This window comes from Apodemus sylvaticus, chromosome 7 (genome assembly GCF_947179515.1).
Source record: "Apodemus sylvaticus chromosome 7, mApoSyl1.1, whole genome shotgun sequence".
Lineage (NCBI taxonomy): Eukaryota > Metazoa > Chordata > Mammalia > Rodentia > Muridae > Apodemus > Apodemus sylvaticus.
This window is the reverse complement of record NC_067478.1, coordinates 42,633,631-42,705,719: the sequence shown is the minus strand read 5'-3', so window position 1 is coordinate 42,705,719 and position 72,089 is coordinate 42,633,631.

The window sequence follows — 72,089 nt, the reverse complement described above, 5'->3', positions numbered from 1 at the left end:
ATCTAATAAAAATCACTTCTGCTGTGGATTGATGCTGGTCTATGCTGAAACTCTGTAAAAAGGATGAACTACTATAAATTCTCTAGTGGCTCTCCTTTAGAATCATACAAAATTTCTATTAAAGTGTCTGCGAAATTATAGTAGAAATTTCTTGATTATTTCATTCACATGCTTTTGCAAATTTCCGAAAAGAAAGGCCTCCACCAACTAGATTCCAAAGATGAGCATTAGGAAAAGTTTAAGTACAAGCATTGGAATACAATTCCATATCAAATCTGTCATGTGAGAAGGTTAATAGAGAATATTATGGGAGCAGTGGGGTAGGTCAGCAGGAAAAGATGCTTTGCCGTGCAATCGGGGTGACCTAAGTTTAGTCCCCAGAACCCACATAAAGGTGGATGCATATTTCAGCCTATGAAACTGTCCTCTGACCACTATATACACTTAGTGGCATGTATACACACTGCATACATACACACATACACATATTAAGAATATAAGGCTAGGTGTGCTTGTGGGTAACCATAATACCTGTGCTGTGGGGGAGACTCACAAGAGGATCACTGCGGATTTCTTGTCACCTGTCTAGCTCCAGGTTATGTAAGAACTCCTGTCTTGAGAGAATAAAGCAACGAATGATAGGACAGGACATCCAACAACCTCCTCTGGTTTCCATGTACACACCCCACCCATATGTGTGTATGTGTGTGTGCCTTCAGTATGTGCAACCACCACAGGCACACACACACACACACACACACACACACACACACACACACCACCCTTTAGGCTCAGTTAGTTTATATTGCATCTGTAGTGTATTGCAATCACATTTGTACCATAAGTTTTCTGTTTGAATCCCCTTTTCAAAAATGTTTATATGGCTGAGATAGATTACAAAATTGTGTAAAATGAGCAAAATAATTGGCATTAAAAGGTGTATTAATCAAGACAAAAGACTCCCAAAGCTAATACCCTATCTATATTCATGTAGCTCATAGATAGGAAAGTGACTGTTTCTTTGGCATGAGGATTAACACCTAAACTGATGGAGGCTTTCAAAGCTTCCCACCTACCTGTCTCTAGAAACAAAATCATGAAAAATAACATGTAATCACACACTAGTAAGTAAACTTGCAAAAATGCCTTTAATCCAGCCCTGCATCACATCTTTAGTTTGGAGTAGTAAAGAATCCTCAAACAGTATAGATTTTAAATTCTTCCTTTTTAACTATGCATGTTCTATTAGTAGTCCTAAGAATATATATATATATTCCCCCTTAGGGAATAAGTATCTTTTATATTATATAGGTATGTATAGCATATATATGCTATATAAAATATGGCAAATATTTTAATATAATTTTATTCTTAAGTATTTCATATATATACACAAAGAAACATTATATCCACCATATATAATATGGTATACATACATACATATATATATATACATACACATATTTATACATGTACACACACACACACACACACACACACACACACACACACACATAGCAGAAGCCAAAGAGTTTTAAGTTTGAAGTCCACTTGGATTACATAGAGAATTTCCTCTCTATCTCAAATGTAGAATCAGCTATCTCTAAAAGCCAAAACAAAGAAACAAAACAAACAAAAAAATGTTTAAGTATCTCTCAAAATTATTGCCTCCTTAACATGGAGATATTTACCCTGTTCTCGATTCGGTTTCCCCCATCACTCCCAGGGTTCGTTTTTTCCCATCCATCCTTCTCTTCTCTATATTTGATTGTGTTAATTATTATTCTCTTTCTTTGTATTTAAACCTTATTAGCTGGTTCTGCTTTAACTTCCCCTAAATCATTTAGAATATTAAAGAGGAAAAGAGTTTATATTTATTTGTTGATTATGGTATAGTTTAATATTTGGAAAGGAAGCCAAAAGGAGGTAATATTAGGCACAAGGAAGGACAGGAGACAAGCAAAATAGCACCTGACTCGCGAAAGGGCATGTAATGCTCCCCGCCCAGGTTTCAACCATGGCCTTAGCTTCAGTTGGTCTGCTTTTCTAGATTGTGGGTATGAAAAATCCAACTTTCTGTCTATTTAAATAATATAGCAAGGCCCAGTGTTGCAAAAGACCCTCGTGTGCTGTGCCATGGAGTCGGTGACCGTGAAGGCTGTTCTTGCCCTTTACTGCCAGTGACCAGTAGGCAGCACCAGCCACTGAGGACGTTTGGCACACTTTTTAATGTTTTTTTATTTTGATATTTTTTATTGGATATTTTCTTTATTTACATTTCAAATGTTTTCCCCTTTCCAGGTTTCCCCTCTGGAAACCCCTATCCCATTCCTCTCGCCCTGCATCTATGAGGGGGCCATCCACTCCCCCACTCCCTCATCCACCCATCCACCCACCCACTCCTGCATTCCCGTTTTTTGAGAGAGGTTCATACAGTATTCATCTTGCTGGCTTTGTCCTCACTGCATTCCTCTGGCCTCTGCCTCCTCCCAAGTGTTGGGATTAGAGCCACCACTTCCAGCTCCTCTTCACTGCTGTTCATTCACAGGGAGCAGGGAGGTTTTTTGATTTGTTTTGTTTTTATGTTTTGTTTTCTTTTTTTTTTGTTTTTTTTAATTTTTTTTATTCGATATAATTTATTTACATTTCAAATGATTTCCCCTTTTCTAGCCCCCCACTCCCCGAAAGTCCTGTAAGCCCCCTTCTCTTCCCCTGTCCTCCCTCCCACCCCTTCCCACTTCCCCGTTCTGGTGAGAATTCTTTGTTTAACTCTGTACCCCATTTTTAATAGGGTTGTTCGGTTTTCTGGAGTCTAACTTCTTGAGTTCTTTATATATATTGGATATTAGCCCTCTATCTGATGTAGGATTGGTGAAGATCTTTTCCCAATTTGTTGGTTGTCCATCTGTCCTCTTGATGGTGTCCTTTGTCTTACAGAAACTTTGTAATTTTATGAGGTCCCATTTGTCAATTCTTGCTCTTAGAGCATACGCTATTGGTGTTCTGTTCAGAAACTTTCTCCCTGTACCGATGTCCTCAAGGGTCTTCCCCAGTTTCTTTTCTATTAGCTTCAGAGTGTCTGGCTTTATGTGGAGGTCCTTGATCCATTTGGATTTGAGCTTAGTACAAGGAGACAAGGATGGATCAATTCGCATTCTTCTGCATGCTGACCTCCAGTTGAACCAGCACCATTTGTTGAAAAGGCTATCTTTTTCCCATTGGATGTTTTCAGCCTCTTTGTCGAGGATCAAGTGGCCATAAGTGTGTGGGTTCATTTCTGGATCTTCAATCCTGTTCCATTGATCCTCCTGCCTGTCACTGTACCAATACCATGCAGTTTTTAACACTATTGCTCTGTAGTATTGCTTGAGGTCAGGGATACTGATTCCCCCAGATTTTCTTTTGTTGCTGAGAATAGTTTTAGCTATCCTGGGTTTTTTGTTGTTCCAGATGAATTTGATAATTGCTCTTTCTAACTCTGTGAAGAATTGAGTTGGGATTTTGATGGGTATTGCATTGAATCTGTATATTGCTTTTGGCAAAATTGCCATTTTAACTATATTGATTCTACCAATCCATGAGCATGGGAGGTTTTCCCATTTTTTGAGGTCTTTTTCCATTTCCTTCTTCAGAGTCTTGAAGTTCTTGTCATACAGATCTTTCACATGTTTGGTAAGAGTCACCCCAAGATACTTTATACTGTTTGTGGCTATTGTGAAGGGGGTCATTTCCCTAATTTCTTTCTCAGCCTGCTTATCCTTTGAGTATAGGAAGGCCACTGATTTGCTTGTGTTGATTTTATAACCTGCCACTTTGCTGAAGTTGTTTATCAGCTGTAGGAGCTCTCTAGTGGAGTTTTTTGGGTCACTTAGGTAGACTATCATGTCGTCTGCAAATAATGATAGTTTGACTTCTTCCTTTCCAATTTGTATCCCTTTGACCTCCTTATGTTGTCGAATTGCCCGAGCTAGTACCTCAAGTACAATATTGAAAAGATAAGGAGAAAGGGGGCAGCCTTGTCTGGTCCCTGATTTCAGTGGGATTGCTTCAAGTTTCTCTCCATTTAGTTTGATGCTGGCTACCGGTTTGCTGTATATTGCTTTTACTATGTTTAGGTATGGGCCTTGAATTCCTGTTCTCTCCAAGACTTTAAGCATGAAAGGATGCTGAATTTTGTCAAATGCTTTTTCAGCATCCAATGAAATGACCATGTGGTTTTGTTCTTTGAGTTTGTTTATGTAGTGGATTGTATTGATGGATTTCCGTATATTGAACCAACCCTGCATTCCCGGGATAAAGCCTACTTGATCATGGTGGATGATCGTTTTGATGTGTTCTTGGATTCGGTTGGCAAGAATTTTATTGAGTATTTTTGCATCGATGTTCATAAGGGAAATTGGTCTGAAGTTCTCTTTCTTTGTTGGATCTTTGTGTGGCTTTGGTATCAGCGTAATTGTGGCTTCGTAGAAGGAATTGGGTAGTGTTACTTCTGTTTCTATTTTGTGGAATAGTTTGAAGAGTATTGGTGTTAACTCTTCTTTGAAGGTCTGGTAGAATTCTGCACTGAAGCCATCTGGTCCTGTGCTTTTTTTGGTTGGAAGACTTTCTATGACTCCTTCTATTTCTTTAGGCTTTATGGGACTGTTTAGATGGTCTAGTTGGTCCTGATTTAATTTTGGTATTTGGTATCTGTCAAGGAAATTGTCCATTTCCTCCAGATTCTCCAGTTGTGTTGAGTACAGGCTCTCGTAGTAGGATCTGATGATTTTTTGGATTTCCTCAGTTTCCATTGTTATATCTCCCTTTTCATTTCTAAGTTTGTTAATTTGGATACTTTCTCTGTGCCCTTTGGTCCGTCTGGCTAAGGGTTTGTCTATCTTGTTGATTTTCTCAAAGAACCAGCTCCTGGTTTTGTTGATTTTTTTGTATGGTTCTCTTTGTTTCTACTTGATTGATTTCGGCCCTGAATTTGATGATTTCCTGCCTTCTACTCCTCCTGGGTGAAATAGCTTCTTTTTGTTCTAGGGCTTTCAGGTGTGTCATTAAGCTGGTAATGTATGCTCTCTCCGTTTTCTTTTTGGAGGCACTCAGGGCTATGAGTTTTCCTTTTAGCACCTCTTTCATTGTGTCTCATAGATTTGGGTATGTTGTGTTTTCATTTTCATTGTGTTCTAAAAAGTCTTTAATTTCTTTCTTTATTTCTTCCTTGACCAAGGTATCATTGAGTAGAGTATTGTTCAATTTCCACGTGTATGTGGGTTTTCTGTTGTTTCTGTTGCTATTGAAGACCACTTTTACTCCATAGTGATCAGATAGGAGGCATGGGATTAGTTCTATCTTCTTATATTTGTTGAGGTCCGTCTTGTGACCAATTATATGGTCGATTTTGGAGAAGGTACCATGAGGTGCTGAAAAAAAGGTATATTCTTTTGTTTTAGGATAGAATGTTCTATATATATCTGTTAAATCTAATTGGTCCAAAGCTTCAATTAGTTTCATTGTGTCCTTGTTTAGTTTCTGTTTTCCTGATCGGTCCATTGAGGAAAGTGCAGTGTTGAAGTCACCCACAATTATTGTGTTAGGTGCAATGTGTGCTTTGAGTTTTAATAAAGTTTCTTTTACGAAAGAGGGTGCCCTTGCATTTGGAGCATAGATGTTCAGGATTGAGAGTTCTTCTTGTTGTATTTTTCCTTTGACCAGCAAGAAGTGTCCCTCAGAGTCTCTTTTGATGACTTTGGGTTGAAAGTCAATTTTATCTGATATTAAAATGGCTACTCCAGCTTGTTTCCTGAGACCATTTGCTTGTAAAATATTCTTCCAGCCTTTTACTCTAAGGTAGTGCTTGTCTTTGACCCTGAGGTGTGTTTCCTGTAAGCAGCAAAATGTAGGGTCCTGTTTACGTATCCAGTCAGTTAGTCTGTGTCTTTTTATTGGGGCATTAAGTCCATTGATGTTAAGAGATATTAAGGAATAGTGATTGTTACTTCCTATCATTTTTGACGTTATTTTTTAAATTTGATTGCTTAACTTCTTTTGGGTTTGAGGAAAGGTTACTATCTTGCTTTTTCCAGGGTGAAGTTTCCCTCCTTGTATTGGTGTTGTCCTCCTATTATCCTTTTTAGGGCTGGGTTTGTGGATAGATATTGGGTAAACTTGGTTTTGTCGTGAAATATCTTAGTTTCTCCATCTATGGTGATTGAGAGTTTTGCTGGATATAGTAGTTTTGGTTAGCATTTGTGTTCTCTTAGAGTCTGCATGAGATCTGCCCAGGACCTCCTAGCCTTCATGGCAGAACTGATGTTGCCTGCTACATTTTGTTTTTAGCTATTCACACCACTGTGCTTGGAACTTTGGGAAACTAAGGCTAAATGTGTGTGGGACAGTGTGTGGGACAGTGATTTCCCCTAGGTGGGACTGGACTGTTTATGTATATTTCTTACTTTTTCATATCATGTATTTTATTATAATTTTATTCTTAAGAATTTCATATGTATACACAAGGAACATGATCATATCCACCCCCATTCTTCATCCAACTCCTCTCATATCATTTCAACATGTTCCTTTCTCTACATTATTTAAACAAATTTTCTAAGTGTGTGTGTGTGTTTGTGTGTGTGTGTGTGTGTGTGTGTAAGAGACAAAGGAGGCAAGAGGCATTGGAGCCCCTGGAAATGATATACAGGTGGATGTGAATTACTTGATGTGGGGGTCTATATTACTCTTAACTGTTGAGCTATCTCTCAACCACACCCCTACACAATGACAAGCCACTAAGTTCAATTAGTGACACCCATAAATGCAGGGGTGTGGGACTGCCCACTGGAGAACAGAAAACACGACCAATGGGAACACCTTCATAAAAGAGTGTTTCTTTCTTCCCCAGAACCTATTAACTGCCCAAGCTCTTCAGTAAGGTGTAGAACCTGGACAGAACACCCCCCATCTATGCTGGAATCTTGACTGGTTTGGTCTGGGGGATGTTTTCATCTGGTGAGCAAATATTCACATTCAGCCTTGCCAGGAAAGAAATGAAGTCACGTGGCCACAAATCAAACTAGTGGTTCTGCCTCACATCCCAGGAACTGATAAAGCTGAGATTGTCAGTTTAGAACTCACATGGACTTCTGGAGCAATTTTGAATGTCCTGTTCAGGTGTCAGCAGTGACAGATGGTGAGGTTTGCTTTGTCAAGGTTCTTAGGAGCTTGTGGGACTCCACAATTTTCCGAAGAAAAATCTGCCACCTCTGTTCTTCTCACTTGTTATACAGCATTCAACTTTTGTTGGCTCTGAACAGGTAGGTTAGCATCCTTGAATATTTCTGAGAAGAAAACAATTAGTCACCCCTCCTTTTTTTTGTAACCAACATTGTTTCAGAGAATCTAGAAAATATTTAAAGTTCAATATAAAGAAATTAAATGACACAACACAGCAACAAATAGGATCGTTTCCAAGCCAGTAACTCTTTAATTATTAGTGTGATATGCTTATGACTTGAACAGGACAGGATTCAACATTATAATCTACTAGTTCTCAGATAAATGGGCCAGTGCTTATCTTTCCCCATGTAGTGGTTGCTTCTAGTTTCTATCAATGCTGCTAAAAGATTAAAAGGTGAATAAAAATCACTCTCCAATTACTAACCACATTGTACATGTCCAACTCAACACTTGGTTCCAAAAATGAGAGAGACACAAGTTTGTATCAACATCCGCACACACAAAATGTGTGCAAATACTATTGAAAATGTTCTGCATGATGCACCAATCTTACTACTGCAATAAGCTAAAATGTCATTATGTACTAAAGACAAGGAGAACTGAGCATTAGCATTCTAAAGTAGTCACAGGTTTTGTTTGTTTGTTTTTGTTTTAATGCTTAAAAATGGAGGAGCTGGAGAGATGGCTTGGTGGTTGAGAACATTTACTGTTTTAGTAGAGTACCGGGGTTCAGGTACCAGCATCCACATGGTAGTTTACAACCACCTATAATTTCAGTTCCAGGAGTTCAGAAGAGGTTCTAGCCCTCACAGGCTCCTGCATGCATGTAGTACACACATATTCATACAAGCACATGCACACACACATATACACAAAGATGTTCTTTTTAAAAAGCTTACTGGGCAATGACTCAAAGCATTTGCAGAAGATATTCCAGGGTAAGGCATTTGACAAAACTCTTCTTATATGATCTACCTTTTCTTCAAATTTTTCAGCTTTCATAGCTGGGATAACAGCTCAGTCAGTGAAGTACTTGCTCTGAAAACATGGGAACTCAAACTCAATCCTCAGAAACCACATAAGAGGTCAGGGAAGTGAAAACAAAAATATTCTTCAGGTTCACTGGGCATCCAACCTGTCAAATCTGTCATCTTCAAGCTGGTGAGAGATCCTATATCCCAAACAAGGTATATGGCTTACAGGGAAGAATATCAAAGGTGACTTTTGGTCTTTGTTATGACATGCATGTTCATACACACGTAGACAAATCCCTTCTCCCTTCCCATTAACATACATAGGCACACATGCACACACACACATGCATACACATATATATCATATATATGATATATATCTCACACACATATATATATATTATATATACTCATTCAAAAATATTTAAGCCTTTAGGGTATCAAAGTATTTTCACCCTACAACTGTTTGTAATTTTATTTTGTAAGTAAAAATTATGAATATTATTGCTATAATTAAACTTTAAAAATAATCTTGGTCCTTTATACTTTTTGTCTTTATAGGAAATAGTATATTAAATCTTATTTATAGTTGCTTATGAAGTAAAGAATTTCTTCACAAAAGAGACATTACTGTTATCGTTTTATGTCAATGTGATAGTAGATCATTCATATTCCACAAGATAATTATTTCACTAATTTTATATGTAATTGTCCATTGCTTTCAATGTGATAACAAAATACCTAAAGCCAAGTGATTTGTAAAGAACAGAGGTTCTGTTTGGTTCAGGGTTTTGGAGGCTGAGAAGTCAAAGATCCTGAAGCTGGTACTTGCCAGGCTTTTGTTGACAGCCTCCTGTTGCTTCATCTTATCTTGGGAAGCTGAGAGTCGTTTACATGCATAGAAAAGAGACAAGCAAGAGGGACCCAAGGCAGTGCTCCCCTCAGAATTCTCTCACATAATAAAGGTCTTGACTACGAATGTGATCACAGGCAAATCAGTCATGGCCACAGCAAAAACTACCCTTATCAAAGCACAAAAAATGCTAGAAATAAGATGATACCTGATGAAATGAAAAACACAACTCTTAAATTATTAAAATGGACTCCTCATTGAACAACAAACATCTCATAGACAATATAGTCTATATTCATATTGATTTATATATTCAGATCAATACATTATATACACATACATACCCAAATATACATATATACATATATATGTATGTATATATACATATATATCTGCATTATACAGTTTAACTGACCTAAATCAAATATATGATAATGAAGTCTGTTATTTTGAAAACCACATTTCGATCATAATATCTTCAGGGAGAAGAGGCAGAAAGTTAGATGATATCTAAGAAATGAGGAACTAAATTCTTAAAATATTAAAATTGACCCACTGGAGGACAGGTGTAGATTTGTTTAGAGTGAATGTTTACAGAACCACTAAGAAGAATGAAAGGGGGAGGAGCATGGTTAGTAACTTGCCAGGACCTTCGAGCTCAGGCCAGAACTGATTTAGGTCGTGAAGAAATCTAATTCTCTCACTTCTACCAAACATGATACCAACATGTGCTTAGTTGATAAACATCCATCAGAAATGCTAAGAACATCCAACTAACTACATAAGTAGCAACTCGTCTGTGTGAAATTCACATAAATGGTGGGAGGTTGGATAGGTGTTTGCAGCCTCCCTTTGGGGGCTCTGGGTCTCAGACCATGTTAGGGAACCTGTGACCCAGAGAACTTGTCATTGGGGTAGAGTGGAAGGAGAAAGAACTTCTGTTGTAGCAAACTCTGAGCCCACTACAATAGTCATTGAGCTTCAGAAGCAGATATGAAATCCCAGCACATTTAGTTCCTGCTTTCTACACAGGTTATTTCTCCTAAAAATATGTTTCTTCTTTGACATGAGCCCTTTTATAGAAACAAAAAGCAAAATTCTGTTACAAACCCTTAATGAACCCTGAAGAGCTTTCTACAGAATGAAGGTATTTAAGTAATAATCTCATTGGTTTTTTCTTATGGCCTTTTTCCTCACAATAATCATCAGTGAATTCTGATTTCAACTACTAAAGTGAAAACACACTTTAATACACAACATGGTTGGGCTCCATGTTGATTTTCAGACAAGTATCAGAATGCTGACTTAAAGCTATTTTGAGCATCAGGAAACCTTTCTCCTTAGTGCTTCATGAGCTAAGCCATCAGAGCTTTCTGTGGTAAAGACAGATGTTATAAAAATCTGTGCGAAATGCGAAATCCTGGATTCTAGGCTGACAATAAGACCTTTCTGTATGCATTAAGCTTCAAATCCTCATGAGAGGTTTTTATTTAAGTTGTATGATCTTGGTTTTTCTTTCTTAAAATTGAGACAAGTAATCAAACATGGTTAGGGGATTCGCCAGGTCCTGGAGCTGGGGCAACAATTGTGTTGGGATCTTTCCTAATCCTAACACAGGCTATTTCTAAAGCAGCTCAGTCTTTTTAATAACATGTGGAGTTCCATGCTTGAAACCCAAACCCTCATTAGTAGTCAGTTATTTCAAAACTGCCTTGCTCCTAAAAGTTGCAGTATGGGTGTGTCTGTGGAGGAGCCGACCAAACAGCTGTTCAACCGTAGAAATGTACTTAAGCATGATCTCCATGGTGTTGGCTTGAGTCTGGAAAGTCTCAGGGGTAGGAGTCAACTGGAGCTGGAGAAAGGGAGAATAGTACCTCTGCCTCAATTCTAGACACAGCTTTTGTCCTGAGAGAACTTTTTACGGGCCATATGGGGGGGGTCAACCCCCAATGCCTGTCACCCTTAGGCCTTATTCATCCTTGGGATGGTAAATGATCTATGTCAGCTTCTCTGGACTTGAGTGTCCAGATCTTTCTAAACCACCACACTTTGATAAGTAGACTATCCTCTTTACTGTGATTGGCCACTCCTCATCAGTAGATGACCTTAATAGAAAAAAGCCTCTTCTAAGTAGTGCCAGAAGGAGCCTGCCTCCGAGCCAGCACAACTGCTCCAGCCTGGCTGCCGGGACACCCACAGATGTCGGACTTGCCAAACACACTCAAACTGTGAACCAACTTCTTAAAATAAATCTCTCCCCGACTCCCACCCTTGTCGCCGCCTGTGCCACTCCCATCTGTTTCCATGGAGAACCTAGCTAATAGACTCACCTACTCACACAGTCTCATCATGGTGTAGAGTTGATCTCAGTCGGAGGCAGCATAGTTGAGCCACAACAGCCTGCGCCCTAATGAAGGCGCCAGACTCTTCAAAGTCTTTGCTTTGAAGACTACAGATTAGTACAAGCATGTTCCGAACTGGCTGGCGAAACTCCTGCCAGCTGTAATTCAATACTGAAGCAAAGGAACTCTGGAAGGTGGGGCTAGCCTTGGGAGCCAGGCTGAAGGCTGGTTGTAGGCTTCTCTGAGCCCACTGTGCAATGCGGAAAGTGGGGACCGCAGTTAGTCAACGCTATTCCTTTTGATAACTTTTTCCTTCTTGCTGTGGACCATTCGTTCCTGTTTGCTGGACTGTGCAACACATGAGTCCCTTCTAGTTGTGGGGTTTGCTACATCTCTTTTCTTTGTACTTCGTTCCTTCGTTCCCCACACGACCTGCATTCCCTAGTCCCCAAGTTTTATTGTCTTCGCCTGGGGAAGACCTCTCAATTCAGTTGGCTTAGATATGCTTCCTAGTCTGGTCCAAGACCACAGGTGCTCCATCTGTAATATCCAGCAGCACTCCAGACAGGGCAAGCCAGCAGGACATAGGCAAACACTTCTCACCTTCCCAGTCAACTCCCCACAAATGCTTTCTAAGCTCAGTTTGTCTTCTTACAAGATAAGTGATAAGGAACGTGTTCGCTTGTTACACTTCACAGTACACATAAATAAATGTATCTGTCAGCTTTAAAAATTTGTTGGGTGACCACTTGATAAGACTAAAAAGGATTTTGAAGGCAATATTGGGTACTAGCTAGGAATAAAACTTGCAATAAAATCAGAAAAAGTTAATTTGAAGGAGATAATGGAAGGTATATAGAAGGCTTGGGGGGAATGTAACTAAACTATAATCTCGTTTTTTTGTTTTTTTTTTTAAATCTGAATTCAGATATAAGATGGATATTTCTGCTTCTAGAGTTTAAAACTGTGTGCTTATGTGGTGTGACCAGTGTGTATGATACACACATGGGTAAAATTGGACAACCTTGATAACATATCACAAACACTCATGAAATAAGTTCCCTTGATGCTTTTACCCAAACTAGTTTGGTTGGTCTTTACTGAATGACTTTTCCAGGATATTGATATTTTAAAAGCTATATTTTTATTAACAATTATCAATATGGAAGATGATCAATCTCTTGGTTAATCTTCCTAACCAAGAGGTTAATCCTGGCTGATAAATCTTGGGTGATAAATAATAAAGCCTCACTATATATTACAATATAAAATACAATTCAGATCATTTCAAAAGGTAAAAGTTTGTTGTAACTATGAAAAGGAAAGAAATATTTTACAAAGCTCTGAGAATTTCTAAATATAAATTTTTAAGTTAAAGTAGGAAACCATCTCAAATTACTTAGAAAAATATGTTTAATATTTAATATGTACATTTTAAAAATCAACAAAAAATAAAAATAGCGAACTAAAATAATTTTTTTTACTGACTACTACAGAAAACTACTGGCTTTTACAAATAAATATTTCACAGAATATGGAACCCAAACTTTAGAGCTACAGACTAACCTGGGTGGTAGCAGTTACTGACTCTGTGACTTTGGGCTTGGACTCAGGTGCCCTGTGACTCTTATTTGCCACCCAGAGATGAAAGATGTCTCTGCAGATTAAACAAAGTGAATATTGTGTGTTTAACACAATTCCAGGCTCATACACTCATGTAATGCAGTTTTGCATTTACATTACACTTACAAATGTTTTACATTTCTGACCTAAGAATCACTCACATAAAAAGAGAAAATGTGGCTCCTGAGTCAGGAACTTTTGACTTGTTTGTTCCCTACTGCGCTTCCAGTCCAGAGAACAATTTCTGTTATATATTATTGATATAGATCAAGAAATATCTTAGGTGAATTAACAGACAAACAAAAATTCAAGATAAAATAATAGCTATTCAATTAATATGAACCAACGTGAAAAAGTACTTAATCTCTTTATCTTAAATCAATTAACAGCAGCACACAGAACTCCTCCTTTCTCCTGGGCTTTCCTCAGTACTCATTAGATATGCTAATCTACCACAGTGAAATGACTACCTCACAAATTGCCGCTGGAAGTTTGGATCTGTGTAAGTCTTTTGAAAAGCAGAATATAGAAAAGAATCAAGACTGTGGAGGTGGAGAGATGTTTCAGCGGCTAAAAGCAGTTGTTGGTCTTACAGAGACAGCTCACATTTGCCTGCCAGCACCCATGTTGGGTAGACCACAACCATCTGGATCTCTAGTTCAAGGATATCTGATATTCTCTTCTGGACTCTGGGGCACTGCATCTATGGTGGGGCACATATATTCATGTAAGCAAAGCATTCGTACACATAAATAAAAATAAAATAAACCTTAAAATAAGATCCTGAAAAAGTCCTATCCTATGGAATTTTAACTTTTATGACATATATAATAAAAAATAATCCTGAACATGAAAATTATTTATCCTTAAAGTTATATGGTGCCACATTATTTATGTAGACTAAAGTAAGAACTACCTAAATTCAGAAATGTAAACAATAGATGAAATGGTTCAAAATCATTAATATCTACTTATCTTTTAAAAATTATAATCATGTAACACTGGGGGGAAATAATATAAATTTTTATAAATATATACATTTTCATATAGAAATCCTATACATATTGATAGTTATAATTTTGTGGTGATTACTCTTCAGAGTAGCTTTATAAGGAAAGACTCTGAGGCTGGGGAAATGACTCATTAAATGAAGTAGTTTTCATACAAATGTGAGTACTGGAGTTTGGTACCCTGTACCCACAGACATGCTAAGACACAGACAGGTGGTCAACAAGCAAGCTGAACAGCTGGACTAGCTAAGTTGGTGGCTTCCAGATTCAGTGCGTGCTCCAGCTGTTTAATAAGATGGAATGTAATTGGGGAAGATATGTGACATCAGCCACGGGCATCTATATGCACACATAGATGAACCCCACACATGAACATATATACATACAAAAAAGGGAAATACTGAAGTTATTCTAAGTTATTTCATTTGAGGCTATAGTAACTGTTTCTAATTTTGGTTCACTTCTGAACATTACAGATTTTTCTATAATGAAAATGTACTCATTTAAAAGTGGAAATATACTATTATTTTTAGCATCTATTATTGACAAAAATGTATGGTTAGGTCCACTTATAGCACACATCTAGCTGCCCAACAAGCTAATAGTTTCTTAGGAAATCTTGTTGTTGTTGTTGCTGCTGCTGTTAAGTAATATAAGTTTTAGCTTTATAACTTATTGCTGTGACAGAATACCCCAATAAAAGCAATTTGCAGAGTAAGGGGTTTACTCTGGCTTACAGTTTGAGGGGCCCATTCTACCCTGACAGGGAAGGCTTGTTGGCAGAAGCCGAAGGCCAGCAGATACAGAAAGCAGAGTTTAAACAGGAAGTGAGGTCAGCCTCAAAGCCCTCAATGTCTGCCCACAGTCACCTACTTCCTCCAGTGTCACCTCCTAAAAGTTTTATGACCTTACCAGAGCCACCAACCAGGGAACAAGTGTTCAGATATATGAGCCTAAGTGAAACGTGTCACAATCAAACAACAACATACACAGTCTCTTGAGTTTTATACCAATGTGTATAAGCCTGTCTAAAGCATCATGGAAGACATCAATGCTGGTTTAAAAGGATTTTAAAATCTTTTCCTAAAGCTATTACATATTTGATGAAGTTTTTATAACTTCTGAATTTCATATATTGTTTCATTTTACATTTTTTTATTTCATGTATAAAATTGTACCATCCCAAAAGGCAAGCTGTGAAGGGCTTGTTGTCACTGTTGTTTAACTACAAGTCATCAAGTTTAAATTTTTCATAAAATCTGCAAAATTCTCAATATTCATTGACAATTGATTTGGCTTCAAAAATTCCCACATTATGTTTTGTTCTAGTTGCTTGCTTGTTTTTATATATGAGTGTTTTGCCTATACATGTCTGTCTGTCTGTCTGTGTAGGCTTATTTTTCAAAACCTACTTTAATAAGGGCATTTAAATGCTTTAACCAACCTTCTAGCCCACCACCCACCAGAGGTAGTGGAAAGGAAAGGTTGATAGGGCAAAGGAGGAGGTGGACCTGTTTAGAAATAGTTCTTTGGGACACATCCAATTTGTGTTGTCAGAATATCAGCAGTTTAGTTCATAGGAATTAGTAACGGCTTGATCCGCCTGCAAATACCATCCACAAATCAACAATGGCAGTCAGATCCAGAAAAAAACCACAAGGCTCTGCCAAGCCGCTTGGGTCTGTGAAAGTGCCAAGAAGCAGCTAGCACATGACCAGAAGTTCTTTGGTGACATTTTTCTCTATGAAGTTGACAAATGATGACCAGCAAAGAGTGGCAAGGTGAACCAACACCAGAAAGCTTCCACTGCTGTTTGTACCCTTTCCAAACATCAAGTGTCCATTCTAGCAAAGTATCACATGTCCCTTTTCCAGACTGCCTCCAGAAAAACACCATGTGTCTGCCCTCAGCCAAACATCCTCCCATGTGTCTGCTTTCCAGGAAAGACTGTTTCCAGGAAAACATCATATGACACAACTGAGTCTATTTCCACTTCATTCATGTATGTATGTAGGTGTGTGTGTGTGTGTGTGTGTGTGTGTATGTGTGTGTGTTTATCACATGCATTCCTGATGCCTGTAGAGGCCACAAAAAGGTGTCATATCCTCTGCAACTAGAGTTATGTATGGTTATGAGTCACTATCTGGGTGCTAGGAATCAGATCTGGGTCCAGTACAAGAGCAACAAATGCCTTGACCTTTGAGCCATCTCTCTAGGGCCCCAATATTGTATTTTGAAATAATTTAAACACAATTTTCTTTTTGCAGATTTACTTCATTTTTATAGAAAAAACTCAAACCCAGATCATCTGTTCAACTGTCTTCGGAGTTGACAGTATTGAAAGTGATAGCAACCTTAGTCATATACCACATTGGTCCACTTGAGCTATAATTTAGAGACTACAGTTGGGATCCTAGAAAGACAAGGAGAAAAAAAAATCTCAATTTCAAATGACATAGTCTTCATTTGTGTCCTTTTGTTTGACATGTCATTCTCAACAGCTCAGCATGTTTTGAAACTGTGCAGCTCTGTCTCGCTTTGTATTCCTGATCTTGATCTTCCTTGCTTCAGTCCCTGAAGAGCTGGGATTACAGGTGTGTAATCCCCTCATGTAATTACATCATGCCAGGGTATAACACATTTTTAAAAAATTATTTTTACTTTGGAGAAGTTTATACATGCATATAATATGCTTGGAGCAAACCCACCTCTAACCCCCTCCACACATATTTCTTACTCATACAGTGGTCCTGTCATGCCCCCAAATACTGTTTTATTGACGATGTCCATTGTCCCTGAATCTTAAGCACTTCCTTCTTCAAACATCCCTAGGCCCTGGAGGAAGGGAATATAACACAGAACTTAGACATGAACACTCCACGATCTCTTAATCTCTGTATGCTCACCCATCATTGGTCTCTGTATGTCATTTTTCCTATGAGGGTTGAAATTTTTCCAGAATCTACGTATGAACTTAAAAGTCAGCTTATTGTATGTCCATTTAGCAAAATATCCTCTACAACGTTGGCCCCCGTGGAATTTTGTCCAAGCTCATGGTACCCAGCATGAATTGTATCTTATGGAATGGGTCTTACGTCCAATTGGAAAGTTATTTGGTGGTTCCCACATCCTTCATGCCACGATGGTGCCAGAACACACACCTTTCCAGGCTAGTTGCTATAACTCACTGGATTCACATCTAGGTAAGACTTTCATTTATGTTTTCTTCTATGGTAACACACATAGAACCTTCCAGAACTACTAACCACTAAAGATGAAGCTTCCAGGTTTGGATTTCTCTATGGTTTATATTTCAAGTGCATGATGTATTTAGTAATGGGTTTTACCATGAAGTTCTGGACGGTAACCCAAACCAAAGGTAATAGTCAACAATATCTACCACAGTGGTTAACAATTTAAAAGGAGGCATTCCATACCTGGCACTGGTCTTTTTCATTTGATAGTTTTTCATACCTGGAAAACGCAATATAGTTTAGTATCACTTTATTACTATCTTGTAATATCACACTATTACAACACAACTCCATTTGAACTCCTTTAATACATGTATTTGTATATATTTTAGGAAGTATCTCATCTCATCTCAGTCTAAATGGTTAGGATAAAAAAAAAAACAAGTTCTGTCATGGATCTAGAGATAAAAGAATACTTTTGCACCATTGGTTAGAGGATAAATTGGTAAACTACTATGGAAATCAATGCAAAGTTTTGTTAAAAAGCTAAAAATAAATCTACCATATAATTTAGCTATACTAATCCTGGGTATAGTCCCTTCAACTTCTGTGAAGATACTGCTTACCCCCATTCATTATTGATCTATTCACAGTAGCTAGAAAAGGAAACAATCTAGATGCCCATTAGCAGATGAATGGATAATGAGAAATGTTGTGCATATATGCATTGCATTATGATTCAGCTATTAAGACAAATACAATTATAAAATTCATAAGTAAATAGATGAAACTCAAAGTAATCATTTGGACTGAGGTAACCCAGACCCCAAACCGCAAATACCTTATACTTTCTCTCAAATGTGCATGCTACCTTTGAATATTTAAGTGATTAAATATATGTGTGATTAAATAGCAGCACCCATAGAAGTCAAGACACTATTAATGGGTCACGGGGGACATCTCAAGTTAAGGATGATAGAATGAAGGTGACATTAAGGAGGAAAGAGGAATGATGCATCAGAAGGGGTTAAACTAGGTGGGAGATGGGCGAGCAGGTAGAAGAGAGAGTATGCAGAAAGTATGGAGAAACCAACAGTAAAGACAGTTCTTTAGTTTCAAACTAAATGTTGAAAGTACTTCAGGAAAGGGACATAGGCTTGCATGGGCATCAATTGCACAAGGAGCCTTGACTATGAAACAGTTTTAAATGTGAGAAAGAATGCATAGGATATCATTGAAAAGAAGAAAGGAACGTGCAAACTTCTACTTTTGGATGAAATACACTTAGGCTGACTGTGCCGTGTCAAGCAATTAGCAAGAACTGCAGGGCTGTAGCTATTTACAGGCCATTTGATGACCACCACACAATTCCTTTGAGGAAATGAGACTGAAAGTACTTTTCCATTGGCGTAATGGTGTTTGGATACACTCATGTTCACAATGTATTATCAACAAATAGAGTTCTAATTCTTGTTTTTTTCTCCAAGTTTCATTTCTTTTTCTCTTCTTTTGTGTTAGCTAGGATATAATGTTAAATTAAAAATGTAACCTCAAACTTAGGAGGATAATTTTAAATAACTTACTTTAAATAAACTAGCACATAGAATTTTTCTTATTATAGTCTTCACAAGGTAAGGGGGGTTCTCTCTGGTCTTAGTTTTTAGATGAATTTATGTTTTCATTTTTGTAACTGGATATCACATTTTCAATGTCTTCTCCATATTTATTAAGTAACATGTTATTTTACTTTTAATTTTGTAGATATGAATCACACTGATTGAATTTTGAATGTTGAATGATTTTTGCATTAACAGAGGAAAAACTTACATTGGCAGTATTTATTCTTTCTTGTAATAATCTTGCCAGGCATTAGTACAAGTGGGTGCTAATCTTTTGGGAAAATTAGAAAGTGATCAATTTTGTTAGATTGCTGGGAGAGTCTGGTACAAATCAATGCTATTCTGCCTCAAAGATTTGGGTAAATGCCCTAGGAAAGCCGTTAGAGTCAGGCTATTTCCTGGCAAAAGATTTATGAATTCAAAATTTTAATGTATTACTTACTGTCCAGCCCCTTCTTTTTTTTCTTGTGTCTTTAAATCAGTCTTCTGTGGTATAGTTTCTAAAGGTGCTTTCCAGACACTTTCACCCATATTTCTATGTAATTCCTTTGAAATACAGTTGGATCTTTTGTTTCTGTTTCCAATGTATCCTGGTTTTTTGATAGGTACATATGTTTCTTTTATTGAATATATAAAATATTAGTGTGGTTCTGCTTATCAGATGCATCAAAAGAGTATCTCACAGAACCAGCCCTTTATTTCTTTTTTCTTGTTCCTCATCTCCTGCCCCCTGAGCGGATTTACTTGAGAAGTGGCACACAATCATCTTTTGCACTTGGATTCTTTCACTTGACCATATTCTATTCTTCCATACCACTGAGAAACATCTCTCATTCTTTTCTATTTAGTCAGTATAACAAGGCATTTTTTTCCAGTCTTCCTTCTATATGGGACTTTTTTATTTGAAATGTCTTAAAATTGTAAATGAAACAATATATTTCTGTATTATACTGAGAGTAGGTTCTTCAAAATGGGATTACTAAGTCAAAACATAAATTCGCATGTGGTTCATTAAATATTTCCATGCTTTCTTCCCAAATGATTATACCCACTTATACTCTCACCAAACATATTGGATCATGCCTGCTGTTTACATGATGACAATACAATGTGCCACCAGGTCTATTCTTTATAAATGATGTCTCTATATGACTTTGGAATTTGCTTTTTTCACATTATGTATAAAGTTGAATATCTTTTCATACATTATGGTCGTGCATATGTATATAGTATGTGAGTTGGCTATACATTTTACTGACATATTTCTTCCATCAATTTTGGACAGCTCATTGTGTATTAGAGATGTCAGCCCCTTGAGTTACACTGAATCTATTTCCCCTTGCCTTATCAGATCTTTTGGCTTTGTTGCATATGCTTTTCTTTCCTTGCCATGTAATTAAAAAAAGTTTGGAAATAAAAGTTATCATAATTCCACCTTGAAGCACAAGGACTGCCCACCCATACATTATCACAGAATATAGCTATCTTTGTTTGTTTCATGTTTGTATAGCTTCCTATTTTAATACTTACTGTTCTGACCTATTTGGAGTTTATTCTTTGTGTAATATGTTGTAAAATATTTTAATCCTTTTTTCCTCAAAGGCAAAACCAGTTTCTCAGTACTATCTAATAAATATCCATCTTTGTCCCTGTCTTTGATCATCTGACATACTATCGTGTGTGTGTGTGTGTGTGTGTGTGTGTGTGTGTGTGTGTGAATATATACATATATACATATACACATATATAATTTGTATATGTTCTTGAGACAAAGACTTATCTTTCCAGGGATGTGTAATTTGTTCATCCATTCTTCATTACCAAACTACCAATAACCTCTGTATTTGTTTTTCATCAGTTTCTAATATTAAAATTGGCCCTTGGATTAACTTGCTACCAGGTTTTCTAAATCATCTAAGAACTCTGCTGTAGCAATTGAGGCCAGGTTTGTCTTTATTCCACCTAACTGGTCATTCTTCCCTCAACATTGGGTAAACAGGAGTCTGGGAAATGTGATTGGATTTTTTGCTACAGAGTTTAAAGTGAAGGTCAGACAATGCTTCTCCTGCAAAGGGACCTCCTGAATCTCAGAGCTTGGCACCCTGCTGCAGCCATGATGTTCTGATGGTTGTTTTGTGCCACCTGTGTCTGCTGTTGGGCTTCCTTGAAAGGATGTAGCTCTGTATCACTGGGATTCAAGTCAGGTGACACACACAGAATGAGACTGCTTGCTCCGTAGACACAGGACTGGAGTTTTGTGAAAGTTTGCCAAGTTCTCTTCTGACTGCTCATCCAAGTTTGCACTGGCTTTTCAGCAGCCCTGTCAACAGAATATGTTACCTTGTTTTGTGCCAGTCTGACAGCTGAGAGCTAGTGACATTTGCTTGCAGTATTCTGGCTGCAGGTGGGTTTCTGTGTGCCTGTGTGCCAGACTAACTTCACTACTTGAAGCTTAGCTTTGCATCCTAGCTTTGCAACAAGATTCCAGGTAGGAACCATTCAACACAAGAGAGGATCTTGTCACAGTGATCCTCAAGAGGTATGTGGTCACAGTCTCCACCCCAGCTCTCCAAAGGAGCTGGCATTTTCAAAAGACTTCTTGACCCTTACTCCTCTAATGGCTTATAAATCAAGAACTACCCAAAAGGGGAATACTATAAAATATCTAAGTTCCTAGTAAAGCTTGTATAAGTGAAAAAAATTAGACTTTTTTTTTTTTTTTTGGATAGAAATAAGGTAGGTGATCGCCAAGCTTCTATGGTAATCTCTCTCTATCCTCAAAAGCAAAAAATAAAATAAAATAAAAAAAATTAAGAAGTAAAAATAAAATACAGTAATATGTAGATGATATCTCCTAAAAGCTGCAGCTCACCAGGGGATTCTATGATGCCACGTATCAGAACGCTTTTCAAGCATCAAGTGTCAAGTGTCAGTCTGTCCCAGACAAGAGGAGCCTCCAAGTTAAATGTTATCTTTCTAGAAGCTAGAATGGAAGATTTAATTATAGACTCAGTAGCTGACCTCATAAAAACTGATGGAACTTAGGAAGTTGGAGCCTCCAATGAGATCTGCCTTCAGTGTATCTAACATTGAGTCTTGACACACGTTACGAACCTTTAATGGTCACTCTCTCCACCCCAGGCCCCAGAACTCCATGTGCAATCTCCTAAGTGAAAGAAGCAGAGAATGCTCTTCCTTCCCTAGCAGAATGGCCCTTGGATCCCCCAGCCCCGCTCAGTCAGAACAGATTCCTAATATTTCAGTGGAAACCGACTCATTTTAATCCTCCCATACCCTAGGACCATGTTCTCCATGCTCACAAGCAGCAGAGGGATCAGAAAAGCACAAACTTCTGTCAAAACACATGTGGAGAGTGGAGTCTCCTACATGAAAATTGAGTTTCCAAAGGGGTGTTTTGTAGGTAAAATAGTGGAAAGGAGGAGGAGGCAGGAAGGAAAGAGGCTGTGAACTACGCTGTGAAATCATGTCTCCTAAGTCTACTGGCAACAGGCACAATGGCAGATTACCCAATCTACCTCCACTCCAGTTCATTTTCCACTGCTTAGTAAATTGAGCCTCTGAGTCTCCGGTTAACAGAACAGCTGAGCTTTCAAACAGAATAAACCCTTACCACCTGTGAGGTTTCTGTAGGTTGGTAAAAGGAAATGAGTCATAGTAAAGTTGAGAAATGTACATTATTTACACATTTTAATCATTCCTTCATGTAGTCTCAGCTTTAGCAGCTGTGTATGGTGCATATGAATGTGCTGTTTCAATGTAAGGTATAAATCTAGCTACTTTTTGTATAGTTTGAATTCCACAACTCCACAAATAATGTAAAACCAATACACAAAAGCTAAATGTCTGGAACATCACAAGCAGCCCAGTGGATTTTGAGGAAACTAAACCCTTATGAATATTTTATGCCTAATTCCTTTGGGGGGAATCTATTGTCATTTTTAATAAGCTATTTCCCTAAAATCTTCACAGAGATGAGTGGAGAGTATGGTATTATTTCAACCTGTATTTAAATATCACGTATATATTAATCTAAGAGGCCTCCATTACACACAACCTCAGACATCTTCTAAATTAATTGGTCTTTGCCATCATTGGTGACTACTTAAAGCAAGAAACGATTAAATATATAAATTTATATATAAATTATATACTGTATATAAAGTAAGTATATAAGTATAAAAATTATATATTATATATAAATTAAATATGAAATATATAAAAATAAAATCATTCACAACATTTTTATCACCACTACTGTCTTCTTTTGTTGGAATAATGTCCTCATCCAATTTTCATAATAGAAAATAGTTTTATTTTCTTAATGGTATTTCTTTATAAGGATATTCACTTTAGGAAAATATGGGCCAAAAGAGATTTATTAACTTTCTAAAACCTCAATCAATCACTGTGCTGTTGGGAATAAGCCTATTACCAGAAAATTCAAATCTTCTTATATATATATATATATATATATATATATATATAGTGTGTGTGTGTGTGTGTGTGTGTGTGTGTGTGTATTTATTTGAAAAATAGGCCATTGAAGTGACAGATGAGTGTTGAGATGAACTATGAGTTTCCTATAGAATAGTTTTTAGGCAATCATGGTAGCAGGCAGGGTAAATAGAAAAAAATGACAAAAATCTAAATAATGAGAGAATGTTTGACATTGACACTGCTCAAGGCCATGTAAAGTTCTCCCATCCAGAATTTATAATTTACATTTTAGGCCCTCGAGCAAAATGTCATTGAGTAGGAGCTGACATGAAATGCCTCTCTGGACTCAGTTTGATCCACAAAGAAGGGCTTGGTGACAACATGGCAATGATGGATGGAGAGAAAAGTGACCATGTCATCTTGGAGTTGAAAGTAAGACAATGAGGTGCTGACTGCTTTCGAGTACATTCCAGGCAGACTTCAAAGAGCTCCGTGAAGAATAACCACAGGCCAACAGGCCCAGAGGAAAAGACACTGCATGAAGATCAAAGGCCCTGAGCAATAAAACTCTCCTACACCTCCCAGTCATTCCAGGGAGACAAGGACTGAGGTGAGAGGTGGGTGCCAGTAGAGACCAGAGTGCTGTGTGTGGGAGGAGCCCTGGCTTTCATAGGACCTAAGTCAGATAAGGAGAGGGCAGGGAGGGAAGCAGAGACAAGTGCAAACTGAGCAAACTGTTAGAACCAATAGCAGAAAGTCAAAGACCATAGCAAGCAGAGAAGCAAGGATGACAGAATGAGATAGGTACCAATGGTTTAAAATGCTCTGGATCAAGAAGTAGGACAAAATTTGCTACTGCCTAATAACAATATAATATTGTAAGTCAAATATTTAAAACCTTAAATTAAGTGATATTTACTCTATTCTATGGAGAAGAGAAAGAAGAACCAGGAATATTGCAAATTCTGGGATCTAAGCCCTTGAGCGCTGAAGACTTATGTCTTCTTCTGTGCGGAAAGACAGACACCCTTTAATGCTGGCTGACCTTCTCCGTTGTTCTCACACCTTTATTGTTGTGATGGAAAATCAAATAAATACCTGATTGGTAACTCTAAGGGAATTTGTGCTAACCAGTCCCTTCCTTTGGATCTTTGGAGAGAACCCTTTCTGCAAGCAAATGACCTCAGCTAACTGACAGTGAAGACTTTGTTGGAGAAGTTCTTCAGTCATGCAGAGGTTGTGTTCATTTTTCATCTGTCTCAACAACTTCTTCTTCTTCTTCTTCTTCTTCTTCTTCTTCTTCTTCTTCTTCTTCTTCTTCTTCTTCTTCTTCTTCTTCTTCTTCCTCCTCCTCCTCCTCCTCCTCCTCCTCCTCCTCCTCTTCCTCCTCCTCCTCCTCTTCCTCCTCCTCCTCCTCTTCCTCCTCCTCCTCCTCCTCCTCCTCCTTCTTCTTCTTCATTTTTCTCCTTCCTTTGAGTACGGTTTCTTAAAGAGACCAAAAGATTTCCCTTTTACATAGCCCGGAGCCTAGTTGCTACCCACTAAGTGATACTTTTGAACTGCCATTTTGTGTATGGTAAAATAATGCTTCACTGTTAAAGCCTATGTTGTAACTGAATGTTATTTTTCCAAATTAGACATTAGAGATCAAGACAAGTGGAGAAACTAAAATCTATAAATTCATTGAAAAAAAATAAGTCTTCAGGCCCCAAAGTATTACTATTGCTTACTTAAATAATTTAGGCAACAAGAGAAAAGACACCACCTGTCATTGTGGAGTAGTTACCATGTGGAAATTGTACCCAGGAGGTAAGGGAAGTAATTACTTTTCTGTTGTTATAATAGAACACCAACAGCAATTTATAGATGAGTTTATTTTGACTTAGAGTTACAGGGGGCAAGTCTATCATGGTGGGCGAGACATGGCAGCAGGCAGCCAGAGTAGGAAACTGAGAGGTCACATCTTCAACAATGAACCCATAGCAGAGAGAGAGAGAGAGACAGAGAGAGAGAGAGAGAGAGAGACAGAGAGACAGAGAGACAGAGAGACAGAGACAGACACGAGAGACAGAGACAGACACGAGAGACACACAGAGAGACAGAGACATAGAGACAGAGACAGAGAGACAGAGAGAGAGACAGAGAGAGACAGAAAGGCAGGGACAGAGACATACAAAGAGATAGAGATAGGGATAGATAGAGAAACAGATAGACATAAATATGTATATCAGATATGCATATGTAACACAGGCAACCAATATGTTTGACCTCATCCTCCTGGCAATGCATAGACCATGTCTTTGAAACAGAAATATATTAAACACTCTAGTTTGGATGAATTCATTAAAAATGTAAGTTGCTTCAAATTTATCTTTAAGAGTTTTATATAAGCTGATCCTGTATTTATCAAGAAAGGCCTGAAAACATAGTGTACATTCATTTCCAACAAAACAGCGGCCTGAGATGTGCACAGAATACTGCATAGGAGGGGAGGAAATGCATAGTTACACTGTGAAAGAGGTGAACAGATGGGAGATCAATCATTACACACGAATGGCCTCTGGAAGGTGAGTGGGGGAATTGGCTACCTTTTAAAAAGCAGACACAATCTTTAAGTAGCTTCAAAATAATGTAAAGCTAGTCCTTGGTCTGTTCCAAGCTCGACATGGGAGGTGAGAGACTCACAGGACTGAAAGGGAGGGACCTTAGATGAAATACCTGACAGTAGGGAGAGGGAACTTATAGAGCCTACCTCCAGCAGGAAGACAGGGCTTCAAATGATGCAGAGGGGGGCATCCCACAGTTATAATTATTCCTGTCTGAAAGCATTCAGGGATGGAAATGGAGAGGAGCCTGGGGAAAAGAAGGTCCAGTGACAGGACCAAAGTGGGATCCAGCGCAATGGGAGGTCCCAAGGCCTGACACTATTACTGAGCCTATGGAGTGCTCATAAAAATGGACCTAGCATGACAGCACTCCAGAAGACCCAACAAGAAGCTGAAAGAGTCAGATGCAGATATTTTCACTCAACCAATGGACAGGAGCAACTGACCCCTGATGTTGAATTAGGGAAGGCTGAATGAAGCTGAGGGTGACCCTGTAGGAAGACCAGCAGTCTCAATCTGGACCCCTGGGATCTGTCAAATACTGGACCACCAAACAGGCAGCATGCACCAGCTGATATGAGGACCCCAACACACATACAGCAGAGCACTGCCAGGTCTGTGTTCATTCAGAGATGATGCACCTAACTCTTAAGAGACTGGAGGCTCCAGGGAGTTTAGAGGCCAGGTGGGGTGGTGGGGGGTTGGGGACATCCACATGTAGATAGAGGGAGGGGAGGAGGTATTTGGGATGTGGAACAGTTAGAGGAGGACAGAGGTTGGTGGGATGGGGAATAAAATATGGAGTGTATAGAAATAATTAATAATTAAAAAAACACAGAGGGGGAAAATAAAATAAGGTAAGACATCTACTCATGGAGAAGATATTCGCAGTTTACTGTTTGCTTTTATAGGAGACTATGAATACCACATATCAAAAGGGAATTAGCATGCAGGGACATGGTCAGAAAGCCAACCTGGGTATCAGTTCAAACAGATAAAGGTTTCAGGTTTTATGCAGAGAAGAATCTGATAAACATCTAGTCTAGCTCTCAAGTCAGTCAACTTTTTGGGGGTCTCCCGATGTTTCTCTAGCAAATAAAGGAGCTTGAAATCAAAGGAGTATCTATAGCCCCATCTTGAATGATTTGCTGTTTTCACAAGGCCCTTGGAAAAGGCAAGAATTAAATCAAACCCTTGCTAACTACAGAAGGTAGAAGCAGAGTCAGGAGTAATGACTATAGATAGCCAGGTGAATTCGTAATTAAACATGAGAGAAGTTTGAAATTTTTTGATTACTTTAAAGCTTATTCATTTTTTTGTATAGAAGTTTTCATTTTACGCAATCATGATAGAATGTAACTGGAGGCCTGTGGACAGCCAGGCGTAGTTGGCTCTCTTCTGTCACCATGCTAGGTCCTGTAGATTGAGCGCAGGACCTCGGGTTTGCGGGCAGGTGCCTTTATTCCCTGACATTTCTCTAGTATGAAAGAGCTTTCTAGCAGTCAAATACACCCTAAAGTGCAAGGCACCAATTACTGGTAAGCTGGCTGATAGTGGAGTGCATTTTAAACAGTGGTTTTGAGGTGACAGTCAAGTGCTTTTTCTTTGTTGTCAATGTGCTTGAGGTGTATTAGGAATCTGTGAGATGCCAGGCTCTGAGTGGAGATCTTACATGTGTTCTGGTAGACAGAGGAACTTCTATAAGGAATGCCATGGAGGAGAATGCTTCAGGGATTGGAGGGAGAGTCTTGCTCAATGGCTGACAGTCTAGCTGGCATGCACATGTTAAGACAGATCGCTCAGTCTCTCCCACAAGTCCTAATTCAGGAGATTTGGGAGGGATCCAATGAACTTGTGTTTTTAACCGAGCGTCTTGAGTGATGCCCTTGTCAATGGTCCATGGACGACACTGTGAGAACCCACAGGCCTCAAGATTCTTTGGAAGTCCAAAGATCTTTTTTTTTTCAACTTTCATTCTAATGCTAAGATCCTAAGTAATCTTTGTCAGTAATTATTCTACCAGCCTGGGGCAAGATCAACCCACAACAAAGTCCTTTTTAAAAAGCTTGTCACCAAGAGGTATCAGTGAGCTTAAGCACTCAAGCCAGTTGGCCTGCCTGCCCCTCACTTCTCTTTACAATGCTGTCATCTCTAAACGGAGGAGGTGGTTTTTTGCCCCAGTAATTCCTCATCATGCCTTTTCCAGACATTTACTGTCAACTTCCACCATCTGGATAAAGGAAATTACATTGGGAAAAATTACGTAAAGAACAGACTACAGCCCAGATTATGTAAAGAATTACTTAAATGCTTTAAAGCGTTAGAAAAATAACCTTGTTGTTGAGCATAGTGTGGAAGTGGGTGTTGGAGGACGAAAAGGACCCAGGGTGTGTGTGTGTGTGTGTGTGCATGTGTTTGTGTGTGTTGTGGTTGTGTGGCTGTGTGTGGCTGTGTACACAGGAAAAAGACAGCCAGTTTCATCCCCAGTTGCTTCAGGTGACTTTTCTCTGCTATTTTTAATGCTTTTATTATTTGAATTTTACAGCACCCTAGGGGTCGTTAGCTATTTCAAGAGATGTCATACAATTCTGAAAAGTTCCTCAAAATAACATTTTAAGTCACTTCAATTGAAAAAAAAATACATATTTGCGGCACAGAAATTTTCCAGAGTGGTGAAGGGAGAGTGTTTAGAATTGAAATAAACAAAATAACTGGGAGGTGCTGGGAGGCATTTAAACTTCCAGTTCGTGCTGGTTCCCTACTGAACCGCCGATTGGTGGGTGTTCTGTACCTCAGAGTCCTGGCATCTAAATCAAACATTAAACACCCCACATATTTTGAAATGAAAACAAAACAGAATGAAACAAAACTGTTCTCTGGCAACTCTCAATTATCTCATTAACAAATTATCTAGATGCACGCTAGCTAGCGCCGGCGATTTTATCTCTTTAATTTGAGATGTTCTGTTTTGTACTGGAGGTGCTAGATCTTTCCCTCCTGTCCTAAGAATTGCACTCAGTGTCAAAGGTGCCGCCACAGGAAGCTGGACGACGATTCATGGCACTTTTGCAAGACAGCTTTCTTCTCAAACCAAAGCAAAAATGCTTCTTCTCTTAAAAGCAAGTGGCAAAGGTGAAGAGAGGAGCCGGAGTGTGCAGCGGAAAGGATTCTGAGCCTCCGGAGTAAAAAGAAAGTGTGGAGATATTAACGCTGTGATTATGTTAATTACCAAAAATTACTTGATTTTCAAAAGTAATAATCCTCTGCTAATTGTGCATATACGAGATGGTGAGGCGGCTGACATTATTTTAAAAAGTGCCAGGTGCACACTGTTCTCTGGAAAAGAGTAGCAGAGTGCATACAGAGGCTCTCAGACCCGAGGCTGCTGTGCGCTGGTTAGAGACAGCCCGAGGCAAGGCTGTGGTTGCCTGCCCTTCTTGGGTCGCGCTCTGTAACCAACTCTGCCGAAGTTTATCCCACTCCCGGTCCAGGTCAGCTCAGTCTACTCTGCACTAACCAATAACAACCTTTATAACTATAAACATCTCCTTCACACTTCCTCCCTGAAACTATAACTCATCCTTCAGGATTAGCGACAAAGTCCACTCAGGAATTTCAGTGTTTTCTTTGGAACCCAGATACAAAAAATGATTGTGTTTGGGTCTTTCTTTCTTTCTTACTTTCGTTCGTTCGTTCGCTCTTTCTTTCTTTTCTTCCTTCCTTCCTTTTTCCTTCCTTTCTTCCTTCCTTTTCTTCTTTTTGGGCTTAACATCATAAAATAGTAATTCTAATATTTTTATAAACTGAAACATGGATACAGAATTGAATATAACCTCTCATATTTCCCCTTCTCTCCCGCCCCACCACTTCCTGCCTCCCAGAGATTTAGGCATCCCTCTTATAGCTCACTGCTCCAGCATGGCTGCTTCAGGATTTGCATCTGGATTCTTTGGTTGTGGCATCTGTGCAGCCAGTGTAAAGTAGATCTGCAGAGACCCTTGTGCAACAGTTATTAAGATTTTCTGGTGACAGCAGAACACTTAACCAAGGGCAAGGTCTTGCTAAACCTGGGGCCTTGTGTAGAGGCACAGAGCTGATGCCAAACACTGGCCCTGGTTGTGTCTCATTCTGTGTTTGTCAATTCTGCATTCCTAAGAGTAAGAATCTGATTGGCTAAGGAAGCAGTTCAGTCCCGGTATGTCATTGGCCTAGTCTTTGGAGGTGTCTTGACCCTTTAACCTAAAACCAAGCATGTGTTAGCCAGGGTGGGAAATGAGGCATGTTGATGGGTCTACAGAGCATGACCACTAGTGGACAGAGGACAGGACAGCTTTGTTTAGGCTAGAGCATAGATAGGCAGGTGGCCATGTGTGAATATCACAGGATGCATTTCCAATTTGACCCTGATGCTTGTACATTTAAAATAGAGTAGGAATTTTTCAAAGGGTTCCAGAGGGGTTAAAGGAAATAGTGACCTAGATATGATACTAAGCAGCAAGGAATGAGACTCCCTTTCCAATGGAAGAAGCTCAAACAACAGATCAGATCTAAGAATTCAGATAACCCAGCACCCCAAACTTGGACAACACAGAGACTGAAGACACAGCTTTAGGGAGACATGTTCAGATGACCACAGCGGCCAAGCACACAGCACAGGTCTCATGTGATGCCACGAGACACCTTGGAGTTTGTGTCTCCAACAGGCTGTGGCTACTGATATCTTTATTTTCTTTAGGTAAGAACATATATCCTTCGGGGAAAAGTCATTTTCCAGTGTTCTCCTAAACAAGGTGCTCTTGTTTCTGTTAGTGACTAGGAGTCTTGCTACGGGGTCTCTCTCCCTCTCTCTGGAGCAACTGTGTGTGACTGTCTAGCTCTGGGTCTCTCTTGGTTTCTCTCTCTCTCTCTCTCTCTCTCTCTCTCTCTCTCTGTATGTGTGTGTATGTGTGTCTTGGTTTCTTTCTCTCTCTTCCCTCTGCCCCATCCCCCTATATCTGAGTGTAGAAAAGATTCTAATTTGCAAATATATGAGTTGGGATTATAAGTCAGTGATAGTGTGCTGTTTTACCATACATAAAATCTACTGTATAATCCCTAGTACAGACAGACAGACAGACACACACACACACACACACACACACACACACACACACACACCACACACATCAAGGGTTTGATCAAATGGAAACTTTCTAAAAAGAACCTCTCACTTTATTTTTAACTTCCTAAAATGAATCAGGAAAGTAAATATTGAAAAAAAACAGAGGCCCGGAGAAAGATAGGGAGCCTGTCATGTCACTCTCCGGGGTGAGGTTCTGTGTTAGGCTAAGGATGCCGGCTGGCTTTGTGTCCTTGTCTGTCTCTTCCTACACAGGGTGCTGTGCTTGGTCTTCCTCACATTTTCCAGCTACACATTTCAGACTTGGGCTACGTGGGCAGTTTTGACCAGTTCCAAAGCCTGGCTCAGTACTCAAATGGAAACTTCTACTAACCACACGCTGCAAGCACTAATGAGGCCAGGCATGGGAACTAAGCCTGTGCTCTCAACTCAGGAGGCTGCAGCAGGAGGCTGCGGCAGGAGGATCCCGAATTCAAGCTATAATAACGAGAAATCAAAGGAATAAGACAATCCTTTCAAGAGTTCATGTCTGCTGTCCAGTATTATTTGCATACTTAACCAATGTGTTACAGAGAAGAGTTTAACGGATGTTTTAGGCAGAAGCAATCTCAAAGCACCTGGGTCTTTTATAATGTCGGCTACCGCCCAGATACAAAGTCACACATGCAGAGGAAATGGAATAATAAACATCCCTAGGATGTTACTCTTTCCCTTTCGTTCGTCAAAAATCAATTGTAGCTTCAACTTTCCATTGTGCCGCAGCACGCTCCAACAAGGAAAGAAGGCATCAGAAAATCAACGGTTCAAAACTGAGGTAGGAGATGCAGCCTTGACAGAGCCAGGTGTGCACTGCCAGGGGTGGGGGGTGGGGGGAAGGGCCTGAGGGCTTTTGCCTGGAGGATGTGTGCTCAGAAGCCCATCGGGAGAGGATGTTGAAACCATTAATCTCACGAAGAACAAATTCTAAATATACTAGCTAGTAAGAGAACTGACAATTCGTGTTTGTTCAGTCCTGGGGATCCGGTCCAAGACTCGGGCATATTATACAGTCATTTTACCATCGAGCGTCATTGCCTTCCTGAGAGACTTAACTCTTATTTTTGAGACGATGAAAGTTTACAGAGCTACATTTTAAGTATGTTTACATTTGTCAAGAAAGAGTAAGGAAAAAAATGTTTCTGGATGCTCACGTCATGAACTTTTGATAAGAATTTATCATCTGAATTTCACACGGAACCAGTAGAACATTCTTTTTTATTAGCATATAATCACTGTACAAACTAATGGGTGTCATTATGATATTTGTATGCAGACTCCTAGTTTTTAGTAGGTTTGAGTGGTTGCTTGGTTTTGAGACAGGCTTTCACTATGCAGCTGGGGTTGGCTTTGAATGCATAGCCATCATGCCTCAGGCCGTTAATTACTGGCATAATAGGTTTGTGCTGTCATGCCTAGCTCAGAGCCCCAATGTTTGATGATCAGAAGTTCATTCTGTAGTAATACAGGAGCTATCTCTCTGTAGGTAAGGGGGAAAGAACCATGAGGAAAACCTAAAAGTCTTCACATGTTAGAGTGAGACTTGGCAGTTATATGGAATGTCTCAACCAAGGCCACTGGGGATGGGAGGCCAAGATGCTTGTTATGGAGTCTGAGACGGCCAAGCAGACCTGATTAGTGCCAGGCAGGCTCTGGGAAGCAAAGCCAGTGTTTGTTCGGTAGCAGGCTAAGTAACTTCTAGGAGATATCCTCACCCCACATCTTCCAATGCCAGATACTATCATTCTTTCATGCAATGTTGCTTCAAAAATGACACTAATTGCCGGGCAGGGGTGGCACACACCTGTAATCCTAGCACTTGGGAGGCAGAGGCAGGCGGATTTCTGAGTTCGAGGCCAGCCTGGTTTACAGAGTGAGTTCCAGGACATCCAGGGCTACACAGAGAAACCCTGTCTCCAAAAAACCAAATCCAAAAAAAAAAAAAAAAATGACACTAATTGTAAAAGACTAAGTAAATAGAGCTTCTAAAAAGACCTTTGCCTATTTTTAGGAAAGAGACCCCAGACCTCCTGTAGACAAAAAATTAACAAAGGTCTGCAGTTAAGTTTTGGGTATCAAGAGGAACAAAAGGGACCTAGAATAATAAACAGCAAAGGAGTCACCTGAAAGGCTGAAGATTGTTAACAGCAGCCAACACCAACGTTGAAAGACAGTCAAGGTCAACAGATAACAAAACAGGAGTCACAGAAGCTTCAACCACCTTTAAAGGTTGGGCAGCACATGAACAACTCATGATCTTCATCCTCTGGGGTCAGGGGAATATGTCCAGAATGTGTGGGCCTTCCGTGACTTAGCCAGGGACAGCCCATGGGATTAACCCATCTCATAGCAACTACAGAAGGCAGCCTAGTTTCTAGTTGTCTAGTTTCTGCCATGGCTCTATTAAACCCAAAACAAAAGGAAAACAAAAAGATAAGAATTTTCCAGAGCCTTTACTCTCTGAGGAACTCCTTTCCTTCTTAGGAGTTTCCCTAATTTTTCTGTAATTTCTCACTTCTTAGTTTCTCAGTTTAACATCTCTAAACAAACTGGATTCCACTCTCTTCATCCTCTGCCAGGGCATGGGACATCTTCATCTTTAATCATTGCTGGAGTGAGACAAAGAACTCAGAAACCGTCAGTCTAAGTCCATCCTTGGTCGTGATAAATGATTGCCACCCTAGGCCCTTGGGTTCCGCACAATTCGGCTGAGAACAGTCCACCATACTAAAAAAGAAAAAAATCCAGCATCAGTATTGTGCCTAATTTGACCTAGTGTTCCAAACATGACCGTCCTGATGTCTTGGCCATTCTATTGACTGTCTTGGTAATGATTGCTTTTAGAAAAACTAATACTACATTATTAATAGATACATTAAAGTAAAACAGGACTATTTTGATAAGCCTTCATTTTTATTCTGTTGGAAGCAGAAAAAAGGAACTTGTCTTAAGTGTGGCCATTTTGACTTCAGACTTCATTTTACCTAAGCTGACCAACTTTTTCTCTAAGCAATAATAGTTCCCCGAAAACATAATGCCTGTTCCCAACAACAAAAAGAAAAAATGGATTTGACTGGCTGAGCAAAAATGTTTCCGTTCAATGTCAGTTGACAATAATAGAATACTTGGGCAAGTTCCTAATCCCCAAGTTCTGATTGGTAAAAAAAATTATAACTGTAACTTGGCTAAGACGCTTGTAGGTTCCATGCTTATAAACACGATATCATCTCCTTATCTGGTGGTCCTGATGAATCAGTGACTCTGCTTATGTGGTGGGAATAAGAAAAGATTTTGTTGTTTCACAGCATCACTGGTGTTTTTCTCCCCCTTTCTCATGGAGCACGAAGGACACAGTACAACAATTCTAGCTTCTAATGGTCTCAGTTAGTGGCAAATAAAATAAAATTTAAATAAAATTTAAAATTCTGAATTGTCAGGGTTTACATTGAAGATGAGGATAAGTGGAAAGGATAAGCCCTACCTTCAAGGGTAAGCCCAGCTTGCTTGCAAACTCGCTCCAGATGAAATGCAATTATCACAGCTAGATTAGCTGTCTATCGTTATATATTCCGTTCCTTGAAGAACACATTTTTTCCCCTGAATTTTTATGGGCGGGCTTGTTAGTTCTTCCACTAGTCTCTCTGCACTTACTCATATGGCTACATTTAGTTGGCTGGGAAGGTTCGAGACCATTTCAATCACGTGTGCTGGCTTTCCACTTGTTTGTCTCAATCCTACTCATGTGGTCTGACTTGGAGTAATTCATAACATGGTGATCTGATGGTTCCCTGGTGGATGATACAACACTTCCTTCTGTCTCTAATGATACAGAAAGTTGGTTGGTACATTATCCCTAGTGGTCATTTGCCATACTAGTTGTTGTATCTTGGATACCCAAGATAAGCATGGATACCTGAGAGCTACACACAATTTCAGGACCCTCTGCCATGGGTTACAATTATGAATTTATTGCTGGGCAGTACATTGTGCTAAGCAATAATGATCATTTTTTTTATTGGTAGCCATAAAATATGTGTGGAAAATAGAAAGAGAACCCCGTATCTCTAAACTTACAGAATGATTTGTCTTTTAAGATAGTTTACTTTGCAATTGTAAACAGCTCAAGATGAATAATTCAAAGATGATGGCCCACCACCAGTTATCCTTCAATTCATCCATGTGCTAGATATGAATTCTTATATTTCATGTGTTTTACATATTACTAGAGGAGACTAGAAACTGAAATTACAAAATCGAAGTCTACTAAACTCATACTTTTTATATAACTATACTCCTTTTATATGTATTTAATGTATCCTTTTGTATTTTGTAGTTATTGAAGCAGCAGTGGCCTTTTAAAAAGTTCACTACTATGATGAATGTGTAATTTGTATAAGATCCTCATTAATATCAACCACCCACTGTTTGGGCCACAGTGACATCATCAATTATTTAGAAACTGGAAGATAAAAACGAAATGAAGAACCGACCTTAAAAAATGATACTACTTTAGAAATACTGTACTCCAGGTGATTTAATATATGCAACAACACTTGGTAAGTTTGCATAATTAATCATTTGAGTGAGTAAAAGTTCAGTTTTTATAAATAAAACCACTTGATTCTAATGAATGTACAAATGAAAATACGACATATCTGGTTTAAGAAAACCTCCAACACTTGTCTGTCCTCACATCCTAAACATCTCAGTGGAGTCATACATATCCTAAAGGGCCATTCTGAAGCTATGATCCTTAGCTTTCACTATTAATTACAGTTTTGCTCACATATCCACCACAATCCAAAAAAGACCCAGGAGAGAGGCGAAATTTAGAAAAGCAGTTATCTACACAACTTCCTTCCAAACTTGTTTCCTTCCACACCATCATGAAACCTCTCTGCTTTTCCTTTCAAAATGGTGTGCATATATGTTTACACACAAATACGAATACTTTGTAAGCTATGATCCACAGATGATGGGGTAAACATGAGTTTTTGTTTGTTTTTCCTGAGTGTGGGCCACTTCACTTAGTGTGATATTTCTAAGGTCCATCCATTTTTCTGAAGATGTCATGATTTCATTTTTCTTTACAACTGAATAATATTATATTTTTATAGGAACCTCATTTTCATCATCCATTCATCTGATGGTGGACATCTAAGCTGATTCTGTTTCCGTGCTATTAATAAATAACGCAGAAACAAACAGGGATGTGTAAATATCTCTATGGTGGGATGTGGAGGTCTCTGGGTGTATGCCCAGGAGTGGAATAGCTTGGTCACATGGTAGTTCTAGTGAAGAACCTCCAAGTTGACTTCCATGATGGCTGTATTAATTTGTACTCCCCCCCCCCAAGTGAACAAGGATTTCTCTTTTTCCACACTCTTCCCAATATTTCAAATTTAGGATCTTATGGTTAATAAAACAATACTTCCAAATAAGAACATTAAGACATAAGCTAACAAATGAAAGAGTTTGAAATTATACAATTATAATTTAGAATTTCTTGACATTTGCAAAGAATCATGATGCAGCATACGTTTTATGATATAGTGTATTATTTCACTAAATGAAATGTTATTGAAAGCTCTATGGTGTCTCAGTAGCTAGATTAGGCAGAATGCTCAAATGAATGACAGGAAGGCACTTACTGCTGAGTTGTGACATATGAAATATTTGTGGGTGTCTTAGTCATTATGACCAAGAAGCAAGTTGGGGAGGAAAGGGTTTATTGAGCTTACACTTCCACCTTGCTGTTCATCATTAAAGGAAGTCAGGACTGGAACTCAAGCAGGTCAGGAAGCAGGAGCTGATGCAGAAGCCATGGAGGGATGTTCCTTACTGGCTTACTTCCCCTGGCTTGTTCAGCCTGCTCTCTTATAGAACCAAAGAACACCAGCCCAGGGACGGCACCACCCACAAGGTGCCCTCCCCACTTGATCACTAATTGAGAAAAATGCCTTATAGCTTGATCTCATGGAGGCATTTCCTCACCTGAAGCTCCTTTCTCTGTGATAACTCCAGCTATGTCAAGTTGACACAAAACCAGCTAGTGCAGTAGGAAATATACATATATAAATATAAAATTAAACAAGACAAACAAAAAAATCACAACCTGACACTTGTGGACACTCTTAGATATTCAATTGAACGTAAAAATTTAGAATTCATATTATCCTCCATTTGATAGAATTTGTACTAAACTTAACAGAGACCTATATAAAAGAGAGTATTTCATTTGTTAAAAATACCAATTTCTATAAAAATGATTAAGTGAAGACATAATTAATCATAAGTGGACACTGACAATCTGGGGAAGTTTTAAGAAAATGTGTCTTATAAACTCAGAAGATGTTACTAATAAAAAATCAGAGAAATCATATGAATAGTTAACACACTTTTTCTGATTTCATATTTTTCCAGGTAATTTCTATAAGGAATTTTAAAATATTTAAGTTTAATTCCTACTGATAGGATTTATTAATTCATAAGTTAATATGTTAACATAAAAAGAAAATAAAACTATTATAAAATATTGATTTATACTATGGATATATTAAATAGTATCATGTTGTATATTATAATATTTTATGGGTATATTATCATTTCCAAAGCAGTCAAGATACAGCTATGTTATAGAGATAGCTACATAATGTAATCAGTTTCTTATCTGATGAATAAATGTTATAGAAAGGACCAATTGTAATTATTTGTATAGACCCTCTTCATTATTTAGATGAAGAATTGCTTATGCTGCCTCTTTTCCCATTGGTTCTGGCCATCTTTGAGGTTCCTTCTTTACCCTCAGAAAGCCAGTTCTTCTTCTAGAAGCTTTGAATGAACTACATCCTCTTGAACTTGTCTTCTTCCAATGTGATAGATCTAAAGTGCCGCTTCCCAAACTGGGCAGATGGCTTCAGGTAAGCTCAGCTTTGCTTACGTGTGAGTTATGCTCAGAGTAACTGAAGACAATTTATATCCCACTGATGTCAGAGTAGAGTGGATTTTAAAGTACAATGTACCTATTCTACAGAAAGTAAACCTCAGGGTTCTTGTACTAAAAAATGTCTAATAAACTAAAATATGTTTATACAGTTTGACCAATTATCCTGAAATTAATATTAATTTCAATGCCCAAGGTATTTAGATAGCTTAGGCTTCAAATGTCAGAAGCAGTCTTTACTCATATATCTGAGGCTAACAGCCTCATACCCTATTAATACTGTCTAGACTACATATCTGGATCTGAAATCTTGTACCAAGTATTTATTTGATTTTATTCGACATATTCATGAATTCAAGAAATACTGATTTCTGACTTCATTTATATAAATAATGGCCTTTGCACTGCAAAATCTTTAATATGGGTCTAAAACCAAACCAAATTTAGAAAGAATTGCATTCTGGTGGAAGAGGCAAATTTTCTGCTTTGGTCCATCTGCTGGTGGTTACGAATGAAGATGGAGCAGGCAAGGTGCATGGCTGTGGAGATTCAGGTGGCTACACTCTTCTCCAGACAAAGAAAAAAATCAAAATCAAATGCTTGATGTCTTCCCACCTGATTCTGTATTTGCATTGTGTATCACTTTGGAGAATTTGTGGCATACAGATAATAAAAACCACAATTCAAAATCTCTTCTAATGTAGGCTTTTTTACTCCACATAATAAGTCGTGGTGTAGGGGCACTCCAGAAGTAATTTATATGCTAGTATCATTGGGATTTTTTTTCTTGCATCACTCTGCCTTTCATAATATGTCACTTAGCAAATTCCCATGGCCTCAGGATGGCTCCAAGAATGTTCTTCTTGCTAATGTTTTTCCTACAATGTGTGAGTCGGGAATGGACCCTTTTGTCACTGAGGTTTCGCTCTAAGGACTAAAGGCAGGAATATACACATTCTGAGAAATGTATCACTTGGTAGTTCTGGGTGTGAACATCATACAATGCACTTACAAGTACTAAAATGACTACTAATATTTCACTAGGTAGTATAATATTTTGGGACCACTACTGTATCAAGTATATAGTTGAGTAAAATATTGTTACATGAGCATGTCTGTATATCTTTCCCAGACCTCTTCCTACTTATTAGACTCATATCACAGTAGCTAGAACCAGGTCACATGATCCTTAAGGCAGTTATAGACTGTGAGTAAAGAATTATCATGATCATCTTAGACAATGTCAAGTTTGTCAGCAAAAGATTTTTTTGTTTTTTTATTGATATATTTTTTATTTACATTTTAAATGATTTCCCCTTTTCTGTGTCCCCACTCCCCACAAGTCCCATAAGCCCTCTTCCCTCCCCCCTGTTTCTCCATCTACCCCTTCCTGCTTCCCTGTTCTGGAATTCCCTTATACTGTTACACTGAGTCTTTCTAGAACCAGGGGCCACTCCTCCATTCTTTTTGGACATCATTTAATATGTGGATTATGTCTTGGGTATTCAAAGTTTCTAGGCTAATATCCACTTATCAGTGAGTGCATACCATGATTTATCTTTTGAGACTGGGTTACCTCACTTAGTATGATGTTCTCCAGCTCCATCCATTTGTCTAAGAATTTCATGAATTCATTGTTTCTAATGACTGAATAGTACTCCATTGTGTAAATATAGAACATTTTTTGTATCCATTCCTCCATTAAAGGACACCTGGGTTCTTTCCAGCTTCTGGCTACTACAAATAGGGCTGCTATGAACATAGTGGAGCATGTGTCCTTATTGCATGCTGAAGAATCCTCTGGGTATATGCCCAGGAGTGGTATAACAGGGTCCTCAGGAAGTGTCATGCCCAGTTTTCTGAGGAACTGCCAGACTGATTTCCCAAGTGGTTGCACCATCTTGCAATCCCACCAGCAGTGGAGGAGTGTTCCTCTTTCTCCACATCCTTGCCAACACCTGCTGTCTCCTGAGTTTTTGACCTTAGCCATTCTGACTGGTGTGAGATGAAATCTCAGGGTTGTTTTGATTTGCATTTCCCTAATGATTAATGATGTTGAACATTTCTTAAGGTGTTTCTCAGCCCTCTGAAGTTCTTCATGTGAAAATTCTTTGTTTAGCTCCGTACTCCACTTTTTAATGGGGTTATTTGGTTCTCTGGGTTCTACCTTCTTGAGTTCTTTGTATATATTAGATATTAGCCCTCTGTCGGATTTAGGGTTGGTGAAGATCCTTTCCCAATCTGTTGGTTGATGTTTTGTCCTTTTGACAGTGTCCTTTGCCTTACAGAAACTTTCTAGAGCAATTAGACAACATAAGGAAGTCAAAGGAATACAAATTGGAAAGGAAGAAGTCAAACTATCACTATTTGCAGATGATATGATAGTATACTTAAGTGACCCTAAAAACTCTACTAGAGAACTCCTACAGCTGATAAACAACTTCAGCAAAGTGGCTGGCTACAAAATCAATGCAAGTAAATCAGTAGCCTTTATATATATTCAAAGGATAAGCAGACTGAGAAAGAAATTAGGGAAATTACTCCCTTCAATAGCTACAAACAGCATAAAGTATCTTGGGGTGACTCTAACCAAACAAGTGAAAGACCTATATGACAAGAACTTCAGATCTCTGAAGAAGGAAATAGAAGAAGATCTCAGAAAATGGAAAAATATTCCATGCTCGTGGATTGGCAAGATTATATAGTTAAAATGGCCATCTTGCCAAAGGAAATCTACAGATTCAATGCTATCCCTATAAAAATCCCAACCCAGTTCTTCATAGAGCTAGAAAGAGCAATTCTCAAATTCACCTGGAATAACATAAAACCCAGGATAGCTAAAACTTTTCTTAACAGTAAAAGAACTTCAGGGGGATTCAATATCCCAGACTTTAAACTTTACTACAGAGCAATAGTGATAAAAACTGCATTGTATTGGTACAATGTCAGGCAAGCGGATCAATGGAATAGGATTGAAGACCCAGAAATGAACCAACACACCTATGGTCACTTGATCTTTGACAAAGGAGCTGAAAGCATCCAGTGGAAAAAAGATAGTCTTTTCAACAAATGGTGCTGGTTCAATTGGAGGTCAACATGCAGAAGAATGCGAATCGATCCATCTCCTTGTACTAAGCTCAACTCCAAATGGATCAAGGACCTCCACATAAAACCTGACACACTGAAACTAATAGAAAAGAAACTGGGGAAAACCCTTGAGGACATGGGCACAGGGGAAAAGTTCCTGAATAGAACACCAATAGCTTACGCTCTAAGATCAAGAATTGACAAATGGGACCTCATAAAACAGCAAAATATTTATAAACAAATATGAGTCACTCCCCCGAAGAAAGCAGGTCATTGGAATATGGAATGGGAGATTATTGTCCTAGTTTAGTTTCTGTTATTATAACTAAATGCCCTGACAAAAAGTAAAAACAATTTAGGGGATAAATAGTTTATTTTAGCTCACAATTCCAGGTTTCAGTCCATCATAGCAGGGAAGTAAGGTGTCAAGAACTTACAATAGTCACGTGCCGTCCTTGATCAAGAGTAGAGAGAAATGAATGCATGTGTTCTGCTTACTGCTCAGTATAGTGTCAGCTCTACAGTCTGGGACCCAAACCTAGGGAATGGTACCACCAACAGTGGGTCGACTCCTCCCACATCAATTAATGCAATCAAGCCAATCCTCCAAGCATGCTCACATTTCAACCTGATCTAGATAAGCCCTATTGAAACTCCTTCTCAGATGACTGTAGATTGTGTCAAGTTGATGATCCAAGCCATTCATCACAACCATCAGTAGTGTTTCTTACACTGCCTCTAAACTTTCTCTTTCCCCAACGTGGCTTTTTTTCATTTCTGGCTATCATCTATTTCCCTCTCACTTAATGTGCTAGAAATCCTAAAATGATTCTTTGACAAGACTCTTTTGTTCCTCCTACATCTTATTACTAATCACCATATGTGCTTATGTGCTTGCAAATGTCAATTCCTGTTCTACATTCCATGTGCTTGCATTGCCTCCCTAATACTTCTACCTACAGGCAGTACATTGAGTTATCATCTAGACCCAGACTGAAATCAAATGATTTCCCCTTTTCTGGGTCCCCACTCCCCAAAAGTCCCATGAGTCCTCTTCCCTCCCCCTGCCCCTCCATCTACCACTTCCCACTTCCCTGTTCTGGTATTCCCCTATACTGTTGCACTGAGTCTTTCCAGAACCAGAGACCCAGACATTTTTGATGCTGAAATGATATACTGTTAATAACTATATAAGGCAAATAGTGTGAGCCATGAAAATAAATGAATCTTACCTATCTTGAAATGAATATTGCTTTATATGTTCTGACTTATCCATAAATATGCTTAAATACATTTCTTAATAAATAAATTACTATGGCCACACAGCTGCTGCATATCAATTGACTTTAAAATCTATAACCACATGCAATAATAACTAATAATTGGTGAGCGCTAAGGAGATCTAAGAAATAAGGAATACGAGAGAAGGAAGTGCTGAGGCAGACTTTTTCTGTATATACTTTTATCCTTGAATTGTTTATGGGTATTGATTATTGATAATTTACTTAAGCATTGAAAAATGTAATTGGAGAGGTATGCTTGCTAACACACAGCTTTAATCCCAGCATTCAGAAGGTAGAGGCAGACAGAGCTTTGTGAATTCCAGGACAGACTGGCTATATAGAGATTTTGAGACCAGTCAAGGCTGCATAGTGATAACCTGTCTCAAAAAATGTAATTAGAAAGTATGACTTTTAAAGCTTTGTTAATCTTATTGTTTTATCAGTATAAGTTTCTATATGCATGTATGTACAAGTACCATATATGTGTACTCATGCCCAGGGAGGCCAGAAGAAGGCATTGGATCCCTAAAAACTGGAGTTACAGGAAGTTGTAGTCTACCTCATGGTATTGGGATCCAAACCTGGGTCTTCTGCAAAAGAAGCAAGTTCTCTTAAGCACTTAGGCATGCATCTCTTCAGTCCCGGAAAATGTGAATTTTAGTAAAAAGTTTATATTTAACTTTTCCTCCTAACACAAAAGATTTATAATAAATACCATGTCTTCATAGGAATTATGTACATAAAACAGTGAGCATTATGACAATTAGTTGGGAAAGAGAAACTGATTACTCTGATAAGTATCTGATAAGATTTATTATACTGTAAGAGAATATCCTAAGGTCCATCAATCAAGAATTTCAGAGAATCAGGTTTCCTTGAGACAATCTCATTTTGACTTAAAACAGGGACAAATCAACAACAATTGATTGCAACAATCAAAGGGACACATCACTGGTTTTAAATATCAGCAATGTGTAAAATGATTCACTTTTCCTGTCTAAAACAAGGATTTAGGGATTGTATTTATACAAGTGAAAATACTTTGCCTTCCTAGGTAACCTAGGGTAGCCTAGAACTTGTCATCTTCCTGCCTCAGTCTTCCAAATTCTGGTTTCATGAGCATACATCCCCATATCCTGGCCTAAATGGGAAATATTAGGGCAACTAAAGTAGATATCCTAGAATTGGCAAGTCTGGAGAGAAAAGTGTGGAGGAGAGCCAGAAGAAACTGCTACTGATATTTCTAACCAGTGTCCCTTTTTTCCTGCTTCTTAATCATGAATTTTAATTACACAAATGGTTACAAGTTTCAATATTTTTAAAAGCAAGTTATTCTAAATCCCACATCTGATCACTCAGTTTTTTCTATTACAGAGGAACAGGATTTGAGTAAGGAGATAATTTTTAACAGTCAGTTTCTTTTGCACTGGCAGGCAGCAGTTTGTGCTTACATAAAAGGAGGTAGACATCACGCTATTCTAACTCAACACAATTCTTATTTGTCTAACAGAGTTAACCATGTATCTATTCTTATATTGTTTCCATAGAAAAGTAAATGTATAGTTAACTAGAGACCTATAGGTCAGAGACAACAGAAAAAGAAGAATCTATTCAGTCTGCAGGCTACACAGCGCTAAGTCCTCAAGGTGCACACACTAAAAACTCATCAGCAAATTTATAGTTATCAGATCAGAAAATTAGAGTTTACAAGAGGCATAGAAGCTCAATCTTAACAGTGGGCACTGAACCTCAATTACTGTCTTTGATTAGTCTGTCTCCTATAGGTGAAACTTGTGAGCCTTAGTAACCAGGCTCCTTTTGTTCTTGTTCTTTGAGCTTAGCAAACATTTCATAGTAACCAAGAATGTGGTTCTTTTTTATTTTTAATTTTTTATTATATATTTTCTTTATTGACATTTCAAATGTTATCCCCTTTCCTGGTTTCCCCTCCGAAATATCCCAATCTCCTCTCCCCTACCCACTCCCATTTCCCTGACCTGGCATTTCCCTACACTGGGGCAATGAGCCTTCACAGGTCCAAGGACCTCTCCTCTCATTGGTGCCAGGCCATCCTCTGTTACCCATATGGCTGGAGCCATGGGACCCTCTATGTGTACTCTTTGGTTGGTGGCTAAGTCCCTGGAAGTTCTGGGGGTACTGGTTGGTTCATATTGTTGTTCCTCCTATGGGGCTGCAAACCCCTTCAGCTCATTGGATCCTTTCTCTAGCTCCTCCATTGGAGACACTGTGCTCAGTTCAATGGTTGGCTGAGAGCATCCACCTCTGTATTTGTCAGGCACTAGCAGAGCCTCTCAGGAAACAACTATATCAGGGTCTTGTCAGCAAGCACTTGTTGGCATCCCTAATAGTGTCTGGATTTGGTAACTGTATATGGGATGGATTCCCAGGTGGGATAGTCTCTGGATGGCCTTCCCGTCAGTCTCTGTTCCATACTTTGTCTCCATATTTCTTCCTGTATTTTGTTCCCTCGTCTAAGAAGGACTGAAGCATCCACACTTTGGTCTTCATTCATTCATCATTTTCCCTCCTGTGAAATGTAACTTCTGGAAATAATCTGGAAATCCCATAGGAAAGCTTGGCAGCCCAAGCATCAGGGTGCCTAAGTAAGTTAGACAGTGCCCTTTGAAGACATTTTAAAAACATGGGGAGATAGCCTAGTCATGGTGGCCATTCCTCTTTCAAGTTTATGAAGTTCTGAGAACATCAATACCTATAGAAGAGGACAGAAAGAAGGGGCTTGAGGTACAGTGAAACACTTAATGTTTCTTCTTCATGGTAAGTGTCTCTTCACTTGAACTATAGCTCTTTATACAATTCATAAGGTAACCACAACCTTTAGAATATATGGTAGCCATTAAGCCAAATTAGTACATATTTTGAGGAATGGGTATAAGAAAGGCAGCTTTCTCCTCATTCATTTTATGAAGGTTTTCTTGTCTAGATTTTATGAATGGGTGGGTGAGTTAAGGCATAGTCTGACCTCCTTGTGACCCAGGAGTGGTGTTTTCTATTTTACACCTTCCCCTCCCTCCATTAAACATTGGTAGTCCTAAAATGCTAAGCCTACTCCTCTGTACTCTAAGTTTAATCTGGACCCTTCTGTGTTAGAATCCCGATCCTCACCCTTTTGTGTTATAATTCTAAGACAACACTAAGGCACAGACCAGCATTCTTTCTTCTCATGCAATGTCAACATCTGTACCCTTCCATGTTAGAATCCTGATCCTCACCCTTTTGTGTTATAATTCTAAGACAACACTAAGGCACAGACAAGCATTCCTTCTTCTCGTGCAATGTCAACATCTAAATACTGTGCAGAAGATGTGAACTACCTCCCAAGGATGCAGCACTCAAGCCACCATAATAGCTCCGCTACTGACTTGAATTGTAGTTTAGAACATAGGTCCTCTTTGACTTGGGAGCATTTAACATGTATGACCTCCAAGATTAGAATTCGCAGCAAAGGTCTTCGAAATGGGCTACCGTCACTTCACTTTCCTGTTGGAAAACAGGCTCAGTGCAGCTCATGTGAGATGACACTACCTAATCTTCATGGTTTTTTCTCACTCATGTGTGTTTAGCTTTCAGCACATATGTGTCCTGAGTGGCAGCAACCTCTGATGTACAGGAACCTAAAACCAGCAATAATTTAACTCTGCTCTAGCAGGTAGCACCACACCTGAGCTTTGGCTGGAGGGCCTGGTAAACAGAAACAAAATGCCAAGATAATGGAAGGGGGACTGGTTGGGTTCCAAGGCAGGTTGGCAAGAGGGGATAAGAAAGAACAGGATGATGACTGTGACAAGAATATTGTATATACACATATGAGATCATCAAAAATAAATTTCAGTAATTATAAATATATTTAAAAACAAAATAAGCTAATTCCACCTAAGAGAATTTACTCCTCCAACGATGTATATTTTTCATATATTTTATTGGCATGAAGCATGGTGGTGTGCAGGCAGACATGATGCCAGGAGAAGCCAAGCATTGTACATCTTGATCTGTGAGCCGCAAAAGGAGACTGTGAGCCACACTGGTCACAGTGTGAGCATATGAGTCCTCAAAACTCACCTCCACAGTGACATACTTTCTCTCTCTTTTTTTTATTCGATATATTTTTTATTTACATTTCAAATGATTTCCCCTTTTCTAGCCCCCCACTCCCCGAAAGTCCCGTAAGCCCCCCTCTCTCCCCCTGTCCTCCCACCCACCCCTACCCACTTCCCCATTCTGGTTTTGCCGAATAATGCTTCACTGAGTCTTTCCAGAACCAGGGGCCACTCTTCCTGTCTTCTTGTACCTCATTTGATGTGTGGATTATGTTTTGGGTATTCCAGTTTTCTAGGTTAATATCCACTTATTAGTGAGTGAATACCATGATTCACTTTTTGAGTCAGGGTTACCTCACTTAGTATGATGTTCTCTAGCTCCATCCATTTGCCTAAGAATTTCATGAATTCATTGTTTCTAATGGCTGAATAGTACTCCATTGTGTAGATATACCACATTTTTTGCATCCACTCTTCTGTTGAGGGATACCTGGGTTCTTTCCAGCATCTGGCAATTATAAATAGGGCTGCTATGAACATAGTAGAGCATGTATCCTTATTACATGGTGGGGAATCCTCTGGGAATATGCCCAGGAGTGGTATAGCAGGATCTTCTGGAAGTGAGGTGCCCAGTTTTCGGAGGAACCGCCAGACTGATTTCCAGAGTAGTTGTACCAATTTGCAACCCCACCAGCAGTGGAGGAGTGTTCCTCTTTCTCCACACCCTCTCTAACACCTGCTGTCTCCCAAAGTTTTTTTTGACTATTTCATGGAAAATTTTACATAAAAATGGTTAATATAAAAACTTTCTAAATTAATTGAAGGTGGAACTAGAAACCTTTGTAATAAAATCAAAGATTTACATTGAAAACATTTCTGATAAAATAGAGGAAGTATATAGAAAGACATTAAAATTGAAGGTTATCATGAAAAATAATGCAGATAAAATGGAAGACATACAAGAAATTACTAAATTAATTAAAAGGGAAATTACAAACATTTTCTGATAAAGTTGAAGATTTATATATGAGAATATTTCATTAGTCTATGTCTTTTTATTGGGGAATTGAGTCCATTATTGCTAAGAGATATTAGGGAATAATGATTGTTTCTTCCTGTTATTTTTGATGTTATTTTTATGTTTGTGTGGGTATCTTCTTTTGGGTTTGTTGGAAGTAGATTACTTTCTTTTTTTTTTAATTCGATATAATTTTTTATTTACATTTCAAATGATTTCCCCTTTTCTAGCCCCCCACTCCCCGAAAGTCCCATAAGCCCCTTTCTCTTCCCCTGTCCTCCCACCCACCCCTTCCCACTTCCCCGTTCTGGTTTTGCCGAATAATGCTTCACTGAGTCTTTCCAGAACAAGGGGCCACTCCTCCTTTCTTCTTGTACCTCATTTGATGTGTGGATTATGTTTTGGGTATTCCAGTTTTCTAGGTTAATATCCACTTATTAGTGAGTGAATACCATGATTCACCTTTTGAGTGTGGGTTACCTCACTTAGTATGATGTTCTCTAGCTCCATCCATTTGCCTAAGAATTTCATGAATTCATTGTTTCTAATGGCTGAATAGTACTCCATTGTGTAGATATACCACATTTTTTGCATCCACTCTTCTGTTGAGGGATACCTGGGTTCTTTCCAGCATCTGGCAATTATAAATAGGGCTGCTATGAACATAGTAGAGCATGTATCCTTATTACATGGTGGGGAATCCTCTGGGTATATGCCCAGGAGTGGTATAGCAGGATCTTCTGGAAGTGAGGTGCCCAGTTTTCGGAGGAACCACCAGACTGCTTTCCAGAGTGGTTGTACCAATTTGCAACCCCACCAGCAGTGGAGGAGTGTTCCTCTTTCTCCACACCCTCTCCGACACCTGCTGTCTCCTGAATTTTTAATCTTAGCCATTCTGACTGGTGTAAGGTGAAATCTCAGGGTTGTTTTGATTTGCATTTCCCTAATGACTAATGAAGTTGAACATTTTTTAAGATGCTTCTCCGCCATCCGAAGTTCTTCAGGTGAGAATTCTTTGTTTAACTCTGTACCCCATTTTTTAATAGGGTTGTTTGGTTTTCTGGAGTCTAACTTCTTGAGTTCTTTATATATATTGGATATTAGCCCTCTATCTGATGTAGGATTGGTGAAGATCTTTTCCCAATTTGTTGGTTGCCGATTTGTCCTCTTCATGGTGTCCTTTGCCTTACAGAAACTTTGTAATTTTATGAGGTCCCATTTGTCAATTCTTGCTCTTAGAGCATACGCTATTGGTGTTCTGTTCAGAAACTTTCTCCCTGTACCGATGTCCTCAAGGGTCTTCTCCAGTTTCTTTTCTATTTAGCTTCAGAGTGTCTGGCTTTATGTGGAGGTCCTTGATCCATTTGGATTTGAGCTTAGTACAAGGAGACAAGGATGGATCAATTCGAATTCTTCTGCATGCTGACCTCCAGTTGAACCAGCACCATTTGTTGAAAAGGCTATCTTTTTTCCATTGGATGTTTTCAGCCTCTTTGTCGAGGATCAAGTGGCCATAGGTGTGTGGGTTCATTTCTGCATCTTCAATCCTGGTCCATTGATCCTCCTGCCTGTCACTGTACCAATACCATGCAGTTTTTAACACTATTGCTCGGTAATATTGCTTGAGGTCAGGGATACTGATTCCCCCAGATTTTCTTTTGTTGTTGAGAATAGTTTTAGCTATCCTGGTTTTTTGTTTTTCCAGATGAATTTGATATTTGCTCTTTCTAACTCTGTGAAGAATTGATTTGGGATTTTGATGGGTATTGCATTGAATCTGTATATTGCTTTTGGCAAAATGGCCACTTTAACTATATTGATTCTACCGATCCATGAGCATGGGAGGTTTTCCCATTTTTTGAGGTCTTCTTCCATTTCCTTCTTCAGAGTCTTGAATTCTTGTCATACAGATCTTTCACATGTTTGGTAAGAGTCACCCCAAGATACTTTATACTGTTTGTGGCTATTGTGAAGGGGGTCATTTCCCTAATTTCTTTCTTAGCCTGCTTATCCTTTGAGTATAGGAAGGCCACTGATTTGCTTGAGTTGATTTTATAACCTGCCACTTTGCTGAAGTTGTTTATCAGCTGTAGGAGTTCTCTAGTGGAGTTTTTTGGGTCACTTAGGTAGACTATCCTGTCATGTGCAAATAATGATAGTTTGACTTCTTCCTTTCCAATTTGTATCCCTTTGACCTCCTTATGTTGTTGAATTGCCCGAGCTAGCACCTCAAGTACAATGTTGAAAAGATAAGGAGAAAGGGGGCAGCCCTGTCTAGTCCCTGATTTTAGTGGGATTGCTTCAAGTTTCTCTCCATTAAGTTTGATGCTGGCTTCCGGTTTGCTGTATATTGCTTTTACTATGTTTAGGTATGGGCCTTGAATTCCTGTTCTCTCCAAGACTTTAAGCATGAAAGGATGCTGAATTTTGTCAAATGCTTTTTCAGCATCCAATGAAATGACCATGTGGTTTTTTTCTTTGAGTTTGTTTATGTAGTGGATTGCATTGACGGATTTTCGTATATTGAACCAACCCTGCATTCCCGAGATAAAGCCTACTTGATCATGGTTTGATGTGTTCTTGGATTCAGTTGGCAAGAATTTTATTGAGTATTTTTGCATCGATGTTCATAAGGGAAATTGGTCTGAAGTTCTCTTTCTTTGTTGGATCTTTGTGTGGTTTTGGTATCAGCGTAATTCTGGCTTCGTAGAAGGAATTGGGTAGTGTTCCTTCTGTTTCTATTTTATGGAATAGTTTGAAGAGTATTGGTGTTAACTCTTCTTTGAAGGTCTGATAGAATTCTGCACTGAAACCATCTGGTCCTTGCTTTTTTTGGTTGGAAGACTTTCTATGACTCCTTCTATTTCTTTAGGCATTATGGGACTCTTTAGATGATCTATTTGGTCCTGATTTAATTTTGGTATTTGGTATCTGTCAAGGAAATTGTCCATTTCCTCCAGATTCTCCAGTTGTGTTGAGTACAGGCTCTTGCAGTAGGATCTGATGATTTCTTGGATTTCCTCAGTTTCCGTTGTTATATCTCCCTTTTCATTTCTAAGTTTGTTAATTTGGATACTTTCTCTGTGCCCTTTGGTCAGTCTGGCTAAGGGTTTATCTATCTTGTTGATTTTCTCAAAGAACCAGCTCCTGGTTTTGTTGATTCTTTGTGTGGTTCTCTTTGTTTCTACTTGATTGATTTCAGCCCTGAGTTTGATGATTTCCTGCCTTCTACTCCTCCTGGGTGAAATAGCTTCTTTTTGTTCCAGGGCTTTCAGGTGTGTCATTAAGCTGGTAATGTATGCTCTCTCCATTTTCTTTTTGGAGGCACTCAGGGCTATGAGTTTTCCTCTTAGCACTGCTTTCATTGTGTCCCATAGATTTGGGTATGTTGTGTTTTCATTTTCATTGTGTTCTAAAAAGTCTTTAATTTCTTTCTTTATTTCTTCCTTGACCAAGGTATCATTGAGTAGAATATTGTTCAGTTTCCACGTGTATGTGGGTTTTCTATTGTTTTTGTTGCTATTGAAGAGCACTTTTACTCCATAGTGATCTGATAGGAGGCATGGGATTTGTTCGATCTTCTTACATACTTTCTCAAACAAGGCCTCACCTCCTAATAGTGACATTCTTTTTTTTTTTTTCTTTTGAGCATTTTGAGACAGGGTCTCAGATAGCCCGGGCTGGCTTCAAATTCACTCTGCAGCCAAGAAAGGCCTAGAGCTTGCTCCTTATCTTCCTAAATGCTGGCCTGGTTCAGGTGGTGCTGGGGATTGAACCCAGGGCTTTGAGCATGGCAGGCAAGCACTTTACCCACTGAGCTACATCCCCAATAGTGACATTCTTTATAGGCCAAGCATTCAACACATGAATATATGGGTGCCATTCCTATTCAAACCACCATACCAAGTATATACAATTAGAGACTTAGAAACTAGAGACTTTAAAAATAGACTGAGCTAAGGATCTCATCACCCAGCTATCTCTACACTCCCTGCTTTGACCAGTTGCACGTTTATAATAATAACACAACACAAGAAAGTAAAACAACTTATTTCTGATTACAGGCACAGAGATTACAACTGAGATTGAATATTGGAGCACATTGGCTCTCCTTTATTTTATAAATGTAAAGGCCAAGAGTCAATGTTACCAAACTACATCAGTGGCAGAATCAAGGGAACAGTTCTAAAATCATTCTGCTCTCTCAGGACTTTGACCTAAGTCAGGGTCAATGACCAAAAGTAGATCATTGCCTTCATTTAGAGCAAATTATAGATATTTTCTCCACTCAATGTATAAAGAGCTTTAAACAAAACAAAATAAGACAAATCTTACAGTATGTTGTAACTAAGGACCCACTGAGGTCCAAAGTATGTCCTCCTCATCTCTCAAACACTTTCTTTAGCTATTGCCCTTGTCTTAAGCCTTCTGTCTTAGTTAGGGCCACTACTGTTGTGACAAAATACCATGAACAAAAGCAACTTGGGGATGGAAGGGTTTATTTATTTATTTATTTATTTATTTTTCTTTCTTTTTTTAATTCGATATATTTTTTATTTACATTTCAAATGATTTCCCCTTTTCTAGCCCCCCACTCCCCAAAAGTCCCGTAAGCCCCCTTCTCTCCCCCTGTCCTCCCACCCACCCCTTCCCACTTCCCCGTTCTGGTTTTGCCAATACTGCTTCACTGAGTCTTTCCAGAACAAGGGGCCACTCCTCTGTTCTTCTTGTACCTCATTTGATGTGTGGATTATGTTTTTGGTATTCCAGTTTTCTAGGTTAATATCCACTTATTAGTGAGTGCATACCATCATTCATCTTTTGAGTCTGGGTTACCTCACTTAGTATGATAGGTGGAAGGGTTTATTTGACTTATATATTCCGAGTCACAGTCCATTGAGGGAAACCCAAGTAGGAACTCAGAAGGTTCTGAATTTGGAGTCAGAAGCTGATATGAGGGACATGGAGGGGTGCAGCGTACTGGCTTACTTCTCATGGCTTGCTCAGTCTACTTTCTTATAGAAGGCCAGGACCATTAGTCTAGGGATAGCACCCTCCACAATGGGCTGGGCCCTGTATCATCAATCCATAATTTTAAAAATGCCCTTCAGGCTTGCCTACAGCCTGATCTTATGGAGACATTTTCTCAGTTGAGATTACCTCCTCTCAGATGACTCTAATTTGTATCAAGTTGACATAAAACTAGGCATCATACTTGCTAAAGGACCCTTCACTTGAACACAGATAATAGAAAAGATTACTGGTAAATGTAAAGAAAAGGTGGGGTTGGGTATCAAACTCACTTTCACTTAGGCTGTGGAAGTTACTGTATTTTACAATAAACTGTAATTTCATAAACATGTATCACATAACCTGAGGGTCCCTATGAAACATGGGCCTTTATGCTAAGTGACTATTTCTTGCTAAGAGGTCTATGCAGCATATGATCCTAAGGAACTTCCTTAAGGAACATAGAGTCTACATACCATCCGGCATCATATCCCTTGAGTCTTGGATCCAGAAACCTGTCCTTCACAAGGTGTGCCAGACGCCTGTGAATTGAATAGAGGCATCTTGTAGCTTTGCCGGTTCATCAGTAACATGTTGGTGTTATATTTTATTTCTGTTCTCTTTTATCTTTTCCTTTCTCCTACTTCCTTTGATTTTACTTCCCTGTTCATTTTCTAACTTCCTTAGTGAGTGCTTGCTTGACTCATCAAATTTTTAACCTTATAAAGAAAAAAGTTATGTAGATTTTAGGACCTTAATCTTTCTCAACGATTGATCTTAATCATATCCTATTAGTTTCAGGATATAGAATTTCCAATGTTACTTAGTTTAAAATACTTTCCTAATATACATCATCGTTCCTAATAAATTTCTAAATGTGCTTCTCTCTTGTAGTAAAATATAATATAGGGGTAATATCATTGTCTTTTAAATTTTTCTTTGCAAGCTGGGTTGCAGTGTGGTCTGAGAGAAAAAAACTGTACATGGGCATTGTTTATAAACTATAACTGAAGAAATCTGTCAGTTTGCTCTTTAATGTTTGTGAACCAGATTTTCATTTGTTTCACTTGGTGCATGTTGTAGGCATCGGTCCTCATCCACCAATGTGATGGGACTCACTGCTTTGGGTCTTCCTGTATGGCATTCTGGGGATTTACCCATCATGCTCTTTTTCCTTATGTGCTTCATCGGTTATTATTATGGACTTCACTTTCATTTTTTTTCTAGAAAACCACTTTTCTTTTCCTTTCCTTTCCTTTACTAAATAAAGCATATCTTGCCCGGCCAACACCATGTTAAACTAAATTTGGTCTTAAGGTGTTTTGAGCAATGTCTATGATATCAATTTGGGCTGAAGTCCTACATGTAATAGGGAAACTGGCTTCTGTCATGAGTTCCAGCTTCCCATTATTGCTCTACGCTGGCCAAGGGTACGTTCCTTGAAGCATCTTACAATGGTGATGATGGTGATGATGGTGAGATGGTGGCTGAGGTTCTCAGCAGCTTTCCCATATATTAGGTTACAGGACCTGAGCTTGAAATACCTGCCACTAGGAGACCCTGGATCTGGGAGAGGATCTGTTGTCAGAGGATGGGAAAAAAAAGGCTCGGGTAGGGGAAATTGGCAACGCTGTGTCTGTGCAAGCCCCACTCTGCTGAATCCTTGAATCCTTCCCAAGAGACAGGTGTGTCCTATTTCACAGAAGCAAACAAAACAAAACCCCAAATCCTGACAGGCAATGAGCCCTTGCAGCTTCTAAAGAAAAGGAAACAAACTTCAAGGAACTCAGACCTGGGTTGTTGGAATCCTCCAGGTTCCTAACCACTGCTCCCTCCTGCCAGTAGTTCATTTTCTTAATTTATCACTCACAGAGTCACTATGATTGATGTGGCTTGTGAGTCACCTGGATTAGCTAAAACGTCAAAAGATCTCGAGGTCCAGTTAGAGATCCTGTCTCGGAGGAATAAGATGGGGCGGGGGGGGGGGGGTGTGCACATATCACACAAAAACCACCGTTTTAAACATTTTGTTTTTGTATAGTTCAGTCTACTAGTAGGTCAGGCCAACAAGGTCTAATCTAGCCAAAAGAAAAAAAAAGAGACCTACTTTTTGCTATAGACAGTAGTAACACTTATTCTTGGACAGGAATCTAGTGAGCAGCTCTGGATGGAATTGCTCTTTGTCCTTCAATATCTGTGTTTGTTCTCAGGGATAATGTCCCTGTAAAACACTATTGCTAATCTAATATTGCATGGGCTTTCTGCCTTGCATCCTTTATGACCTGCTGCCACTGGGAGCGATTCAGTGAGCTGCTACTGTCTCAGGAGAGGCTTCGCTCTGATACAGTGGCTCGTGGACATGCAGAGTGAAGCCAGCCGCCTCTCAGCCATAAATCAGGCTCTCTGATACCTGACCTGGCAGTTTCTCATCTCAGGTTTTCATTTTACTCACCAGAAATATCCTTTTGGGAATGCTATAAATGCTTTTTGGAATGAAAGCAAAGTCAATTGCTTCTTTCGCAAAAAAAAATATAAAAACAGACATTATTTGTTTAAAACGAAATTGGTTGGACTAATTGGAAAGTTATTTGTCTTTGTTTTGTGGGTGTGTTATTTTTTTATCACCTATGTTTAGCCCTTAAGAAGTAAACATCCTTCAAGGGCAACAAAAAGAACTTTATTAAAAAAAGGAAGACCCATTTAGGTAAAATCAGTTTCCACACTGCCTCTGGCACATGGCTCCCCTCCCCCTCCCCACCTTCCTTTAATAATATACCCATGACTCATAGTATTGTGACTCTCTTCATCTCTCTCCCCAACCCACACACACTTTATCTCTCCCATCACCAGCCTCTGTGGCCCCAAAGTACAGAACAGATGAGACAACGTTGGCTACCCCACTTCTTTAATTCTGAGATACAAATATTATTTTCAATTCTTTAAAAAAAAAAAGCCATGCATTTCTCAATAAGGAACATGCCATACATTTGATAGCATAACTTTTGTTTTAAATGTAAATTGGGTGGTTTTATTCTTTGACAATTTCATGTGTATATATAATGAATTTTAGTGGTTTGCCCACGTTCCTCCTTTCCACTCTTTCATCACCCATTTCTCTCCCTATCTCTTATTAATATAGCACTTGAGTCCTAGCTAGAGCAATAAGACAACTAAAGGAGATCAAGAGGATACAAATTAAAAAGAAAGAAGTCAACACATTTCTATTCACACATGAATGGTAGTATATATAAGTGACCCCAAAAATTCTACCAGAGAACTCTTACAGCTGAAAACACCTTCAGCAAAGTGGTTGAATATAAAATTAACTCAAAGAAATCAATGGCCCTCCTGTATACAAATTATAAATGGACCGAGAAAGAAGTTAGGAAGACAACACCCTTCATAATAACCACAAATAATATACCTGGTATAACTCTAAGGAAGCAAGTAGGCCTGTATGATAAGAACTTCAAGTCTCTGGAAAAAGAAATTGAAGACTTCAGAAGATGGAAAGATCTCCTATGCTCATGGATAGCTAGGAGTAACATAGTGAAAATGGCCATTTTACCAAAAGAAATCTACAGATTCAATATAATTTCTATTAATATTCCAACCCAATTCTTTATAGATTTTGAAAGAACAATTGTCAACTTCATGTGGAAACACAAAAAACCCAGGATAGCTAAAATAATCATGTGGAACAAAGAACTTCCAGAGGTATCACCATCCCTGACTTCAAGCTGCACTATAGAGCAATAATAATAAAACTACTTCTTGGTATTGGTATAGGAACAAACAGGTTGATCAATGGAATAGAATTGAAGACCCAGAAATAAACCCAAGCATGTACAGACACTTGACTTTTGACAACGAAACCAAACTATACAATGGAAAATGGAGGGCCTCTTCAACAAATGGTGCTGGTCTGACTGAATGTCTGTATGCAGAGCATTTGGTATTCTCAAGGCAGAGCATTTGCTATTGCTCTCAGTGTTGTTAGATATGACAGGGAACAAAATAGACCTTGGGGCGCTCACATCATGAGGAGGGAAACAAACAACAGATAAATGTACTGTTGGCCAAAGCACCAAATAATGAAGCAAAAGCAGCAGGAGTATGGGAGGCAGGCCATGATTTATTTATTTATTTATTTATTTATTTATTTATTTATTTATTGTGTTTTTCTTTTTTAGATAGAGTTTTGCTATATACCACCTGGGATTTGCTATGTAACCCTGGCTAGCCTCAACTCACAGCACTTTTGCCTTAACCTCTGAAGTGCTGGGATTGCACGGATATGCATTATACCCGTTATTTTTAGATGAAATGGTCGATGCAGTCTCAGAGGAAGTGATATTTGCATAGAGAAAGGGGGGAGGTCTAAAGTTCACTGTCTCCATAAGAGTAAATCCTAGAAAAGGACTCAGGGTAGTAGTGTTCAATTAGAGATAAAACAGTGTGTTTTATCAGAAGCCAAGGCCAAGGGGATAGACCAGGCCCTATGAGGTAGATCTATTAGGTCACTGTGCGGACTTGGTTTTTATTTTAAACCAAATGAAAGGCTTTCATGAATTTTGAGGGATATAGCTTATATTGCCAGTGGGGTTGTGTGCTGCTCTGTGTGATGGGGATGCAGGAGGAGGAGGGGTGACTTTGCAAGAGTGAGAATGGAAAGAAAAAAACCCAGGCCCTATAAGATTCAGATGACAGGTGATGATGGTTGGAGATAGGGTGGGAATAGGAGGGAGTAGCGTTCTGGGCAAACTTCAAAGGTAGAGCCATTGAGCTCAGCTCCAGGTCCTAGAACAGTTCATGGAAGAATGAAATCAGGGATGAGAAAGAGTCTTTGACCAAAGCAACTGGAAAAGTAGAATAGCCATTTAGTACAATGTGATGATTGTGAGATAAATAGTAAGGAGGAGGAAAAAAATCAGAATTGATTCTGATGGCTTAAACTAGCAAAGCCTAATAACATCCAAGAGAGGCTGTCTGTACTTTGGGAGATAAATAGAACATGAAATTGAATGGGCAGTCAGCTACATGTATATGGTGCTACCAGAGAAGGGAAATTACTCTAGAGCATGTATCAGGAGAGAAAAGGAGACAAAGGCAGTGCCTTGGGTGTTCCAGCTTGGGTTTTCAGGAGGAAGAGAATGGGCTACAAAAGGACATAAGAGAAGCAGCCAAGGAGGCTCACAGGGGACCAAGGCAGAACAACCGAAATCATCAGTGAAGGAAATGTCTCAGATCAAGGAAGACCAAGGCAGCAATGATGGTCAAATGGTGTTCCTGAAATGAGTGAGATATAAACTGATCTACAACCACCTTTTCTGGAGACCCAGAAGCCATTAATAACCTTATAGCAAGTGTAAGGGTAAAGATCTGGTTCTTAGGGTTAATGGAAGAAAGGGCAAATAAATTAGCAAAGTAAACTGTTTACAAATGACCCTTCCTAAACATCCCATGTCTGTGAGAAGCTCAGTGCAGATACTGGATACCAGCTGGCAGAGGGTGTAGTATAGAGAGGCTTTGCGTTAGAAAGAAGACATCGCATGCTCGAACTCATTACAGAGAGCCTTCTTTCTTAGATCTCTTGTCCATGTTCTACCTAACTGGATCATTTAGGGGAGAAAAATGTGTTGATACCTATGTTTGATATCTTCTGTAAGGTGTCGTCTGGAAGCAACTTATTACACTTGTAGTAACAACTATTGTAAGGGCACTTAGAGAATCAATAATATTCTAATTTATTTTGTTAACAAAATGCCTTTTTTACACATTTTAATTAGAAATAAGCAATAGGTCTTGGGGAGATGACGCAGTGACTAAGACTAATGGCTCACCTTCTAGACAGAGGTACGATGGCTAGCACCCTCATGGGGGCGCACAGCCATTCTTAACTTCAGTCCCAGGGGAGCCAATATTCTTTTCTGGTCTCCAAGGATACTGGTTGCACATGGTGGCATGCAGACGTTTGAGCAAACCCTTATACTCACATTTTTTTAAATTAAAATTAAAAATTAAATAAAGTATATTATAGTATAGGAATACATCAATTTTAATATTGAATCATGAAGCACAGGAAAATAAGGTCTTGCTTGTTCTGAAAAGAGACATTACCATCAGTATTCTCTTCCTTTTCAGTATCAGAGCTGACAGATAAGTGAGTCTTATTAGGAAGAGCCAAGTCTCCAGGCATTCGTTACAGCAAATGGCTGACAGTCATTCTAAACCATCGACTCCAGTTATGATAGAAGATGGCATTAATAAGGATTATAGCCCCACAGGTCAGTACCCTGAATGCACAGCTGATTTACCAATGCATGAGACTCAATCCCAGAGACTCTCCAGATCATTTGGTGTATGCTGGGAAGCAGAGACAGGCATAAAACCTTCTTGGGTAATTTTAACACATAGCTGAAGTGGAGAACCACTACCTAATATCTGCTTTTCCTCTCAAAGTGAAGACATCAGCTATGATGAGGGAGTTTGAAATTTCATCTCATCTCAGAATCAGAACGCAGATGTACTCACCTCTACTGGGATCATTTTGCCCTATAGTGTATTTGGCTGCATATAAAGTCTCTCTCTCTCTCTCTCTCTCCTCCCCTCCCTCCCTTTTGTGTGTTAATACCTTGAGCTGCAAGGAAGGTATCAGGGTGGTAGGTCTACATCTATGAGCGACCTCAATGCTTTCTGTTCTACTTTGTGGAACAGAGATGACTGTTACAAAGATTGCAGGTTACAAAGATGTGGGGACAAGATGGGTCTTTCTTTTTTTCCTTTTTTCTTTTTCTTTTATTTATTTATTTATTCGATATATTTTTTATTTACGTTTCAAATGATTTCCCCTTTTCTGGCTCCCCACTCCCCGAAAGTCCCATAAGCTCTCTTCCCTCCCCCTATTCCCCCATCCACCCCTTCCCACTTCCCTGTTCTATTATTCCCCTACACTGCTGCACTGAGTCTTTCCAGAACCAGGGACCAGTCCTCCGTTCCTCTTGGAAAATGGGTCTTTCTTGACTCCTTTTACTACTGCTGACAGGAGGGTATGGGAAGAAGGAAGTCTGTAGAGAAATTTTATTCCAGCAGCATGGCTTCTCTGGCTATGGATCATATCAAAAGTCCTCCTAGGTCTGTGCAATCCAGCTGGAATGCAGACACGCCACACACCCTTAGTCCCTCTAGCTGGAATACAGACATGATTTTAGTACACACCTTTAATGCCAAACAATGAAAGTAAAGTTAGTTTGTAGAAGGAAGCAGCCATGTTTGAGAGTGACATCTACATAAGGGGCAGACAAAGTGATGAATCAGAGAAAGATTTGACAGAATAAGTAAAAAATAGAATACACCCAACTCTCATAAAAACAGACAGGAAAGGGATAACTCACAGAGGAACAAACAGGAAAAGGAGAGAGAGAAAGAAAGAGAGAGAGAGAGAGAGAGAGAGAGAGAGAGAGAGAGAGAGAGAGAGAGAATTTTTACCAGGACAATTTTACAGATACAGGTTGCAGGTGAAGACAGTTTGAGCCAAAGAATGAGAGAGTCAGAAGATTAGAACAGATTGCCAGAACTAGTTTGAGGCCAAGCACAGCACAGCAATTCAATGTGAATCTGAACAAAATCAGTTGGAATAAGTCATCATAGACAGGGCTTTGATCTAAAACAACTGAGTTGAACCTGCCAGGCAGAGTTCAGAAAGAGCAACAAAAAGGGGAGCTTACTCAACAGTAAGCCCCCAAGACAGTAGTCTCATCGAGTAAATAAAGGTTACTTTTACAGAAGTCTGTTATAAAAATTATCTTAAATGATGGAGGGAGAGCAATAATGAGAAAAAGACAATTTCACTTAAGAATGCAGCGGGAAGCATTTTGAAGGAAAAAGACAAAACCTAGCCAGTCAGCTGCTAGAGGCAAAATCATTGTTGGTTTCAATGGTCAACCTAACAAGGCTGCATACACCTCATCTTCAGTTATGTAGATGTGGATCAATGAATAGCATACACTACTTATTGTCAATATGTCTTTTAATTTATATGAATGGTAATACGTTATGGATTCAGTTCAGTTTTTTGAAATTCACTCAGTACGGCACATGGATTTTTATTTGACTTCTGCATAGTATCCTATGATTAGCCCACATACTGCCAAGGTAATCCTTTTCAACAGAGTCGTAATTTTTTATTTTAATGTCAAACATACTGATAGATGAGTTTAAGTACTTTCCTATGTGGTCACTTAGATACTTTTATATCATACACATATGTATCCTGTATTAGTTTTCTGGAGCTACTATAATAAACTGAAGCAAATAGGGTGCCTTAAGTAATAGAAGTGTATGTTCTCATAGCCATGGAGGTTGAGTTCCAAGATTAGATATCAGTAGTGTTGACTTTCTCTGAGGCCTCCTTGGTTCTCTCCCTTTGTTCTCATATTCTGTTTCCTTTTTCTCTGTGGGTGCTCAAGGTTCTTCATGAAATAGTCATGTTGAATTAGGGCTTGTCATAAATGTTTTGTTTTAACTTGATTTCATCCCTAGGAACCTCGTCTTCCTATATTAGATACATTCCATGAGGAACAGAACTGGTAAGGATATATGTAGATTACAAAGAGGGCTTACTAAATTGGCTTCTCATGGAAACCAGCTGGTCTAAAAGTGGTGGTTTTCACTCTGGAGAAGCCAAGAATCCCATACTGCTCAGTTCTCAAGCCTGGGTGTCTCAACAGTCCCAAGATGGTGCCAAAGACTTGGAAGAGTCATGGAAAATCATTGGTCTTCAGCCTACACTGGACAATCAAAGCGGCTGGGTTCTAATATCAATGAAAAGTAGATGAACTTGCCAGCCAGGGTGAAGACAACCAGGCAAATAACAAGGTTTTCCTTGGTTCTCCTGTAATCTGAGCTGCCATCAGAAGGTGCCAGTCACATTTGGTGTGAGTCTTCTCACTTTAAAAAAACATGATCAAGTAAGTCCCTCATAGATGAGTCCAACATCTTTTAGTTGATTCCAAATTCAGTCAAGTTTACAACCAAGGTTAATAGTTACCTTTCTTTTCTGATATACCAGGGGCTAGACTTTTTTTTTAGATTTTGAAGAGCATAATTCCTTCTAGCATACATATGTACACACACACTTGGTGAAAAGAAAAGCTAATTTAAACTCTGTTCCCAATGGTATGTGTATAACTTTAACATATCTTTAGAAATTGTACATCTCTGAAGTAGTAACTTCTATTTCTTACAAAATAGCATATGCATAAATATGTACTTTATAACATTTTAAATGATATATTCTACTATATAAAAGAAAACATAACACATTTGTTTTTCCTGGGTCTTATTTACTTTATTGAACGTGATGACCACTAGTTCTATCTGCTTGAATGCAAATAGAATAGTTTTGATCTTCCTTATGGTTGAATATTTTTTTATTGGGTGTATATCTCTTATCTACACATGCATCTAGAACATGTACAACTGGTTCAGACTTTGCCTGTTGTGAATAATGGTGCAATAAATGTAGATGTACAAGTATCTTTGTGGTGACTTGACAAATGAATCCTCTGTGCACAAACTCATAGATAGTAGAGCTCTATCATATTATAGTTTCTATTTTAGTTTTAGAGGACCCTGCAAATTGATTTCCAAAGTAGCTATAATAGTTTACATTCCTGCCAACAGTATGTAAATGTTCCTACCCCTGTTCTCCCTGGGCTTGCCCCCACATTCTCTTCTGTATTTGTTAGCTGTTTTGTTTATGCTATCTGACCAGAGAGAGAGGAGGAATCTCAATTTAGATTTTACACTTATTTCACTGATGGCTAAGAATATTGAACTTCTATTATACATTCAATAGCCATTTTTTCTTCCTTTGAGAACTGTCTGTTCAAATCACTTAGCAATTTATAGATTAAACAATTTGAATTTTCAAAAGAATTTTTTAGTTACTGATATATTTGAGCTATCAATCCCATGAAATTTCTATGTCTACAGCATGTCCTGATCCGAACAACGTACAATATCAAGACAATTCTGTACTTAGGCACCATAGTAATAGAATAGTAATAGAAGGTTCTTTGCAAAATAGTCTATGGAATGTATTGCTATAGTTATTCATGAAGGTAATTATAAAACATTGATAACTTGATTGTTCCTAGTTGTATTAGTCAAGGTTCTCTAGAAAACAAGAGTTATGTTTGAGTAGATGTTTTATGTGTTTCTGTGTATTTGTGTGTGTGTGAGTGTGTTGTAGAAAGCAAAAAGCTTACTTAATTTACACTGTGTTATAAACATATAGTTAATAAATTAAATGAATAAATATGTTATCTTCTGCTCTACTTAAAAGATATGGAATTTTTATCCATTTAAATTTTATTTGCTTTATTTCACAACACGAATCATGTACTTGAAAACATCAGTCTGAAACAAAAATTTTAACTGGATTAAACAGTTTGAAAAGGGATGAAATTAAGCAGGGCAGTGATGGCACACACCTTTAATCCCAGCACTCAGGAGGCAGAGGCAGGTGAACTTCTGAGTTCAAGGCCAGCCTGGTCTACAGAACAGCCAGGGCTACTGGAGAAACCCTGTCTCAAAAAACCAGAGAGAGAGAGAGAGAGAGAGAGAGAGAGAGAGAGAGAGAGAGAGAGAGAGAAGAAGAAGAAGAAGAAGAAGAAGAAGAAGAAGAAGAAGAAGAAGAAGAAGAAAAGAAGAAGAAGAAGAAGAAAAGAAGAAGAAGAAGAAGAAAAGAAGAAAAGAAGAAGAAGAAAAGAAGAAGAAGAAGAAAAGAAGAAAAGAAGAAGAAGAAAAGAAGAAGAAGAAAAGAAGAAGAAGAAGAAAAGAAGAAGAAGAAAAGAAGAAGAAGAAGAAGAAGAAGAAGAAGAAGAAAAGAAGAAGAAGAAGAAGAAGAAGAAGAAGAAGAAGAAGAAGAAGAAGAAGAAGAAGAAGAAGAAGAAGAAAAGAAGGAGGAGGAGGAGGAGGAGGAGGAGGAGGAGGAGGAGGAGGAGGAGGAGGAGGAGGAATAACCACACAGGAAGATAACTTTACTGCAAGCTCACCTTTTTCTTCTCAGTCCATCTTAGTCTACAGAGAATGGTGAAGTTAGGTGAGAAGCACACTGTGCCTGTGGCAGCCCTGGCCCTGGCCTGGAGAGAGCAGGCAGTGTGGCAGCGCCAATGTTTCCCTGTTGTAGGTGCAAAGAATTTTCTCTAAGCTCAATTTTCAACTTTTAAAATCATTTTTTTCCAAGAATTCATCCACTTCTCGGGATAACAGAGCACAGAATGAAGATTGATCGAAAAATGTTCAATTTAGAGACAAGCCATAAACTTCAAACCCCTGAGAACAAGAAAGAAAGGCACTGCTGGGGGCTGTAGCATTTCTTTCCTTTCTTTTTGAGTCTACTTTTTTCTTTTAAAATGTTGTTTTATGTGTATGGGTATTTTGCCTGTATGTTTGTCTTGTGCCATGTGAACACTTGTTGCCCTTTTGTGGAGGCCAAAAGGGAGCATCAGGTCCCCTGGTACCTGAATTACAGACAATTGACAAGTTAACCTGTGAGAGCTGGAAATCCCACCCAGGTCCTCTGGAAGAGCTGTCAACTCTGTTCAACACTGAGTAATCTCTCCAGCCCAGCAGATATGTTTTAAGAGAGCAATATGACTGAACATTCATAGCTGAACATAATAGGAAATTGGCACAATGTCTGGGCAAAGAGCAAAGATTAGGTCCTTTGTAAATATTAAATGTTTTCCCCTTAGGGTAGCTTTGTAAGAATTCTCTGAAAATGGCCAAGAGGTCATGTCACAGTTAGAGGAACCGAACAGCTAAGATCACATGGGAGTAGACACAGTCCCCCATTCTCACTAAGTGTTGGTGAAAGGGAAGTGTAACGCTCGTGCCAAACATCACTGCCATCCATTTAAGGTTCATTGTTAGATGAAAAATGCAGTGACATATGTATCACTGTTCATGGATTTGGCATCCTCAGCGAATCATCTATGAGCCTCAGAGTAGGCTCAGACTGGCTACTCTCAGCTGGCATCTTGTCTATTGATTTGAGGGAGATCTTGGGACAAATAAAGGTCTTATGAGAAACTCACACCCATATTACTCCATTACATATTACTCATACTATTCTAGATTTCTTTAGACCCTTGAAAAAGACTATAAAAATATAAAAGCAAGTATTTTAAATAATTATAATTGTAAACATTCTAACTCAGCAGTCTGGCTGAAATTCTGGGGATTAGAGCAAGTAAATCAGATAAGCTGTCCATGTATAAATATATGCATTCACAGACCTGAGCATTCTTCATGTAGCACTGTCTCCTAGGGAAGAAGACATTCTATGAGTGCAACAGAGAAAACGTTTCCTAAAGACTTTGATTTAACAGTATCCACTGATTAGTAAGATATACCCTGTGAACATTTCCATTCCTTTCTTGTTCAAGGAAATAATCACTTGACCTGCATTTCCAGACATTATTTGTAAACACAGGTCTGACAAGAGCTAGACAATAAGGCAGGGGGCAGAAAGGGCAGGGAGCATGGCTGTGTCTTCTAGGTTAACTACATGTTTCTCTAAGGTTCTAGGGACTATTTTCACTTCTATGCAAATGGCATGGACTGTGACAACCTCGGGGCAATGCTGAAGCCTATGATTTTGAATAGAGAAGGAACTATGACTGTGTGGATGGTAAGAGACCAAAAGAGTGAGTGACAGACCTTATGGAAGGCAAGAGAGGCCTACAAAGAGCCACTGGACTCAAACTCAAAGTTCGATCTTGACTGGTGAAAATATTAAAAGGGAAAGAACATTTGGAGAGGCAGGGGCATAAATAGAGGAGAAAAGTATTCGTGGCAAGTGTATAGGATGAGAAACCAGGAAGATGAACAAAGTAATGCAGGATCTGGAGCGCATCAGTGTGCTCAGGAAACTGTCACTTCACAACACACACAGCCCCTTCCTGTTTGCTATGACAATGTAGTCATTGTGCATGCATGGCACAATGCTGATAGAACCTTACTGATAGAATTCTATTCCCCAGGCCCATTTCCTCAATGAGCTTTTTCTTTCGTTGTGTACATTCAGTGTACATACACACAAGGACATCTCATACAAGTATACAGTGTATGCTGAGCACAGTCTGCCTCTTACCTACTTTCCTTTCTGTTCCCCCCAGATTCCCCTTTGTTCACTTACAAAGCTCTCTCTACTTTCACCTTATCATAAATGCAATAATAAACTTTATGTCTCAACTTTGCTAACTGACCAAATACTTGGTCAAATGTTGTTCTCTATATATTTGGGATAAAATTTGCACTTAAATTATAGGACTTCAATTTAAGCAGATAGCCCCATGAAGTTCAGCCTCTTTGAATCCACTAAGGTTTTAAGAGGAAGGAAATAATCTTCCTGAACAAGAGGAAACCAGGCAGTAGTTTCCTTCATATGTTATCTGTAATGTTGAGTTTTTTTCTAGAGTCTTAGTCACAGCCTCAACAAACATGTTACATGTTCTTGAAATAAACTTCTTTTTAAAACAAAGAATTTTTCCCCAAGCTAAGTTCATAGTATGCTTCCAGACACACACTGCTTACACACACACACACACACACACACACACACACACACACACACCATATCTTATTGTTTTTGTTTCTTTGGAAAACTCTGATTACTTTAATAAATAAGCTTAAACTAAATTAAATTGAAGTAAGTATAATTTAATCCTTCTGGCGTTGCACAAAAGAATTTATGGATTTCAAGAAAATTGAACCTCAAATGAATCTCTGTAGACATCACTTTTATAGTCCAATGGGTGACCTTCCAGGGAGCTGAGACGGGCATATAGAAGTTGATGAGACAGGAGCAGTGGAATGCCCATCATCTGTGACCTGATGATTCTGGGGGTGATGGTCTTTCACTTTATCTTTTCCAGGACACTCTGCTCTAGCATATTGTCTTGATGACAAGGGATTGAACCACCATTGATTGTTTATTGTTTTTATTAGAATAAGGTTTCAGGGTTGGAGATCCCACAACTCTCAGAGTCAGAATTTCTGCTGATAAAGTCAATTCTAGGTTAGATATTGTACAAAGGGCTGAGGAATATAAAAGTATGTAGTATCCAATGAGCAAAACTCTTCAGAGAAGAAAATGCAAGGAGACTCAAATGCTAAAGTACAATTCAAGAGTTTTATAGTTATATAAGACAGTAATGTAAGCCAATAATCTTAGCAACACAGGATTCTTGAGTGAACCATGGAGAGAGAAGGTCAATAGGCGTCCAGAAAAAGCTGCAGCGCTCATGAGGGAAAAGGGATTTGATCAAAGCTATAAACAGAAGTTGTGATATTATAGGCTGACCTTTGTGCAGAAGAGGCCATGCAGGATAGCCTTCCCATTCAATATGCTTTAAAGAGAAAGAGCGAGGGGCACGGAGTAAAGAAAAGGAGCCAAACACGAATCCAGACAGTCCGCCAACAAAACCTGTGCACTTGATGCATTCTGCTTGGAAACCACAAAAATGTCTCTAAGCTAGGAGAAGACTGGAGACAGTGACCACAATTACTTCTTAATCGCCCTTTCAAAGCACCTCCGTTTGGTACTGTTGGACCTTAAACTGTTTGAAAAGCTCTGCTAATACCTTAACTAACTCCTGGGAGAGACTAAGAAGGATGGCTTAGCATAGAGAGTTGCATAATCTCCAAGAAAAGCATAACCATATTCAATAAACAGACTATTGAAAGAATATACTGGGATGTATCCCCTGCGTTTTCTGTAATTAATCACAGGCCATGGTCCTGTATCAGACACATCTTTCATTCTTCTTCTCATTAAAAGTTCACATGCCTGGCACATCACTACTTCCCGTGTATTCTGAGCTTACTCGGTAGTGCGTAGGCCACGGCCCTGACTTCCGTTCTTCCGTTTGTATTTTGGGTTCTATTATGTATGCTGTTTGGAATTATGAAAACCATGCAAAACAGCTACTGATTGCCTGACCCAGCATGAAAACAATTCTCCAGCAAGATTTCCTAGAACTTCTGAGAAGGACATAGAGGAAAGCTGGGCCTTTAGCCTGACCCAGGCTGGCAACCAAACAAACAGTGGGCCTTGTTCTAACAAGGACCACTGGAGACTTCTTGAGGCTGTGAAAGTGTTGCTCAATTACAGTTAAATCTGATTTTAAGTTTAATATACCCAACACATGCATTTTCTCTTAAGTCAGCATTAAAAGGCTTTAGATCTGTACTGAACTGTCACATTCTTTTCTCTATGACATTATAGACCCAGAAGAGCTCATATATGTTCTAACATGAACTCAATGTTTCAACTCTTCCTAGGCTTACAAACATGTTTGAGCTATAATCCTTTTCTAAGCAGATGAAAATTCCAGTTAATAAAACTAGTTTTCTATTATATGGAGGTATTGTGATAGGTTACCTTTTCCTTCTTGGGTTAGAAAATCCAAGTTCTATTTATTTTAATAAAATAATTCCTCCAGGGAGGAGCTTCCTGCATGGGTAGTCCAATCTCAACTGATCAGCCATGGACACAGCATATAAGCAACACTAAATGGATTGTGTGTGTGTGAGTGTGTGTGTGTGTGTGTGTGTGTGTGTGCGTGTGTATCTGTTAGGAAAGAAGATGTCATGAATTTGGAAGAATGATAAATGGAACAGGAAAGGGACCAGAGTAATGTAGTTGCAATGGTCGTATATAAGTTCTCAAAAATTTTTTAAATAATTCATTTAAATTAAAAATCGCGATTATGCTTTCTGGGATTAGGGGCTAGAAGAAAAGACAATGGAGAGAGAGTCCTTTGTTATAAGTCTCACGAAAAAGTGTTTATATTTAATTACATCTTCAGGATATCAAAAAAGGCAAATGCTTCATGTGTCTGCTAAGTGAGCCCAAAGCCCTAAGTCCTGCACATGCAACAGTGTAGGCTCCTTTGTTCTGACCCTACAACAACAACGCACAGGATCCCTGCTTGCCACTCCCCCTCCTTAGTCACCTCACGTGAGAACTGCAATTAGAAACGATATTTCCTCAGGAATCTCCACTATCCATCTTTTCTCCTCTTTGGTAATAGAAGAGCTTGATACTGTGAAGGTCACCGGAGACTTCATGACTCCTCGACAATGTCCAGGGTCCTTTGTCAGGATGTATGAATGTCCATTTAAAGGGGTAAGTTAGACTTCAGTTTTTGGTTCAAATGTAGAAAGATACAAAAGAGAAAATAAAGAGCATATGGTGCTCATGGGGAAACAAAGACAAAATAAGGAAGCTTTGATGGAGTGTATCTCCAGGGAAACAAGTGCTTCTGAGGTAAACAAAGAATGGACAATCCTCGGGCTCTCATCCCCAGACCCAGGGAAGCTGCTGCTAAAGGGAAGAATCCTCAGTGAATGGAAAGAGTCTGGTCTTCTTTGAATGATGGGATGGGTGGGAGTCTGGGACACAGACTGTAGCGAGTCAGTCTGTCTAGACTTTCCCACCCTGAGATGCAGCTGAAGAGAACAGGCTGGCAAGCAGACCTGGGCATATTCATGGTTATTGGATTTCCAAGACTAGAGGCAACCATTCCCAGTGAAAATACCAACAAGAATAGAAGAAAAGGAAGAGGTAGTGGTGGTGGTGGTGGAGGAGGAGGAGGAGGAGAAAGATGAGAAGGAGGAGGAAGACTGTAGTAACATATGCATTATAGCCTATTTGTGTGTATTATATTGTGTATTTTGAATTTGAGTTAAAATTTAAGAAAGCAGAAAAATGTGACTACCAAGAGGAAATTTTAAGGACGATAGAGACCTAGAGACAAAGAAACAATTTAGTTCTTAAAATTAGTCTGTGGGAATTTCTCTTGACTTATTATAAAAATTGAGACAAATGCTATTTGTGAAAATGGAAATTTCAGTGTCAGAAGTCAGAATTTATGGATAGGCCTCATTGCAAGTGGATATTGCAGGGAACAAAAGCATGAGCAAACTTGAGACAAATAAAAATTGTCTAAGTAGAAGTGAAAAGAAAAAAATATAATCCACAGAACATACACAACCGCGACTGTCTAATAGTCAAATATAAATACAGTCACAGTAAGAAACACAGGAGAGAAAATTGAAGCAGTTTTTCAATAAAGCAAAGAAGTGTTTGTTTCTCTATGGTGTTTGTCTCACCCAGCATTGGAATTGGACTGTGCTCCACTTTCTGGGTTCGTCCTTGGTCAGGTGTATGAGTGGCCCTATCCATTTGAACAAAGATCAGTACCAATCAAAAAATGTAAACAAAGTTTGCTTTAACACTGTGCCTCTCAACCTTCTTAACACTGCAACCCTGTAATACAGTTCTTCATGTGGTGGTGACCTCCAACCATCAAATTATTTTCATTGATACTTCATAACTGTCATTTTGCTACTGCTATGAATCATAGTATAAGTATCTGAGGTACAGGATATCTCATATGCAACCCTAAAAGGGTCACCATCTGCTGGTTGAAAGAGCTGTTGCTCTGGCATGTGATGTAGTAACATAAGGAAGACAAAGAAAGCCATGCTGTTCTTGCTCCTCTATTCTTTCCACTTAGTAAACTATATAACACAGTAAAATACATAACATCCTGGCCAAATCAAACAAATAAACCTTAGATGTTAACCTTGCACCACATGGGTTAATAGTACTCACCCTCCCATTCATGACATACATAAAATATAAAGCTTTAATTTGCAAAGGTAAAAGAATAGTGCTAAAGCAAGGAAATTTTGGCGTGTGCCTGTTACTATTTTGTTGAACTCCAATGTGTAATGGGATAGACGTATCCATGTATGAGAAGGCATTAAAGAAACAGAAATGGGGGTCAACCAAGAGATCATAATGGTGGCAAAAGCTCCTCTTCTACTAAGAAATATATGTGGGTCATAGGTCATAGGTCAGGGGTCATGAGTCAGGGTAGGAGGAGAGTGGATGTGATAGTAGATACTGTTTAAAGATACCATGGTAGGACCTCCTACTGTCACACAATCTGAAAAATGAAGCAAAGCTACACTTTGATAATTTACAGAATTTTTGAAAATATATAAAAAAAAATCAAGCTTCAATCATATAATAGTTGTAAAACCTGATGGGAAAAAAAGATTCTGGTTCTTTCCATAGTCTATGCTTTCCAGCTCGTCAGTCAGTATTCAATTTTAATGATTCTTTGACAAGTGCTTCACTTTCTTGCTTTGGGGGACATTTTGGCTATATTGTTTGTATTTGAGATGCATTCCTTCAGTGAAGGGCAACCTGTGGCATCAATTAATTTAATCAGTAATTTCCATCATATTTGGATGAAATTGTGTTCTTTGGTAAATGATAGTAAGAGATGAAATGGTAGCTGTGAGGAGACTTTTGAGGACCCTGACAAATCCCAATGCCAAGGAATCTTATACTTGTCCTTTGGTACCACCTGGATGGAAATCAAAGCAGAACACGTTCAGGGGACACAGGAAGGGGCTATCGATGACACAGAGTAAAGACAATAGGGACTGGCTAGGCTTGATTACCCAAAGTGCCATATGGGATGGGAGGGAATCACATTAACAGAGAAGCCTACTGCTACATTGGAGGCCTGACTCTTGAGCAGATTGTAAGCAGGGCCACCTCAGCTCATGTTTGAATAGCAGCCACCTGCTTCCTGTTGTGAGAGTCTTCTAAGACCACATTCCAGAAATTTCCCTTTGGATTCTTAAATTCCATTAAAAAAAAATCTTTGCCTTTTTAAAGGCGACAGGAACAAGACTCCTTTTACTTTTCATGCTGAGATAAGAAAGGAACTAAAAGAAGAGGATTCCTTTCCTTCTCGTAGTCCATGTCCTTACTGGGCAGCAACCCTCACCACTTTAATTTTTCAGCAGCCTGCACTGTGTGCATTAGCAACTCACCATTGGCAACACTTCGTTCTGAAAGGTGGAAAGCATTGCTAGCTAGAGACTGGACATCTGGAAACTGTGCTGGCTATTTGGCTAATAGCTAAAAAACAAAAACAAAAACAACCAAAACAAACAAACAACCCCAAACAAAATAGCTAAAAAAACAAAACGAAAAAAAAACAACCAACCAAAACAAACAAACAAAACCCCAAACAAACAAAACCAAAACCGTTTTCTAGGAATCATGACACTGACACTGAAAGGGTTAATTTTTCATTGCATCAATCAACATCCAGCTTGACTTCACAAGTAGAAATAAGATTTGAATTAAGCTTGAAGGAATCAACATAGTAAAAAACAAAAAGAAAAAAATCCTCATTAAGTGATTATTATATTCACTAAATCAACAAATTACATTCTGTAAAAGGCATGTACATATGACACCCAATATTAACTAACACACACCCAACACACACACACACACACACACACACACACACACACACACACACACACAGTATTAACCACATATTAAACTGCAAGTCTTGGTAGGAAAAAATTGGGAAGAATAATAAGGATCTATAAGGATTTGCTTCCTTTCTCGTTGAGTTATTAATGGCCACAGGAAAGGAAGGTGATTTGAGAAGAGAAGCATGCTGGGTACCAGCTGCTGCTGAAGGCAACTAATTACCACATCCT